The 72,089-nt window shown below is 35.4% G+C and overlaps 3 protein-coding genes and 1 non-coding gene across 6 annotated transcripts; 1 reads left to right on the plus strand and 3 right to left on the minus strand.

The window, feature by feature from the left end:
• Positions 1-18,790: 18,790 nt before the first annotated feature.
• Positions 18,791-21,002, minus strand: LOC147794749 (uncharacterized). The gene is made up of 3 exons (XM_087122549.1): positions 20,582-21,002; positions 20,282-20,422; positions 18,791-18,990 (listed from the first exon to the last, which is right to left on the minus strand). The coding sequence occupies exons 1-3, from the start codon at positions 21,000-21,002 to the stop codon at positions 18,791-18,793; spliced, it is 762 nt and encodes a 253-aa protein (XP_086978675.1).
• On the minus strand, positions 20,699-20,837 carry LOC111783015 (small nucleolar RNA Z247). Its single transcript, XR_002813257.2, has one exon. It is a non-coding gene; the product is annotated as a small nucleolar RNA Z247 (small nucleolar RNA).
• A 3,604-nt stretch (positions 21,003-24,606) lies between the features above and the next one.
• On the plus strand, positions 24,607-26,475 carry LOC111777234 (uncharacterized). 2 transcript variants are annotated; one of them, XM_023656749.2, is made up of 7 exons: positions 24,607-24,912; positions 25,042-25,184; positions 25,292-25,368; positions 25,475-25,511; positions 25,599-25,749; positions 25,856-25,985; positions 26,085-26,475. In XM_023656749.2, exons 1-7 carry the CDS (start codon positions 24,761-24,763, stop codon positions 26,343-26,345), a joined length of 951 nt encoding a protein of 316 aa, XP_023512517.2. In that variant the 5' UTR covers positions 24,607-24,760; the 3' UTR covers positions 26,346-26,475. The 2 variants fall into 2 exon arrangements, with proteins under 2 accessions (XP_023512517.2, XP_023512510.2); XM_023656742.2 differs by having other exon boundaries at positions 24,608-24,912; positions 26,076-26,462.
• A 20,627-nt stretch (positions 26,476-47,102) lies between these two features.
• Positions 47,103-48,684, minus strand: LOC111780594 (uncharacterized). 2 transcript variants are annotated; one of them, XM_087118108.1, is made up of 5 exons: positions 48,373-48,684; positions 48,221-48,300; positions 48,052-48,094; positions 47,760-47,944; positions 47,103-47,389 (listed from the first exon to the last, which is right to left on the minus strand). In XM_087118108.1, the coding sequence occupies exons 1-5, from the start codon at positions 48,482-48,484 to the stop codon at positions 47,114-47,116; spliced, it is 696 nt and encodes a 231-aa protein (XP_086974234.1). In that variant the 5' UTR covers positions 48,485-48,684; the 3' UTR covers positions 47,103-47,113. The 2 variants fall into 2 exon arrangements, with proteins under 2 accessions (XP_086974234.1, XP_023516803.2); XM_023661035.2 differs by having other exon boundaries at positions 48,221-48,297; positions 48,373-48,673.
• Between the last annotated feature and the right edge of the window lie 23,405 nt (positions 48,685-72,089).

A 72,089-nucleotide genomic window follows, 5' to 3' on the forward strand; every position in this document is an offset into this window, starting at 1 on the left:
CATTGTTACTGTGAGGAGAGTAATGTAGGCAATATATGGGACATAAGGACGAGGTTATTTAACATATTTTGTCCTGCCCATCTCTATGTTTGTACGTATTATTTAAGTATTTTCTGAACTGTTTTCTGCCATTTTCCATGCTTTTATTTTTTTTATTTTTTTTTTAAATATGAATTTAAAATTAATAATTACAATTAAAAGTCAATAACAGGTAGCTAAGAAAGATAATTGGAAAAAGCTTAACCCGCTTCAAGTAAACGACATGGATCTTTATGAAAGACAAGCTTTTTTCCTTTTTCTTTTCTTTTTTTTTTTTTTATTAATAAATACGATTTGACCCAAATGTGAAAGTGTTGATGTTTAAAAGAATAGTTTAATTAATAAATATGAATAAGAAGCAATTAGCCCTAAAGTTGGAGTGTCGCTTTCATTTGATTGTTTCAACAAAGTAAAAGGGTAAGCTTAAATCAAGGTGAGATGTAGAGGAGAGAAAAGGGGTATTGTTTTGGCCAACTTTTTGACAAACATATGGCAATGGAAGCAGCACCATTTTCAAACTTCCATTTACATTGTTCATAAATGTGAACAAATGCAATGTATTAACGCCTTTTCATTTGGTCTCACCTCTCTTTTCTACAAATGGATGATCCTCAATTCTTATATACTCCATTTTTATTCGTTTATAAATTGTATAGAAGATACTACTTGTTGTGCCAAACAAAGTCTCTCTTACCAAATAATTTTTGTGAATTGTAACTCATATGGCATTAAAGAAATTGATAAAAGGGTATATTTGAGTGGAGGGTAAAAACTGAAAATGGATTTAAAAGTAGGGGGTGGGGAGAGAGAGAGATCTGGTTGGTGTGGCGAGCATTAATGATATTGATGGAGGTGTTGGGAGGAGGGTGAGGTTGTGCGCTGACCTGTGGAAGTGGCATTTAATTTGTGTTAGAAAAGAAGAGAAAGAAACAAAAAGAACATAATTAATAATAGTGAAAAAGGGAGAGCAGAGGGAGGGCAGAGAGAGGACAGTGAAATGAAATGATAACAGTTTAGGGTTTTGGGAACTTTCCCATCATTCCCCCTTCCCTTCCCATCATTCTCTGCCCTTCCCTCTTTCCTCCACTTTCCATCATAATTACGCTTTTACTCTCTAATTTTGCTTGCCTTACTTCTCTCCTCTGCCTCCTATCTGTTTACACTCCTCTTTTTAACCATCTACACCACATCATCTCACTTCTGTACACCAAAATACTATCCATTTTAAACATATCTTCTTTTTTATATATATTTCAACTTTTTCCTTCCACTTATTTCATCTTTTACTATTATTTTGTGCCACCCAACTTATACATTATATACTATAATCATACAAAATTAATTAATTAAATTTCATTACTTTAACTTTAACCCACTTCACCATGGAATTCGACGGTTCAACATAAAATTATTACATACAAGTCAATCCTTGTAATAATTCACTTTTTGAGAGTCTTGACCCATATATATCACTTTTTAACCAACAATATTTGAAAATACATATAAGTTTAAAACTTTTAAATATGCATATATTTAAAGAAATTTTGAAAGAGTAGTCAAAATCACAATAAACAAACAACTATGATACAACTTAAGATGATACATGACGAACAAACAACCGAGTCAAAGTCCACACCATTAAGTTCCTAAAAAGCGTAAAAATTGAGATGCTTCTATAAGCCTCGTATGAAAAAATTTAAATTAGCATTGATAAATATAAAAACACTTTGCTAATAGCTAGTTTATAGTTCTTAATTCATTCTTAATGTTAGGTTGTGGAGTATGATTCTACTTATAAATTACTCAATGACTATACATAGCAAATGACCATATATGGTAAATGGTCATATATAATAAATAACTACGTCCATAAACGGTTATGTAACGTAAAGGTCTATGCATGAAAAATGATTATATCTAGTAAAATTATTAATAATAAACTGAACCCTATATATATTTCCTAAGTAATGCTTTAAAGAGGTACTTTATGTATATGTATGCTCTCTATTCTCTATTACTATGCATACTTGAAGTCATCAATATAAATTTTTAAATGAGGTGGAGTTTACCATCTCAGTATTACAACGTATGTTTCTCCTTATATTTTATCTCTTTTGTTATTCATGTTCTTCATCTAGATTCATAAGTGAGTTGTTGTGCAATCCTAACAACTGACATAAGAGTTGGAGATATTTACCACGATTGTGAAGATGGAAAACTTAAAGTTTGGAATTGAAAAACTTGATGGATCTTATATTGGTTTCTGGAAGATAAAGATTGAAGATTATTTGTTCTAGTTCACAAACTCTTGCTTGGGGTGAAGCCAAATTCCATGTCCACAAAGTAGTGGAAGCTCAAAGATCGATAGACTCTAGGATTGTCTCGGTTGACACTATCCAGAAACGTGGTGTTCAACATTGTCAATGAGAAGACAGAGTTAGATTTATTGAAAGCGCTTTCAAATATGTACGAAAAATCAAAGAAGAAGCAAAATCACAAATATGAAGATGATAATGATTGAATCTTGAATTTTTGATTCAAGTGCATCTTTTCGTTCGTCTCCAAACAAGGAACTATTTTGAAACGGATTACCTTGATGATTAAGATCAAGAGTAAAAAAAACTCATTTCTAAACTCGTGATTCGAATCACTATCACTTGAATGACTCTGACATGCAAGTTCTAAACACAAGAATTTGCAAAGAAGATCTTAGCTCTCAACAAAGCTAAAAAAATAGAAATTCTATTCCTTTTTAATTCCAAGATGTGATATCTCTCATTAAAGAAAAGAAGTCTTTGTATAGCCTTTACAACCTGATACATAACTCCCCAATTAAATTGACTAGTAAATGAGAAATACCCATAACCTCCCCGAATATAGTAACCTATCTAGATTACAATATAACCTTAACTCCTCTCTTAAAAATTAGCTTAAATATGGCAAACAAATATTTAAATTATAATTAAATAATGTAATGAATGAAATGTGCTTATTAGTCATCGTTGAACTAGTTCCATAAATTCAGCTGAGTTCATTAAATGCAACTTAAAGTGCATTTAAAACATCTCTTTCTTGAAGCTCAACTTTGCACAACATATCAGGGAGGTCTTCAACGCCTTCTAGAATTTCCTTTGATGAGCTCATCATAGCTTGAACATAAGTATACAAGGTTTGTTGTAGCTTCTTGGCTCTCGTCCTTGTAATTGGACCTTGAGGTATGAAAATTCCTTGGTCATGGTTCAGATCATTCTCCCCCTCTTGAGAAGGATTCGTCCTCGAATCCCAGCTATCACCTACATCAAAAGGACTCAAATCAATAACATTAAAAGTTGCACTAACACCATACTTACCTGGTAAATCAATTTTATAAGCATTGTCGTTGATACGCTCAAGAACTAGAAATGGTCCATCTCCTCGTGGTAAAAGCTTAGATTTTCTTTAAGTAGGAAATCTTTGTTTTCAGGAATGCACCCAAACCCAATCTCCTGGCTTGAAGATGATAATCTTGCATCCTTTATTAATTAGGGTGGCAACCTTGGAATTTTGCTTCTCGATTTGTTCTTTTACTTGATTGTGCAGTTTATGAACAAACTCAACCTTGGCATTTGCATCAAAATTCACAAACTCTTTTGACAGCATAGGTAACAAGTCAATGGGGTTAAATGATTAAAGCTATAAACAATTTCAAAAGGTATTTAGTAGTGCTGTGAACAACTCTATTATATGCAAATTCTATAAATGGCAAACAATCCTCCCAAGTCTTACTATTCTTATCAAAAATAGCCCTAAGCATAAGTTTGAGGATGACAAGTAGTTGAATATACTAGCTTAGTTCCTAACTTACCCTATAAAACACGCCAAAAGTGGCCTAAAAATTTTACATCACGATCACTACGATGATTTGAGGAATGTCATGCAATCGTATAACTTTCCTAAAGAACAAGTCAGCAATATGTTTTGCATCATCAGTTTTGTGACAAGAAATAAAATGAGACATTTTACTAAATCGATCCACCACAACAAAGATGCTATCAGAACCTTTCCTAGTCCTAAGTAAACCTAAAACAAAATCCATTGATATATCAATCCAAGGACCATTAGGAACAGGTAATGGGGAGTATAAACCATGTGGTTGAAGCCTAGACTTAGCTTGTTTACATATTATGCAACGAGCACAAACTTTATTAACATCATGTCTCATTTTGTGACAAGGAATAAAATGAGCCATTTTACTAAATCGATCAACCACAACAAAGATGCTATCATAACCTTTCCTAGTCTAGGTAAACCTAAAACAAAATCCATTGATATATAAATCCAAGGACCATTAGGAACAAGTAATGGAGAGTATAAACCATGTGGTTGAAGCCTAGACTTAGCTTGTTTACATGTTATGCAACGAGCACAAACTTTATTAACATCAAGTCTCATTTTAGGCCAAAAAAGAAAATGTTCAGAGAGCATATCATAAGTTTTAGAAACTCCATGGTGTGCCATTAAACCACCTCCATGAGCTTCCCTCACAAGTAGCTCAGGTATAGAACAAGATGGTATGCAAATTTTGCCTTTTCGGAACAAAAATTCATCTAACAACAAGTAATTATCCACAATGAGTCCTTTTTCACAAGATTCAACAAAAGGAGCAAAGAACATGTCATGTTGATACAAATCTTTTATGTGTTCAAAACCCAACACCTTAGCATTCAAAGTATTGAGGAGGACATACCTTCGTGATAAAGCATCTGCAACAATGTTCTCCTTACCTTGTTTATATTTTATGACATAAGGGAATGTTTCAATAAATTCTAACCACTTAGCGTGTCATCTGTTGAGTTTATTTTGTGCTCTCAAATGCTTTAAACTTTCATGATCCGTATGAATAACGAACTCTTTAGGCCAAAGATAATGTTGTCAGGTTTGCAATGCACGAACCAAAGCAAAAAGCTCTTTGTCATAAGTTGGATACCTCAAAGATGTACTAGTCAACTTCTCACTAAAAAAACATTAAAGGTCTTTGATTTTGCATTAATATAGCACCTATCCCTACTCCACTAGCATCACATTCAATTTCAAAAGTTACTCAAAATTAGGTAATGCAAGCAAGGGAGCAGAACTCAATTTTTCTTTCAAAGTACTAAAAAAGCAAGTTCTTGATCTTTTTCCCATATAGAGGATACATTTTTCTTAACAAGTTCATTCAAGGGTAAAGCAATTGTAATAAAATTCTTAATGAACCCACCGTAGAAACTTACAAGACCATGAAAACTTCTTACCTCACTTACACTTTTAGGTGTAGGCCAATTTTTTATAGCCTTCACTTTCTCTTCATTAACCTAAACACCATTAGATGAAACTACAAACCTAAGAAAGTTAACTTTTTCCGTGCAAAAGCTACATTTCTTCAAATTTACATACAAACATTCATTTTTTAAAGTAGTCAAAACATTGCGTACATGGGTAATATGATCATCAAGACTTAGAGTAAATAAGGATGTCATCAAAATAAACAACCACAAACTTACCTAAGTATTCTCATAAGACATGGTTTATTAGTCTCATGAATGTACTATGTGCATTAGTTAATCCAAGAGGCATAACCAACCATTCATAAAGACCATACTTAGTTTTAAAAGCTATTTTTCACTCATCCCCAATATGCATGCGAATTTGATGATAACCCGATTTTAAATCAATCTCAGTAAAAAGACTACATCCATGCAATTCATCAAGCATATCATCTAATCTAGGAATTGGATGCCTATACTTTATAGTTATCTTGTTTATAGCCCTACAATCAACACACATGTGCCAAGAACCATCTTTCTTAGGTTCAAGAATAACTGGAACAGAATGAGGACTCAAACTTTCACGTACATACCCTTTAGCAAGGAGTTCACTTACTTGCTTTTGTATCTCTTCAGCCTCCTTTGGATTAGTTCTATATGACTACTAGATATCTCCTCATAAAATAAATTTTTAAACTCTTGCAAAAACACAACAAAATCACTAGGCAAAGAAGGGTTAAGCATGTTAGTAAAGTAACAAGACCCCTTGCACATAAGTACAAGAATAGTCCGGTTAGAGAGCAAAACATTCCAAGCCTCACTTGATCTAACATACAAGCTTACTAATTTGGCTTTTCTCTCTTTTTTTTCTCTAGGCTGAGTGCTACTCTCTTGCTTTTCACTCCAGCTCTTTTTTTCACTTGATTCTTTTTCAATCTCTGCTTTTGCATCAACCTCTTGTCTTTTCTTTTCAAGTTTGCAATCATCAATAAATACATCTTTTGGAGACAGTGGAACAAGAGTAGTTTTTCTACCATTGTAAGTAAAAGAGAATCGATTTGCATACCCATCATACATTACTCGACGATCAAATTGCCAAGGCCTCCCCAGTAGTAAATCTCCAACATGCATGGATACAATATCACATAAAACATCATCAATATATTTTCCAATGGTAAAAGAAACAAGAGCTTGTTGAGTTACCTGTACTTCCCCACGATCATTCAACCATTGAAGCTTGTAGGGTCTTGGATGTGGTTGTGTCTTTAAATTAAGTCTTTTGTCCAGAATGGAACTCACAACTTTGGTGCAACTATCGCTATCATGACAACAATACAAGGTACATATTGAACAAGACACCGAGTTTAAATTAAGTCTTTTGTCCAGAATGGAACTCACAACTTTGGTGCAACTATCGCTATCATGACAACAATACAAGGTACATATTGAACAAGACACCGAGTTTGAAATAAGGTCTCTAGTTGGTTTACGCCGTCCTCCTTAATGTGGGTGTTTAGAGCTCGTCGAGTAACCAAAGATATATGTGTAGGGTCCTCTTCACTAAACTCTTCACTCTCATCAGTTTCCTCATTTATGTCGTCATGTGCCTCTTCATCCGTAACAATTTCTCCCTCGATGGTCATAATTCTTGCATTTGGGCAATCTCTACTATAGTATCCTACCCCTTGACATCTCCAACACTTTAAATCCCAATTTCGAACATTAGACTTTTCTACTTTTTATTTCCCTATTCTAGAACTCTCACCTTTCTCAAATTTAGCTTGAAGCTTCTCATTAATCTCTTGATTTCTATGCTTCAATGTTCTTACTATCCTTTTTCCATGTAGAAGTAGAATTGGAAAAAGTTTTAGAAGAATATCGTTGAGACCTTCGTTGGATTTGCCTCTCGATCTTATTGCAATGTGCAACAACTCCTCGATATCAGAATAAGACTGTAAATCAGTCTTGTCTGCAATCTCTGTGTTTAACCCATTAAGAAACCGTGCCATGAGAGCCTCCATCTTCTCATCGAGATCAAGTCGACCCATCAATGTATCCATCTCCTTGTAATAATCCTCCACAGATTTGCGTCCTTGTTTCAATGCTTGAAGCTTTTGCGCCATGTCCCGTTGAAAATATTGTGGAACAAAACACTCCCTCATGGACTCTTTGAACTCGTACCATGAATCAATTGGTGCTTCAAGGTTTCTTCTCCTACTTGACATCAATTTATCCCACCAAATTTGAGCATATTGTTTGAATTGAGCAATGCATAACAGTACCTTATTTTCATCACTAAAATTATGACAGTTGAACACCGACTCAACCGTTTTCTCCCATTGAAGGTACTCCTCTGGATCAGTTTTGCCATAAAACTTGGGAAGTTTTAATTTGATGCTCCCCACGTTATGATCAATTATATCATGATAAGGAACACGTTGTTGTAAATTATGATACCTTCTTCCATGGTCTCTCCCTCGCATCAAGCCACGACCAACCGCATGTGGATTATCCTCGTGTTGATCAGAATTGTCGCCCTCATATTGACCGGTTAAGGGCGTAGGTAGTGGAATCCTCTGTCGAGCTTGATTTTGAATCTCTAATCTTCCTATTCGATCTGTCAACTCTTCTATTCCTCGAATTAGTCTTTCCATGGTTTGTCGTTGTGCTTCTCTCAATCGTGCATTAGTAATGTTAGGATTGTTGTCTGGATTTTCCATGCTACAAAAGAAAGTTAAAAGAAAAGAAAAAAAGACCTCACAAGCGCTCCCTCACGTGTGTTCACTCGTAAATGTAGTTCACTCGTGTTTAGCACTCAACACTCGAATCAATGTATCACTCCCTTACAAACTCACCCTCACAATTGGGCACACACAAATCACACTCCAAAAACAATTGGGATGTGAGACAAGCTATAGTATAGAGCTAAGTGCAATTCAAAGTGAATAGACAGCACACTCAACACATAAACAAGGGTATTAAAGGAGCAATCCGAATAACGATAAAGAAACGAATTAAAGAAAGAAAATGATTAAGGAGTAATTTAGACGTAGTAACATATGAGAGTTACATATAATAATCAAGAGGTAAAAAAAAAGACATTTAACATCAATAAGCTTTCTCTCTTTTTTTCTTCTTCTTCTGTAACTTAAACCCTATAATATAAGCACAATAATAGAGATTTGTAGTCTTGATGGATATAACCATTTGACAATGAAAAGTAGTGATTTTGTCTTTGGGGACAAGCTCAGCGATTGATTATTACTATATAAACTAGATATATATAATAGTTACTTACGTTAGCAATATCGGACAAATATCCGACTTTGATTGGAATCCTCCAAAGATCTCGGCTGTGCAATTGGCTGTAGCGGTTATAGCATGTCCTTTTTTCGCCCCCATGTCGGCAAAATCTAATCAATTTATCAACAAGAAAATTGATTTAGAAGATCTTAAAGAAGAACAAAGTGTTGATAAGATCCATATCTAACACTTTATAAAATATGTCAACATGAATTAAAGCACAAAAATAACGTGTTTTTTTTTTTTTTTATGCTATATAATTTTTAGACAGAATGTGAACACGCTACACAAACTGAAAATATATATATCTATATATATATATATATATATAGATGAGAATCAAAAGAGGTAAATGCAAGGAAACGTATATCCGATCATGAGCCTAAAGCTCTGATACCAATGATATGAAATCAACCCAAAGGAAAGTATGAAATGGATTACCTTGATGATCAAGATCAAGAGTAAAGAAAACTCGTGATTCAAATCACGCCACAAGAGGTTTGATCACTACCACTTGAATGACTCTAGCATGCAAATTCTAAACACAAAAATTTGCAAAGAAGATATTAGCTCTCAACAAAGCTAAAAAAAAATAGAAATTTTGTTCCTTTTTAATTCCAAAATGTGATGTCTCTATTCCAAAATAGAAATTCGATTCGTTCCTATTTCTTTTATGTCTCTAATCAAAGAAAAGGAAGTTTTATATAGCATTTACAACCTTAATTAGGTGACACATACCTCGCAAATTAAATTAAATTGGCTAGTAAATGAGAAATATCCATAACCTTAACTCCTAGTTAAAAACTAGCTTAAATATGACAAAGAAATATTTAAATTATAATTAAATAGTGTAAGGAATGAAATATACTTATTAGTCATACATGGACTAGTTCCATAAATTCAGCTGAGTTCATTAAATGTAACTTAAAGTGCATTTAATGCATCTATTTCTTGAAGCTCAACTTTGCACAACATATAAGGGAGGTCTCCAACGTCTTTTAGAATTTCTTTTGATAAGCTCACCATAGCTTGAACATAAGTGTACAAGGTTTGTTGTAGCTTCTTGGCTCTCGTCCTTGTAATTGGACCTTGAGGTATGAAAATTCCTTGGTCGTGGTTCATATCATTTATGGTCTCAATAAGAATTTGATTTTTATTGGTCAGTTAGATAGTACAGGTTATGCGCTAAAGTCTGTAAAGAGTTTGTGGAATATTGTGAAGGGTGCTACTGTGGTAGTACGTGACATAGAATCTGAAACTTTAAACACAACTGCAGTGTCTATAAACATGGCTACTATTGCTGACAGTGCTTCTAGTCGAAATCTATGGCACAATGGACTTAGACATATGAGCGTTAAAGAATGAAGATGTTGGTTGTGGAGGAGCTTTAAAAAATCTAAAATTTGTTGATGTAGGTCTTTGTTAGAGTTGCGTTATTGGCAAAAATAAATGATTTAGCTTCGGAAAGACTACTAGAGAATCGAATAAAGTACGGTTGGAAATGGTCTATACAGATGTTTGGGAACCATCTCCAAATCCATTACTTGGTGGATCCAATTCTACGTTACCTCTAAGAGTTTTTGGGAAGGCTTTGAAGTTTCAAGCGGTTCTCTAACATGTCATAGACCCCTATCGGAGTTTGGAAGATATTCATCGAGTTTTAGCGTCATAGATTGTTACGACTCGATTTTCGAGACTTCAAAACTCGAATCGTGACTAAAAGACAAAAGAAAAAAAAAATAAAAATTTGATAAAATTTAAAATAGAAAAAAATCAACACCTCAACAAATTAAACCAAGTTATAAGGCTATGTTTCAAAAATTACAAGTGGGGAATTATAAAACAAAATACAAAAGACTCCCAAATGTAAGAATAGACTATATAGCTCTAGGATGACCCCCTCTATGACTGCACAACTCTCAAACGCTCCTCCACCTCGACCGATAGCCTGCGAACACCTAAAAAGGAAAGAGGAAAGGGGTAAGTATATAAATATACTCAGTAAACAACCTACTTGTAGACTCTCATCGCATCCTTAACCTAGTAAGTATCCACGAGCATTACTCTAGGCTCTAGGAAGTTCGGGCCTAGGTTCCAATGCTATATGAGCAACTGGGTATCCTGACACTCCAAGCGAGTCTTTGAACTAAAACGTACCCCTAGGGGTCTGTACCAGTTTTCCAATCTTTCTTTTCTACAACTTAGGTGGCTTGCCTTACTTATGCAATGAATGACCAATGTTCTACGTTGAGGCAACAATATGGCTGGAACTGAATCTGAACAATAACTTGAACATCATCCATGGGGGTTAGCTGACGAACCCTCCCATGTAACCATAAAAGTCACCAAAGTTTGGGAGAAACGATCCCCCATGTCTCGGTCAGCTACTAGGTCAACCTATGTGGTCTCATGCTCCCCCACTCAAAGACAGGTTTATAGCACAAGGGTCCAGTTCATGAGATCCCTGGTCATTTCCACTAGGTTTGGGCACATGCCGTGCTACCCTAACCGACGATGCCTAGCTCCACAGTACGAGAATTGGAGTAGAGTCTCGATGGTAAGGTACCAGAGAAGAAGAGTAGTAGACAGACTCGTGACACTATTCACACTGCTATAGTCTCCTGGGTTCTTAGGGGCGTCTAGGCAGTTTAAGTCTCATCTCTCATTTTTAGGATGTTCAGGGTTAGCTCCTCGGGTCAAACCAATCTCTAATTGCACACAAGTCTAAACCTTTGATCGCTCACGATTCTAAGGTACAAGGACTACTAGAAATATACTAACATGAGTCAACATGTAAACCACTCTAGATATAACGCCCTAATCTCAACTAAGTTCTCTCGTGCATGCTTTGCTAGGGAAATATTCTTATTGATTGTCTAAGCATGTAATCCAGGGTTTAAACTTCACCTTAGTCATATCTGGGTCTGAGGGGGTCTATTGGATTAGGTGGCTTAATGCGGACTTCCAACTCTAGGCTACTCTGTTATGACTTTTCGAGTCTTTTTTAGTTTGGGAAGCTCACATCCTAAAGTGTTCATTCTTCTAGAAGTGTCCTGACCTAAGTCATTGTCTAGCCAACCTAACTCTAACGTCTTAGCTTTGTGCAAATAAACACGCTCTATAGAGAGAACATATAGTCAAACATCTGGAGCTAACACATACGGTATTATGCACACTAAAAATTGGAATTTGATTCCATGAAAAATTGGAATTAAGAATCCAAAAATCATATCTTCCTTTTTTTTTTTTTTTTCGTCTCACTTCTTGACAAAATTGAGTGATTCAAGAGTCCATGATGGTTCCTCCCAACATTTCTCGTCAAGAAACTCCACCTAAATTTTGACTAGAGTGTAGACGATTTTGACTTTCTCTCCCTAACTCTCTCTCATGAACTCCAACCCCATCTACTTTTCCTCTCTCTTCTTCCTTTCTCTCCCGTCATTATTGGCCATCTAATTAGCACCCATACAGACACCTAATTAGGAATGGAGGATAAAATGACAAGTTTACCCTTCGGGGTTGACTTTGACCTATTTTTCATTATTTATTTTTATATTTTTCTTGAATTCCTAGAATTTTTTTAAGTATTTGTCTCTTCAACCTTATCTTGAAATTTGGTTCTTAAAACTCAATAAAATTTTGGAAGTTCGACTGTAAAGAAAAATTCAAATTTTAAATTTCTCGTTAGGGTTCAGGTGTTACATAGATCTACTAGAAGACGAATCTCATCTCGGAGTGAACCAACTTTCTGTTTTCATCTTAGTAAGCTTATATAGCCACAACAATGAACATCTGGTATCCTAAGTTGAGGCGTGATCTCATCAGATCTCATAGGACAATATGACATTATAACTATTAACTATTCAACAAGAAAAAACATGTAGTCAAATATGGAGGACAATCATGTGTGCCCTTTGGCTACTCAGTTTACCCTTGTAGTCCCTTGTACCACTCAAAGCGAGTTTTATAGTGCAATGAGCTTGTTCAAAAGACACTTAACTGTTTCATACACTATAGTAGCACCTGTCAATGTAGATTGTTGTAAAACCTACTTTAGGAACAAACTTTTGTAACATAAATATGACTAACATATTAAGATGTTAATTACCTATAATGTTCAAAGTTAAGGAACAATATGAGTATCTGTTATGTTTAAGTAAATTCCTTTTAAGTCTATTTAAAGAGTTTTATTTTAAGCTAAAGCATAGTGTATATGATTTAGGGTAATATTATAACAATCACATAATATATTTCGAGCATGTCTTTAAAAAATCATATCACAAGCATAATATATTTCGAGCTCGTTTCTCCTATTTTCCATGCAGGCAGGCTCTGGGGTGTGTGGTAGAGGTTTGGGGATTTTTTTGGGGCCGTGTGGACATTGGGTTCTTTAACGACCCACTTTTCAAGGGACTCAAGCCACAAACGTTTACTTATTGAGGTGGAAATAAGTAAAAATGCATAAAATTTAAAATATTTAAGCACGTGCATGTCCTATGAAATTTAATTAAAATAGTTATGAAAATTTTGCTTTTATAAAGAGACAAGAAGAGACCACAAAAATATACCGTTAAAAATTAATCTATTTAAAAATACATGAAATACAAGTTTAAAGGTAGGTACAAAGGAACTCCATACTCAAATGTGAAGGACTCTCTATAGCCAACAACCCACGTCTAATTAAGTCTTATTGATCTTGTTCATACTCCACCTAAAAAGAAAGTTGAAGTAACAGGAATGAGTACATAAAATATACTTAGTAAGCAGCTTGCTGGTAATTCATATTTTGTTATTAAGTCTTATTGATCTTATTCATACCTTCGGTATCTTATTCTCTTTTGGGGATTCGTTCCCCCATATAGGCTCTGCCTAGGCTACACACTAGGTTTTCTCATTCTACTTTCTCTCAGTTCAATGTTCCTTATCCTATCTAAACCTCCAACCCTCGAAATATTCTTAAGTTTTCTAGGTCTCCTGGTTAGTCGCTTCTACTAGTCTCTCATCATCATCATCATCATATCTCAAAATTCTCGAGGCGCGACCTTGGTATAAATTTCACAGGGTTCATGCAGGTCAAGGCTCGACCAACTCTAAGGTGCAACTATGGACCCCTACTGCTCATGGCAGGTTCACCAAAAGAAAACTAACGGACAATCTTCCTAATAGTCCCGGCACAAATCATATATCATAAAATCATATGCGAGTTCTTTGGTTATCCGGGCCCCTAACAATCGAGTCATGTTTACAATAAAGGGCTAGTTGGCAAACCCCTATCGTCCCCGTATAACCTCATAACTCACATGCATGAACAATAATCAGGACGGGCTCTAAAGGTACAGCTGTGGAGCTCTGCCGTTAGTGACAAGCTCACTACAAGAGGCTAACTGGAAAGCTCACACTAGTCCACACAGGATACAATCATAAATCATAAAATATCATAAATAAGTTCTTCTCCGGACCCTTGAGAACCAAATCAGATTCACGATTAGAGGTTAGCTGGCGAACCCCTAATCGTCCCCGTATAACCGTTATGCACAATGAGGATAACATGGTGGACCTTTATCCACCGTAACAAACCAGGAAATCAGGAGATTCTCCTACTATGCATAAATATGAACTATTCTACATTTAACACCCCCCCCCCTCCTCAATCTCGATGATGTACTACTAACTTCAGATTGCACCGAAAACTGCTAAAAGAAGGAGATGGCAGTGGTTTTGTCATGATATCGGCGAGCTGATCCTTGGAAGATATGAGTCGCACATCAAGCTGATGAGTCAATACTCGTTCACAAACGAAGTGATAATCAACCTTAACATGCTTCGTCCGTCGATGAAAGATTGGATTGGCGGAAAAATAGGTGGCACCAATGTTGTCACATCACAAGCTAGGCGCTCGCACTTGCAAAATCTCGAGCTCACGTAAGAGGACTTGGATCCAGATTAATTCGATAGTGGCATCAGTAACCGCCTTGTATTCAACCTCCGCAGTAGAACAAGAAACTGTCGATTGTTTTCTAGAACTCTAGGAGATAAGATTGCCACCAAAGAAGATCGCATAGCCTCCAGTGCTTCGAAGGTCATCAGGATTCCCACACCAATCAGCGTCCAAGAAGGCATTAAGCAAATAAGTGTTGGACTTTGTAAAACACAAGCCCATATCAATAGTGTCATATAGATAACGGAGAATTCGTTTGACCGCCGCCCAATGTACAAAAGTGGGGAGGACATGAACTGGCACACTCTGTTTACATAGAAGGAGATATCAGGACGTATTAGAGACAATTATTGGAGAGCACTAATGACACTCCGGTAGCGAGTAGTATCCTCAGGTGAGAGCTTTCAACCACCATCCAATAACAACTTCTCACTAGGAAGCATAGGTGTGAGCACACCTTTGGAGGTGAGCATATTGGTTATGGACAATAAATCTTGAATGTATTTGTGTTGTGTCAGAACAAGTCCATTGGAAGTATGGCGGACCTCAATCTCAAGAAAATAACTCAAAGTGCCAAGATCCTTGACGGAAAAATCATCCCGAAGCTATGTAACAAGTTTCTTAGTAGCCATAGAAGATGAGCTTATGATAATAATGTCATCAACATAGATGAGGATATACATCCAAATGTTTGTCTTGTTAAAAATAAAAAGGGAGACATCAGCCTTTGAAGGTGTAAAATCCAGTTGTAATAGTTTGGAGCTAAGACGAGAAAACCAGGCATCCAGAGCTTGCTTGAGGTCATAAAGCGACTTATCCAACTTGCAGAGATAACCAGGATGTTGAGAATCCACAAATCTAGGGGGTTGTTTCATATAAACATCTTCATTAAGAAGGCTATGATGAAAAGCATTCTGAATATCAATCTGCCGAATAGCCCAACTGAGAGAAATAGCAAGAGATAATAAGAGACGAATGGTAGTGGATAACTGTTGAAATTAAAATCGCTCTGATACCAATTTGTTGAAATAAGAATTTGCTATGATACCAACTTATAGAAAATGAACGCTCGCTCTGAAACTAACTTGTTTAAATAACTCTCACGAACCTGTGAAGGAAGTGTCAAGAGGGGAGAGATAAGGAGACAAAAGAATTCTCAAAACCCTTTTCTATTGCTCTATACTTCCTTTTAACTCTATAACTCTTGCTCTACTTGCTCTACTTGCTCTGCTATTACAATGACAAACAAAACGTATTTATAAGTTTTATAAAGCTAAAAATGGCCATCAAAATCCCACGTTTTCTAACCCATAAAACCACTGCTTCCCAAAATAAAGATGGGCTTTTTTACGAAATTTTAAAACCTAAAATATAGAAACTACCTTCTTTCCTTTTTTTTTTTTTTTCTTCATTTAAGTTTATTCCCAACAAAACTCCCCCATAAACTTAAATGTTCTATTCAATGGTTCCATCTGCGCTGTTTTCGTTTTCTCGAGCTCAGTCGTGGTTTCTTCAATTTTCTCTTCTTGTCCTCGAACGGCAAACTAAGGTTGTCCTTCTCTGATGAGACTTCATTTGGATCTTCTCGAGAACAGCCCATCTGAGACACCAGCTCTTCATTTCTCCCGCTCTCAGCCACGCTTGACTCAGACATCATGGCTTCATTCAGTTTACTCAATTCTCTTCACAAGTCCACAGCAACATTTACAGCTAGCATTTTTGCTTCCTCCAGTTCGGCTTTATCACGAGTGAGTGTCTCAATCGTATGTCGTAAATTTCACTACCTCCTGTTGGACTTGATTCAGGTTCACATCGAGTGAGTTTCTCTGTTGAGTCAGCATCTCTATATCTTTCTCCTCCCTCACTAGCTCGTCCACTAGAGCCTCAATCTCCATGAACAAGTCATTCTCTTTCTCCACACCTTTTTCAACTTTCTTCGTAAGATCAGAGATTACCTTCCCATTCTTTTCTTTCTCCTGCTTGAGATAGAAGGAACTCTTACTCAACTCAGCCATTTCTTTCTCTAACCTTTCAACTTTTGTTTCTAACTCTTTCTTTTATTCTTCTATTTTCATCCTCTTTCTTCTATATTCCTCGAATTGCTTTTCTGGCCATTGGAGCTCTCTCTCTTTGAGCTTGGGCTCTCTGTTATTCGGTTGTTCATCTTTCGCTCCCCCGTCTCCTTTTGTGTTTGGCTCTTCATTTTGAGCCATCAAGAGAATGCCTCCATTTGTTGCGTCATCTAAGGCTAGGTTGATGGTTTCTTCCACCTTTTCTTCGACTCGACAATCTCTCGCATAATGACCCATTCTGCCACAATTGTAACTTCTGTCGGAGTTACAATTACTTGCATAGTGGCCATATTTCTGACATCTGTAACACTAGATGTTGGAACTGTATCATTGACTGCATCCTTGATTACGTCCCCTTCCACACCAATTTTCTTGGCTCGACATTCTCTTCTCCTTATAATTTTCTTCGTAACTGTTACCTTGACCACCTCGACCATTCCCGCGGCTTCCACGATCTCTACCTCAAAAATTTTGTGAATAGAGTACTTTTCCATCCTTTATTGATGCCTTCGTCTGAAGCGCTTGGCTCGACAGTCTCTTCTCCTTATAATTTTCTTCGTAACTGTTACCTTGACCACCTCGACCATTCCCACGGCTTCCATGATCTCTACCTCAAAAATTTTGTGAATAGAGTACTTTTCCATCATTTATTGATGCCTTCGTCTGAAGCGCTTGATCGAGTGGCTCCTCATTCTTTTTCTTACGTTGCTCGTGTGCCTCGAGAGAACCGGCGAGCTCATCGACTGTGAACTTTGCTAGATCCTTCGACTCTTCTATGGCACATACGACATTCTCGAAGTTGTCGGTTAACGACCTCAAGATTTTCTCCACAACCCGTGTCTCGGGTAACATTTCTCCGTTTCGATTTAGCTGATTCGCCACAGTCTGTACACGTGTAATGTAGTCAGATACATTTCTGACTCCTTCATCTTCATGCTCTCCAACTTGCCATGCAGAGTCTGGAGACGCACCTGCTTGACTCGGTCGGTTCCTTTGAACACCTTTTCTAGAGTGTCCCACGCTTCTTTTGATGCCCTTGCAATCTTCTCAAAGCCCGACTCCTCAACAGCCCAGAACAACATGTATAATGTTGCCTTATCCTTTGATCGTAATTCTTTTAGCGCCTTGTTTTGCATTGTCGTATAACCCGTGGTATCCTTCGGTTCTTCGAAACCTTCTTCGACCACCTCCCATGCGTCTTGCGAATCGAGAAGAGCTTTCATTTGGATGCTCCAATTCTCGTAGTTCGTCTTCGTCAATCGTGGTAGCGACATTTGTCCCATCATGTTCGCCATCAGCTCTGATACCAATTTGTTGAAATAACAATTTGCTCTGATACCAACTTGTAGAAAATGAACGCTCGCTCTGAAACTAATTTGTTTAAATAACTCTCACGAACCTGTGAAGGAAGTATCGAGAGGGGAGAGACAAGGAGACAAAAGAATTCTCAAAACCCTTTTCTATTGCTCTGTACTTCCTTTTAACTCTATAACTCTTGCTCTACTTGGTCTGCTTGCTCTGCTATTACAATGACAAACAAAACGTATTTATAAGTTTTATAAAGCTAAAAATGGCCATCAAAATCCCACGTTTTCTAACCCATAAAACCACTGCTTCCCAAAATAAAGATGGGCTTTTTTACTAAATTTTAAAACCTAAAATATAGAAACTACCTTCTTTCCTTTTTTTTTTTTTTTTCTTTTCTTCATTTAAGTTTATTCCCAACATTAACCATTGGACTGAAAGTATCATCATAATCAACGTCATACTGTTGTTTAAACACTTTAGCAACCAGGCGTGCTTTGTAGCGATCAATAGAGCCATCTGACTTTTACTTGAGTTTAAAACTCATTTGCAATCAATAACGTTAAGACCAACATGAAGAGGAACTAAGTGTCATGTCTTATTTTTTAGAAGTGCCTGAAATTCATCATTCATTGCCTGATGCCAAAGGGGATGCTCCATAACAGTAATATATGAAGTAGGTTAAGAGGCAGAAGATTGAACCACAGAATATATTACTGTTCTATCTGTATGCACCTTGGGTTTCTTGATATTGTGCTTCAATCGAGTACCATACGGATGAGTGGTAGGTGCAGGATCCACAACTGAGGGGACAGTCGTACCGTCTGTTGCGAGGGGAGCAATCAGTGCTACGATAGTCGGTCGACTAGCAGCCGAGGACCCGACGGGCGTTGCGCACTCCGAGGTGAGCCAGGAGATTGGTCCCAACGATTAGAGCCTAGAGAATTCGGATGGGGCCCAGGCGATGCAGGAATATCATCTGCTGGCGGAGGATCTGAAGCCCCAATCATTGACAGAACAGCCGAAGTTGATGTGGGCACCGAATTTTCTGAATCCAAAGAATTAGTTAGGCATAAATATATGCATAGGATCATTCTCCAAATTAGTACTGCTGTTACCCAAATACAAGGTGCACAAAGCAGGGGCATTGTGCGTCGGATGCAAGGTTGGGGAAAAATTGTGTGGGGCTCTCTTGAACGGAAAAACGTTCTCATCAAATATGACATCTCTAGAAATATAAACACGACCAGAATCGGTGTCAAGGCACTTATACCCTTTTTTGTAAAGAACTATTGCCTAGAAAGAAACATTCCTTAGATCGAAAAGAGAGCTTTTGTTTGTTATAAGGGCGAAGATGTGGCCAACAAGCACACCCAAAAACTTTTAATAAGGAGTAATTTGGTGGGGTATGAAAAAGACGCTCTAAGGCGCATTTGTTATCAATGACACGAGTAGGAAGATGATTGATGAGATATGTGCCTATGAGAAACACGTCATCCCAAAATTTAATAGGTACATCAACATGAGCTATAAGGGTTAGGCTGGTTCCAACAATATGACGGTGCTTGCTTTCAGCAGACCCATTTTGTTGATGCGTATGAGGGCACGAAACAAGATGAGCAATTCCAAGGGAACGAAAGAATGTGCTATGAATTTTCTGATATTCCCCACCCCAATCAGACTGGACACACTTGATTTTAGTATCCAGGAGGCGCTCAACATGAGCTTGGAATTGCAAAAGTATTCGAGGAGTTTCTGTACGATCATACATCAAATAGATCCACAAAAATTTACTAAAATCATCAATGAAGTTCATATAATATTTAAAGCCCCCAACAGATGGAGGCTTAGGACCCCAAACATCCGAAAAAATTAGTTCTAAAGGTAACGAAGACCGATGAAAAGAACTAGTGTATGGTAATTGATGACTTTTTGCTAATTGACACGCATTACAAACTGGCGAAGGTGACTCACTAGCACACAGAATATTATTGAGACGCAAAATTGACTTTACTACTTGAGACGAAGGATGTCCAAGACGTGCAATGCCATCGAGAGTGAGTAGTAGATCTGCTCACTAAGGCGTGCTTGAGACCATCAGCATCAGATGGCTTGAGACCAGACTTACACCTCCCGTCTAGAAAACTTTTCCTCAACCGTCGGTCCTTAATAGAAAAATGCCTAAGAATGGTATTTAAAGAATACATTATTATCACAAGAAAAATTATGAATGGAAAGAAGATGTTTGAAAATTTTAGGCACATGCAAAATATTACGCAATGCAAGAGAACGAGCAGCAGTATTAATTGAAGAATGACCAGTATGCAAAATCCGCAAACCTGCTCCATTGCCGACTTGAACTTGTTCACCTCCATGATAGCATTCATGCACAGTGAGACGATCCAGGTTACTGGTGATCTGATCAGTGGCACCTGTGTCGCTGTACCAATTTGGATCAATCTTGTAGGAGGAAGTAGCCGCTAGTGTCGCAGGAGGAGGTTCATCTTGATAGAACTTGTCCTTCCTATACCAGCAGCGAGCGATGGTATGCCCCACTTTGTCGCAACTCTAGCAGGAAGGGCGAGCAGAAGGGTCACGAGGATCACCAGCAGGACGAGAGGGCGTGCCACCTCAAGAACGTCCATGACCACGATCCCTATGCCCACAGTTCTTCTGCTGACCACCACGACTAGCATCATTGATCGAAGATCCAGGATTTAACTGAAGTTCAGCCTGGTGGTGTTGTATTTGGTAAGTTTCAAATGCCATTAGATGTGCAAATACATCATCAAGCGTGAGGACTTCACTCTTGGTAGTCATTAAGGTGACGAAGGGATCATAGTCAGGGCCAAGACCAGCAACGAGATACGCAATCATGTCATCATCCCACAAGGCAGAGCCGGCGGTGGCCAGCTCAGTGGCCATTCCTTTGATCTTGTGAAAATAATGTGCAACAGACAGATCGTGTTTCTTGGACATGGCGAGCTCAACATGGATCTGAATAGTGCGAGCATGAGTTGACGACGAAAACATCCGCTGCAGGGTATCCCACGCCTCCATGGACGTAGAAGTGGCAACCACATCGCGAAGAATCTCCTCTCATACCACTGATCATAGGCCAGAGTTAGAGACCAATCAGCAGCAGCAGCGGTTAAGGAAGGGACCAGCTTGGTAGGTGTGGCAATGATGTCATCGACATAGACCATAAGCTTCGTCCTCTGTAGGTAGGGGAGGAACTAGATGCGTCGTATGATGAAGTTGTTCTTGGTGAGATGGATTGTGACAGCGTGGTGGAGAGGGATTGGGGCACAGGTTGACGCCATGGTAGATGAGATCGCGTTGGAGATGGTAGATGAGAAGGAGGAAGAAGATATGGTACACATTGTTAATGAATAAACATTGGCTCTGATACCATGTTAAGTTGAAGTCACGGCCTCATATATATGTATATATATATGTGTGTGAGAGTGTACAATGAGGATTACATATTGGGCCTTATCCACAGTAACAAAACAGGAAATGAAGAGATTCTACTACTATGTATAGATATGATCTACTGTTTAAAACCCTCTCGTCTCTCTCTTTTTTGTGTATTTTTATTTTTTCTTTTATTATTATTATTTTTCTTTTCTTTTAAGAATAACCTTTTTGTTCTTCTCCCTCACCTTGAGTGACGGTCTCTTTCTCTTGGCTTCTCCCTCCTCCACGTTCGGCTTCTTCAAAGATCTTATAGATCTCGTCAAATGGAACCTATAGAGACAAGAATCGTGACATATGGTTGATTTCTGTGAGAGATAAGAGTTGAGGAAGTTTTTGGAAACACCCACAAAACGTTACCATGACCAAAGCTCTCGATTTCTTACTCTTCAAGCTCTCGTTCCTCTCAAAACCGCGACCCCTTCGTGCTGAAAATAGGAGCAGTTGACAATTGAATTCAATTTTGCACATTATTTTCATTTTTGTATCCGTAATAGCGTGAAAAGAAGGAAGGCCCAATTCCAAGTTGTTCAAGAATAGTGGCGTTGAGTTTCTCACCCCTTTGCCTTATGATTAGTTAGTTCTATTTCTTGATGGGGCCTATAGATAAATCCCTACCTCTCAGTGAAAGAAGTCCCTATTTTCTTGTTAAAGCCACAGAATTAGAGTTAGTTTTTTAAGTGCTAATTTCAAAACTTGAATGATGTGACTTCATCCTTTTAAAGTAAATTAGTTTATGATTAGATCATAAATTAATTGTTCAATGGTAAGGGGTAAGATATAATTATAGGAGTAAGACTAAATTTTGACCCAATTGTATTACAAACAAGCTGTGAAAGATGAATTTACTTGTAATAATTATATGAATAGACATAATTTGTTCTACAAGTTTAGTAGAGTGAGTTATCGTTACATTGAATGAAAGTGTGATATGTTAATCAAAGTGTGACATAAATGAAGAGTTTAATCAAAATATAACTCAAGTAGATAAATCATATAGGTTGAATCAAAGTGTGATAGGTTGGAATGTTTTGGTACCTATTTGGTTAATGAGTATGATTATTGATAGAATTAGTTAGAAAGGATTTAATAATTGATTGATTATGCATAGAAAGCATGGTGGGAAATTGACATAAAGTATTTGGTGAAGTGGAGTATTTATAGAAAATATTATAGTATATATTATGGTTTAAGATATGATGAGAATAAATAGAATTTGGTTTGAATTGAGGAATATTAGGAGAGCATAGATTTGATGTTGTGATGTGACCAATCCAAAAATTGCTTTTTTATTAATTAAAAAAGAAGAAGAAGAAAAAAAGAAAAAAGAAAAAAGAAAAAAAAAAACGCTGACAAAAAGAAGATATTTGGATTTGATTCCCTGCGACATCATACGCCTCCCAGTTTGTTCTTCACATTCTCCTCGTCCCCACCCCCCAAAGGCCACCCCCCCAAAGGCCACCCTACGTATCCACCTACACGCGCTCTTTGGGGATGTGGGATATACGTATTCTTGCTCTTCCTTTTGGCAGAAGCAGAGGATATTCTGGCACCTCTGCAGAACCCCCAACAGTAAATACGCTTTGTCTACCATTTTCGCAGTTCCCAGTCCACCCACCCGGCCCCCTCCGCTCTTCAATTATTCCCAACTTTAGGGGCCTCTTTTCCATTTCACTATTTTGTAGGGACCGCTACTGCAATTTTCATCCTTCCTTTCTTTTTTCTTTCCCTCTTTGGCACGTGCGGATTTTGGGATGCACTTTCCAATCATTTCGGACCCACCTCTTTTTTCTTTTTCCTTTTCTTACCTTCGGAAATGCAATATTTACCCAACTCTCTATTCCTTTCTACCCTCTCTATTTCATTTCATTGCTTACATAGCTCAATCAATTCTTCGTTTGGTTTCATTTCAATTTTTTAAATATGTAAAGAGAAAATAAAAGAGAGTAAATTTGAATTCCAAGGGTGATGTGATTTTGATGTTTGATGTTTGATGTGATTTTATTTATTTTTTTGTTTTCCATGTGATGGGATGTGAAGAAATAATAAAATTTAAAAAAAAAAAAAAAAAAAAAAAACAATAAAATTTGGAACCCAATCCAAACAGTCCTCTGAAATCTGTCACAATTTGACGTGTTGGTTTTTCCAACCGGGAATGGACGGCTGAGATTAGAGGGATGGGAGGGTTGAGGGCAGGTTGACTTTTTCTCCTTTTATTTAAAATTATTGTTATTGTGGGGTTGAAAATGAAATTCCACACGTAACGTTACAGGAATTGGCGTTTGGAATAATTGCATTGCATGTCTAAACACTGAACTCCAACAAATGGGACAAACTTCCCCCAACCCTCCTTTTTCTTTTTCTTTTTCTTTTTCTTTTTCTTTTTCTTTTTCTTCTTTTATTTCTCAAATTTTATGGATTCACCACAACTTTCGGAGCTTTGTCTTCCTTTTTATAAACCATGCAAAATTACAACTATCTTTTTTCTTTTTATTCCTATTTACGTTTCTAAAACAATTTCAAATATTAATTAATACAAACTTCCATTTTAACCCACCCTCCATTTTTATAAACATAGTCTTATATTTCACAAAATAGATAATATTTTTTAACCCACCCTCCATGAGTGAGGATAAATAGATAATATTTTATCTCTTATCTTCCCCAAATCAAGTCTATTGTCGGGTATTTAATACTCTTTGAAAATAAAATGATAATAAGTAGTAGTGTTAAATAAAATCCCATTTATTTGAATATTATTTGAATTGAAAATAAGGAGGAAGAAAGCGTAAAAAGAATTTGAGAAAAATAGGGAGGTATCCCTATGCACCTCATTTAGTATATTCCTATAATAATCTCCATATATTTATTTTACACTCTAACCTCTCTCACTTAGTTCAAAGGCAAGGGCAGAAGCGTGATTTCACAAAGTGAGGGGAAGTGTTTAATTGTGGTACTCAGGCGAGGGTTTCAAGGATATAATAATAATAATAATAATAATAATAATAATAATAATAATTGTACTTTTTTTTTTTGGAAGAAGAATAATAAATCCTCTTCACTCACAAATTGAAAAATGAATAAAATAAAAAAAACTTTTGTGATCATCACGACGTTGGCGTATGTATTGGAATGGGTTATTTATTAGCAGAGAGAGAGAAAGGGGGAAAAAAGAGGGAAAAAAAAAAAAAGAGGGAAAAAAAAAAAAAAAAGAGGGTCAAAGTGAAGCAGTTGGGAGTATATTTAGATGTAATGATTTGAAAGCAAAAGATTTAAAAGAAAAGGCAACAAAAAATTCAGAAAAAAAAAATGTGTCCCCAATTTCATTTTGATTTTGGTGAATGGTAATGATACATGTATTTGTTGTTTGTTCAACAGTGACAGTCCGCAGAGAAGGCAGTAGCAGAGGAAGCAGCAGAAGCAGCAGCACCAGCAGCAGCACCAGCAGCAGCACCACCAGCTCCTCTTTAAGGAATTTTCAGACTCCCCCTTCGTATTTTCCCTTTCTCGTGATCTTCTTCTTCTTCTTCTTCTTCTTCTTCTTCTTCTTCTTCTTCTTCCTCCCTTTGAATCTGTATATAAACCCTTTTCCTTCTTGTTTTCCCCTCCCCACCCCCCACAGGAATTTAGGCATTAGATTTAGAGAGATGAGTAGAAATGGAAGTGTGCGACAGTATATAAGATCCAAAGTCCCTAGATTGAGATGGACTCCCGAGCTTCACCACTGCTTTGTTCTTGCAATTCAAACACTTGGTGGCCATCACAGTATGCCCTTTTCCCTTTCCTTTTCATTTTACTTCCTTCTCTGCTCTGCTCTGCTCTGCTCTGCTCACCTTTTGAATGCCTTGTTCTTTCTTTGGTTGATTCATTAGAGGCAACGCCAAAGCTGGTTCTTCAGCTCATGGATGTGAAAGGACTCACCATTTCACACGTAAAGAGCCATCTTCAGGTCTTCTTTTCCACCTTTTCATTATTCCTCTTCTTCTTTTTCCTTTTTCCTTTTTCCTTTTTCCTTTTTCCTTCTTCTTTTCTCATTTTTTGTTTATTTGTAACAGATGTATAGAAGCACCAGGGCAGATATGGGAAGACAAGGTTCATTATTTTATATAATAATTCTCCTCAATTGGAACACTGCCAAATCTCTGGAATCTCATTGTGTTTTTCTTTGTTTTGTTATAGATCATAAGTGTTCAAGTGTTGGAAGAAAGGTAAGTAATTTGGAGGAGGAAGACGAGGACGGGTGTGTAGAAGAAGAAAACGTAAAGGGAGGTGGAGTCATTTACAGATCAAGAACAACAACAACAACAACTCAAACTTCAGCTTCCAGAAGGTGTGCCTGCCTATAATAATAATAATAATAATAAATATACAACAACAAACATTTGTGTCTTGTGTTGTGTTGTGTTTTGTGTTTGATTGTTTGGTGGTGTTATCAGAGGGAATAGAAGCTCAAGAAATGATGGGTTTTATGGACATAAAGAGATTAAGATGATGATGATAATGGGAGATTCTGAATCACACGCCGCTGCACTCAACCAATCTGCTGCTAACCATGCTTTCTTCAAGGTATTTTTAAATTATGATTTTCACAATCTTCTCTCTCTCTCTCTCTCTCTCTCTTTTTTTTTTTTTTTAATTAAATAAAATTATGTTTAGATTTCACAGATGATGAAGAAGGAAGAGGAGGAGAAGGAACTGTCCCTGTGCCTGTCTTTACAACACCATTGCCATGGTTCAAGCAGCGAAATCAGTGAGGCGATTTCATCTTCAAGTTCAAAGTTGGATAATAATAATCATAATAATAATCATAATAATAATCATAATAATAGCTATAGAGATTGTTCGAGTTGGTCGTACGGAAGGCAACAACAGCAGCAAATTGGTGTTAATTTAGAGTTGTCAATGGCGCTTTGTGGTAGCCGATGAGGGTTTGTGTGTACTTAATTTTACTTTCCAAATTCTCTCTCTCTTTTTTTAATATAATGTTGGAGAACAAAAACATCGTTGTTTAGAACTCGAATGCAGCTGTGTCTTTTAAATTTAATTTAAATTAATTATACTTTTGGTCACAAATTTGTGACAAGTTTTAAAATCGATTAAATAATGTGAAATTTGTTACAACAATTGATGGAAAATTTTGAAGTTTCTACCTATCTTTTCCTAAAACTTCTTGTTGGGCTATTCACGGTGGAATGAATTTATTTTTCTATTATAATATAATATGCATGTGACTTAAAGTGTGAAAAATATTAATTTCAAATATTTTATAAATAAATGTGACTTAAGCTTCTTAATAAAATCTTTAGAATAATATAATGAAAAAATAAATAATATAAGATTTTAAATAAATACATCTATCCTAGTTTTTGTCCCTTCTCCCTCACGGAGCTTTCATATTTTAAAAATAGTTAGTAAGTAATCTCACCATTCGAGTCAAGCCTACTTTCCTTTGGTAAAACATGATTTGGTAAGAAACCATCAAAAGAATCATTACATGACTTTCGTCTTTACTTCCAATTTGAGTAGAATTGGTCAGACTCACATACGTGCACATAGACTTCTCAAGCAATCTGGCCTTCAATTAGCGTACACTCATTTTGCCACTATACCACGGAGGGAAGGAGCGCACATAGTATTATGGTGTATACAATACCATATCATAACATTGTAGTGTACACATTTGTACTAATGTTAGTAGGGAAGAATCTCTATAAACGTTAACATACAATTTGCTTGAGATCTTTATAATTTAAAATGATAACATGTATATAGTGCAAGTTATATATCTTCGTCCACTTCATAACATAATCATTTTATATCATTTCATAACGTAGTGTATCGCATGGTACAACACTTTCATAAGTAGCAAAAATTTTAATGATATATTTTGTCAATATGGGGTTAAAGACATAGGATATGGCAAAATTTGTTTAATGGTTTCAATTAAATATAGGTTTGGCTAGTTTAAATTGGCGGAACTCATCATTTATATTCATTTATATTGATGTTGGGTGTTACTAGTTTATGGGTATTAATTTGAATATTAGGAAGTAAAATGTAATTTCCAAAAGCAGAAACAAGGTTTTCCCAGCCACCACAGCAGAAGCTATAAGGTGAGGGAGAAGTATAGGTATTGAAGAATCTACGTGATTGTTGGATGAACGGATAGCTTATGGCGTGAGGGAATTGTACCAAATCTTATTATTATTTTTTTGAAAATCTGACTCAAACTGAGTACATCTATTTGGGATTGAGGAATGAGGGAGAGAGGGGTGTGTGTGGAGACTGGTTTTTTTTAAATTTTTTTAAATTTTTTTAATTTTTTTTTAATTTTTAAATGAGGGTATTATACAGGCACTGTAGGCTGGCGAAGACATATAGCCCGCTGCCACCGCCATCATCACCACCTTCATCAATCTGCAAAAAGGTATCCACCCTTTCCCATCTTCTTCTACCATTACAATTTACCCATGCATATCTTAATTGTCTTAAATATATATATATATATATATATATGATGAGTTTGAGATTGGTATCTCACATGCTCGTGATCTACAACTTAAGAAGCGTGGGCATTACACAGACCGTAATATCAGGTCATATTAGGCCTGACTCCTTCATCAAACATACTTCATTGAGTCCCCTCAAACTATTGAAATCATCAATTTTGGGCATTACAAACGGTAAGCAAGAATTTAAATTTCTTTCACAAATCTTACTCGATATTGAATTTCTTCGATTACACACGTTCCTAAGGTCGTCTCCTTTTGCGGCCTCTTCAAAAATGATCCTTAAGTGTGCAGAAATCGATTGGGATAGGACTCGTCTGGCGAATATGCATGTAGCCTTTGGATTGGATTTTGATCATTCCTTTGAGTTTTCTTCAATGGCGGACAGAGTTGGGGGAATAAGATAGGGGTATTTACGAAGCTTCCTTCCTTCACCAAACCTTTGAGCAATCCGCCTTAGAACATGCTGGAACAAGTTTGAGAAGGAAAGATGGACTGTAATTTCTGAATTTGGAGTTAATATGAGAAAGCTATACCCAAAATCTAAAATGCTCCTAACTCTTGATTGAGATATCGATTGAACTCGTTTCTTGTTCCTATTAGTTGCCCCTTCTCCATAATTTATAGATGAATGGTTCACCGCCATTAAAACGTCCATAATTGCCTCAATTCCATTCTTGAGTTTTCTGGATCATTCTCTCGAATTATCTTCTATGACCAAGGGCCTCATTCACCTTGGTTTTGAATTCTAGCGGTTGGATTTGATAAACTTTAAGTGTTCTAGATCATATCCTATTTTGAAGGAGATCCGACAGGCTCACATTTGAGTTTTGAATGATTTTGTTCCAATGGTCACAATGATCTGTTTAATGACATTTTCGTAATTATTCATTCTTTAAGAGGTATTTTGGTAATTTGCCATTTTTTAATTATTTAAATATTATTTTCTTGAAAAGTCCATAATTTTCCCAAATTTTTTTTACCCCATCTGGACCATTTTCCTCTTCTTGAGTACCTTGAAAATCTTACTCATAAAATGTTAAAAATTAGGGAATTTTGATAAAAACTGGAAATGTGAATTGTTAATGAAACGAGATGAAAATGATTGGAAAATCGCGAGGCTTTCGGGTAAGGAAGACGACCCTATGACCATTATTTATATTTTTTTACTCTTGTGGAGACCTTAATTAAGGCATTTAAGGTTATAACAATGTGAATTGTTAATGAAACTTGATAGTCGTTCTAATAGGAAACAACTCTCGATGATACTTGGAGCAACTTTAAGGGACAAAATTTAAATGTACTCGAATTTAGGGAGAACGCCGGCTAAAGGCAACCAAGTAAATGCCCTTACTATCAACTCGATCGAAAGACTTGTCTTATGTATGATGATACGTGCCCAGTGGCTCTTGCATGTGTCATCTATGTTTTATATTATATGATGATATGACTATGTTGTATGATGGTGAGACTATGTTATATGACAATGTTATATGATGACGTTATATGATGATGATGATGCATGACAACATGACGATGTAAGATGCATGATGATGAGATGACTTAATATGATGTTATTCCATATTAATATGATGTGCATGTATTAAATGTTATGATACATTATGACGACGAGTTTTCTAAGACACAATCCTAAATGATGTTAATGACGAGGAATGTATGAAAGCCAACGGATGCACATTACGTGTGATGTATGAATAATGTATAGGATTGTGTCCTAAAGATGATTTAAAGATGAAAAATTATAGGGACCTCATGCATTTGTATGTTCATATACATCGGGTTACCTTCCCATTTATGATGATGAGTACGGAAAAGTACACTATGATGATGATGATCATGCCTCGCATAACATTCGAGGGTTTGCTGCCTCTAGACATCCGGCTACGAACAGCTAGCCCGACTATGATGGGTCTAGCGGGGTGCGAATTGCCTGTAGATTCACGCTTGCACGTGTGGATCGTGTATAGAGAAGTACTACACATCCAATTTTGTTCGGACTGGAGACCACCCCTATGGTGATTTTAACGATAAGTCTCAATCATGAGTTGCAGGTGCTTGCATTCTGTAACCCCAATAGTGGAGTCACTTGTGGAGTATTTCTTAAAATACTCAAGCTGTGTGCTACTTTTATTTCAGGTAAAGACAAGGTGTCCCTGTACGGCTGACGGCGACATCGCAAGTAAAGACCATGACATGTGCATAGGATAGAGTTATTTCATTTCTTAGATTCGGGATAGTTTAGGGTGTTTTTACTTTAAATGTTTTACTTGTTTTATTTAGTATTTCAATTATGTTGTTTTAAAAATATTTTCGAACATGTAAGTCCATGACAGTGTTTATGATGAAGTTTTAAACGCTTATTTTCGCATAAGCGAGTATATTTTGATGACGGTAGCAACTTTAGGTTAGTAAAAATCTAGGATCATTATAAAACACGCGTCAGACGAAGGTTGTGGTCACATGGTGGCCAAAGAAAAATTAGAAAATTAAACCAAAAGCAACATTTACTTAGGCTCGATTCGGAGAATGCACGCATGGCACATCAGGAGTGCGAGTTTCCCTCCTGATGTGTGTGACGTACTCACACATGAAGGTGCACATATTCTCCTCTCTAACCTACACACAAGGTGTGTAAAATGCATGAAGGTGGGTATTTTTTTGTCCATCTCGACTCCCGTTCATCTGCTCTATTTCGATATTGGCCTTGATTTGACTTGAACGAGGACCTACCAGAGAAATTTCAAAAAAATTTGGAGCTCATAGTGAGAGGAAAATCAAGCTCAAGAAGGTATTCATCACTAAGTAAGTAGCCATTTGGACTTTCGTTAAGTATTACCGGTAGACACTAGGATGTACTAGCATGCAAGCATATCTTAACTTAAATGCTGGAGTATGCATGATTAAGACTTTAGAAGCACAATTTTGAATGAGAATCCAATGCATGTTATGAAAAAAATATGAAAATTCCCCTAGGATGATATTTCTATGATGCATGTTATTTTAACGCTTTCTATTGTACTAGAAAAAACGATGAGATATTGTGATTTGTAATCTAGGTGATTGATGCAAGTTATCTCCTCTATTGAGCTTGCACTAATGTTAGATAATGTATTTCGTGCTTTGAATGATTGATAGTATTATCTCCGTAACAAACATGTATAAATGTACTAAGTTAAGATTAAGACACTAGAGCTAGGTCGGTTCCACGTGACTAGCATTTCCAATAGACCAAACACACTAAGATCTTGAGTGTGATAAGTGGTTGAGACTATAGTGCTCCTAGAAATTAGATTAGTCCTCAAGAGCTAGTCCCAAAAGTACTTGGAATGTGAGTTTGAGATTTAAACTATCTAGATATCCCAAAAACCTAGTAAGCCTCCACCACACCCAAGAAAATTACAGAAAACTTACGCGGTCACTAGTAGCTTGAATGATATCATCAATATCCTACCACCTACTATTTTATTTAGTACCTCTCCAATGACCTAAGTCAAACCTAGTAGTTATCCGGTCAAGATGTAGGAATCTAGGAACTTGAATGGTTGAGCTAGACAAGGTCAAATAGGATGATAGGTTGGGACTGCTTGATGATTTACTATTGTGTACATAAATGGGTCAATAGCGATTCCGTAAACTTGTCTTTGAGGGGATGCAAAACTTCATAAGCAGTTTAACTCATTTTTGGTGCCACAATTAGGTGGGGAAATGCTCAAGAGCTCCTTGAATAGACCCGTTCTAATGTAAACTTGCACCGAGAGGAGGAGAGAGATTACATGGATAGATTGGATATCTCCCAAGCACACAGATTTGCACCTCAAATATTTTTATATGGTAATTATGGTAGAAGGGTCACCAATTAACCTTACATATATGTGTTCAAATAGAGGCACCAAAGTATTTTATGAGATATGATGAACTTCAACCCAATCAACTCAAGATACGAGTAGTCCATTAATTTGGCAATGCAACCTTACTAAATATGAGAATAAAAATTTTTGCTCACTTTGAGATGAGATCACCGTCCAGATGATCGTAGCGTTAGAACTCGGTTAACAACTTCTAGGTCTCGACAGGATTTGTGACAAGAAATAGAGCCACTCGAAACTTTGAGGCCTTCCTAAAGGCTCAAATAACTCTAGATTTAGAGCTCAACTTCCTAGAGCACAGAAAAAAAACATATGGTAACCTATTAGGAATTGTATGCGATGAAAACTTACAAGTAAGCTGCTTATTGAGTATACTTACTCCATTCTATTTTCTTTTTTTCTAGTGTTTGTTGATTGTCCGTTGAGAAAGATGTGTTCCCAAGGTGTCAATCTTGACTATATATTTTAGGTGTTTTATGTTCTATTTGAAATTGTAACTCGAATCTGTTCTCTATTAGTAGTAAACTTAAACAATACATCCTTATATTAGATTTCATTTCGTTTATAATTACACAAATTTGATCGTTTTTTTAGTTTTATTTTATTTGTTTTGGTCTTTACTTTGAAAATGGGATGGTGAGAATTATACTAGAATTGAATTGGTAAGTGAAAATAAGATGAAGCATTGAGAGTTTAAAGTAAATAATAATAATAATAATAATAAAAAAAAAAAAAAAAAGGTAAAAACGGTAAAAGAGAGAAGAATTAATTTGCAGAGAGGAGAGAGAGAGAGGTGGAATCATGGAATTTGGTGCAGAAGAGCAAACCTGAACTGTTATCTATTCACTGTTCAACACTCAAAAAAAAACTTTTCTGCATGCTCTTCTTAATCACTTCCTTTCCACAATCATTATTTCTCTCTTTGCTTCACAGACATTATGAGCCCACACACACACACACCAGAGAGAGAGAGAGAGAGAGAGAGAGAGAGAGAGAGAGAGAGAGAGAGAGAGAGAGAGAGAGATTCAATTTCTTCTGCTCTTCTGTTCTTCTACCACATAAGACATAATGCCACACAATTTCAGAAACCAACATGCCATAAAACACTTGGGTGGATCACGAGAGGAGTAAAAGCTTAAATCCTAAATTGGTAAATTCACTTGAACCATTATTATATTTTGTTTTCAAAACATGGGATGAAGATTTAAATGTTTGTTCCATTAACCTATGTTTTCAAAAACATCCAAACTCGATCCAATACAATCTACGAACGCCTCTAGTTTTGATCAAATAATTAGATATTTTTTAATTTGTATGTATGGTTGAAGTTGAAATAATAAAAATATAAAATTTGTATAGAAAGGGATATTTAGAGTTAAAGAGTACATTGGTGTCGATGTTCCGTTGTGTTCCATAATGGGCGGGTAGAGTTAAGAGTGGTCCGTTTAGTTAATGTTGGGCAGATGGAATAGTTGTCGTACAACTTATACTATGTGCATTCATGATTATGTTGCTCCCAACCAACCAAAATAAAGAGCTTTAATTGTTTACTTTTTTTCCGGATAGAATTTGAAGAATACTTCAAATTTGAAACTACTTAGTTAATGCCTCAAACATTTCTTCAAACTTAATTTACTTTAAGAAATATGTGAAAACACTTTATTATGATAAGGCATAATGATCGTTTTCCTGCCTTGTAACGTACGTGTCCATACCATCGTAAAAAGAGGATATTCCCTGATGCATGAAGACATAATGATGCATGATATTTCAAAATTTTCTTTCATTACCATGTAAAACAACCCCTTTCGTTTTTTCTTTATATCATATTATTTTACAACATAGCTTTTAAAGCATGTATCGGAGTTGAATTTCGTATCATTCATATCATACATGATCTTATGTCATTCATGCACATAACATATATGTAACACCCGAGTCCAAACAAGGTATTCAATACCTGATATTTAATATTGAGCCCAAACTTTTAGGATTTTATTGAGAGCCTTAAGGATGAAATTATCTATTTCAAGATAATGTGGAAGAGAAAAATACTTGTAAAAGTATCTATTTCTGGCCTTCGTTCGTGTCGGGAGTTAATGTTTGGCTAACTTTGGCTAACTTTGGACTTTGTTACAATACTAAGCATCATGGATATAAACTCTACCAAGTTTTGGGAAGAAATCATGTTAATCCAAGTTATGTAGAAAGAAATACGAAAATGCAAAAAAAATAGAAAATAATCGATTTTCTGAAATTGAAGCGCTCAGAGGAAGAAAACCAACGACAGGGAGATACTTGTTGGGCGGAGAGGGTCGCATGTCACTGGAAAGGAAGGACGCGTGTCACGCATGCATTGGGCGAGAAAAATCAAGAAAATCTTGCGTCGGGCAGGAATCAAAGGTCGTATCCTCGTTAACCCGGGCTACCTGAAAAGAATATCCGACCCGGCTTATCGTGTGTCCCGCGTCAATGTGTGACAAATCGACTCCCCGCTTGCACCTCCAATTTTGAATTCACACCCTCAGTCTCAGTGGACCATTTAGCCCGCACCACTGATGGTGTTAATATAACACATGAGGGAGCAATTTGGATCTTATGCACTCTACATCAATTTTAGTAAATTAGCTAGCATGTTCACCAACATTAAAAACTCAAGGATTTTGAGTATTAACCTTTTGTAGTTCAAATTCCTTTCTTGTTTTAATTCCGTTTCAAACCACCATTAGTGTCTTCCCTACTATTCTCCGGCCTTAGAACGAGCTTGTGAAATTCGGTGAGTGACAAAAACTTGGAAGAGATTTAGCATATGTGAAGAGAGAGTTTGTAAGGGATTTTCTCAAAGTTCTTTTCTAGAACATTTCGATACACCTTGATTACTCAATTTATAGAGTCATATTTGCATACTCATGCAAATTTGAGATTACCAAATTTTCACACTCAAAATTCCACTCAAATTTGTAGGCTTATGTGACAAACATGCAAGTCTGGTTAAACCATATATTCACACTCAATATTCCACAAACTCAAACATAGATTTTTTCGTTAGGTTTTAACTTCTCTATTTTAATTCAACACTTAATTTCAAATTAAAATAATATTAAATAATTAATTAAACAATTTAATTGAATCAAATGTAAATCTCAATCAATTCCGACACATATTGACTATGAATCCCTATTCATAATTAAAATATTTATATCTTATTTAAATATCTCAAATTCTCTCTTTTTGTTTAATTGGTAATTAAAACAAAATGTGGTTAAATATATCGTATATATTTAGTGCATATTCCATAATTTGAATTCGAACACTTTGAACTCACTCGTTACACTGTTTTAAGGTTTAGTCCGATATGAGCTAGTAGGATGCCCTAATGGACCTACAGATCATAGGCTCCTACGATCCAAGATCAACCGGCTAAACTCATTAACCTTGTTAACCAACATTTGTTATCTACCAGGACTCTCCACTATAGCCTAGTAGTTGCACCCCCTCACTATAGATATATTTATGTCCATTTGATATAACCATAATTAGTAAGTCAATCATTCACACATTGTTCATAACTAGAGCTGGGTTAATTTACCGTTTTACCTCTGAAGTTACTTCTTATTCTTTAAGTCCCACTGATCCTCTACTGAACAATTGGTTTGTGGTCCAACCACTAAACCAAATTCCTCTTGGGCCAATGAGAGGGCCGGACTCCTTATTCAAGACCTGGAGTCAGTACTTAAGGGAACAATCTCTCTATTATCCCTAAAAGCGGGTAGGAGTAAATTCCATCTTGCACCTTATGTCCCCAACTATTCGCCCAGTCTTATCCCTGAAATGGGAGGCATATTGAGTCGGCGAACTCAGGTCACTCTCACCCATGCAAATCTAAGAATAATTTTGAATAAACAGGAATTCATAGTTAGCTCAGGATTAAAATCGAGTTACCTAGGTCATCGAGTGAAAAAATCAGTCTCAACAGTAAATGACATTATAAAATGAGAGTGATTTTTTTCATGGTTCGATTTTATGCAATACTCATTGCATAGGATGCCCCCCCTCACATGTCTCCACATGTATAATTTAGTGATCACATTGTTTATATCATATACAAAAGTGGGTCGCATCCATAGTGTCCCGAGGATAAAGTACTCAGCCTTATCCCTGTACTATAGATCATTTTGACTATATACTTGAACTTGATTCACTCTTATGTCTTCACATATAGTTCGAGTAATCATACTAGAGTGTTCTTAGTTTATTGGATTTGGATTAATGAGCTTAAAATTCACTTTATTCAATAACGATAATTACTGAATAAACATCAATAATAACTTTATTGCAAATATGTTTTTGTCTCCAAACGATGAGTTTTAGGACATAAAACCCAACAAACTCCCACTTGGACTAAAAATCTAGTGGGGTTTTATAATGTTGAGTAGAGAGAAATACATAAATACAATAAACTACGGCATCACATAAAACCCAACAAACTCCCACTTTGATCTTTAATTGTGGAAAAGATTGAGTTTGCTCTTGAAATCGTAAAAAGAACGTTGCGGTAATTTTCCTCTGATCCGTGGAAAGAATCGAGAAGGTGTCTATTTAAATTCCTAGGAGGCACTTGGAGAGCGGAGTAAGTCGAGTTTGATTAAACCACTCTAAAATTGGTGTTACTTTCTTTATCTATATCATTTTTCATTTTGAAATTATTATTGTGATTTCTAAGTTTTTCGTAATTTTTTTTTTTGAATTGATTTACTTTGTTATATACTTAGTATTAGTGGTCATTTTGAATTATTTTTAAAAAGTTTGATAATTAGAAAAAATAAACAAACTTAAATATATCTTTTTTGTTTTTTTTTTTAATCCTATTCACCCCTCTAAGGTTGTTATACCAATCCAACAGAGTTAACCACTATAGAATGAAAATCGAGCTTTAGGGACAAAATGGGAATTACAAAAAATCTAGAAAACATATGTTGCTCGAGGTTGAATGTCCATGGACACGTGTGGCTGAAAGTGGAAAGCATGTGGCAAGCACGTGAGGGCACGTGAGTGCGTGTGGCTTGCTCCGGTTTAATATGAGGGAATTGTGAACTAGTTGACGAATTAGGAACATTTTCATGAGAAAAGGATTTAGCAATACAAGTAGTGTATCGAACCTTCTATACAATTTTTAATTTGTTATATGGGTCAAGTATGTCAATCATGTGGTCAGGGACTTAGTTAAATGCTAGGTATTTGTGACTGTGATGCATGTTGTGTGTCTCTAGTTTATCCTTATGATCTTATCACGTGTTTTAATATTTTTGAAAAATATTATAGTTATGGTAGTACAATGTAACCATTAGGAATTTGATAAATGAACGACTAAGCCTCACGTACACTTTTAGTTGAAAGAATGATATGTTGGAAGGGCATGTCGCCCATTAGTCTACTAAATGTTAACACAGTGAATGCTAAATTAGGGATATGAGCACTTCTGACCGTCTAACTCTGAGCTATATCAGACTGCTAGAGCGTCTAGTAGACATATTTATTTGATTGAGAGTACGTCTTACATATGAGCCTGAAATTTATAATAAGCATAAATAGAGAAAATAGGTAAATGTTGGTCAAAACACAATACTCACCTGTGTGGAATGATGTCTATCACTGGTAGCAATTTGAGAAATAAATCAAGCAGAAAACTCGAGCTAAAATCGGGATACACAATCCAATTTTATGAAACGAGTGAATAATTTGACCAAGAACTTGATTTTGGCCAAAACCCTTAGATAGACCACTAATTAGGAAACTTAAATATAGTGAAAAGGTAATCCATGTAACTTTTTAATAGCAGTTTAGCATAATGAATAAATTAATTACTTACTAATGTTATTTTTAATTTTTTTTAAGATAGATGAGAGGATAATATTTGTTAGCGGTGGACTTGGACTGTTACAGTTGGTATCAGAGCCAGGTTATAGATTCTGTAGACTAGCCTACGAGGTAGACTTGACATGTTTCATAGCCTCACCGTTGATGCCTCATCACCATCAGGTATGTAATGTGTAAGATATCAAAAGAAAATGTCCTTGATTGCATATGTTGTTACTGCATTGGGGTTATCAAATATAACTCATAATTGATAATGTAACTCATAATTGAATTTTAAACATTATTGACTGTATTATAGTTTACTTGGGGTTATCAAATAAGTTATATTTGATAATGTAACTCATAATTGAATTTTAAATATTATTGACTGTATTATAGTTTACTTAGTTCTATGTTAATTACAATATTAAATATGATATGATTTACTTTGCATAGAATATGAATGTTAATTGATGTATTGATGGTGTTTAAATTTAGCAAGGTTTGTATTGTGAATGAAGAGTTATAGTTTAGTAAACTATTAAACAAGTATATGCACGAAAATGATTTCGATAAGGAAGGTTAGATGTTTCAGTTAGACGTCTAGGACATAGTTAAAATACGCAATATTATGACCATAGAGATGGAAAGGAATGTACCAATATATACTAACGAGTAAGTAGTTTCAAATCAAAATGACCAAGGAAGCTTAACAAACGACAATATCTTATAGTCTACTATAGATAGTAAAAGTGGTAGTTGTTGGGATATGGAGCTTGCTTGGTTGAAATATACCTGGTAAATATTTATATTATAGCAGGTGGTTATATTTGTTAAAGCTCTATATATTAAACTCAAACCATATATGAAACCATATAGGAATTGATTTCAAAATGTATTTTTCTTTCTATATTCTCTCTTGGTATACATATCGATCTCATCAATACAAATTCTTTAGCCAATATTCCTCCTTGCATTTTCTCTTTCCTATTTTTTTGTGTTCATCTTGATCGAGTGTGTGCGTTGTTGTGCAATTCTAACAATTGGTATCGGAGCTAGGCAAAATTCACCACGATCTGTGAAAATGGAAAGTTCAAAGATTGAAACTGAGAAGTTTGATGGATTCGACTTCGGTTTCTGGAAGATGCAAATTGAGGATTATCCATACCAGAAAGATCTTCACGAATCCTTATTGGAGGTAAAGTCAGATACCATGACCACGGAGCAGTGGAAGCTCAAGGATCATCAGGCCTTATGATTGATCCGGTTGACGTTGTCCAAAAATGTGGTGTTCAACATCATCAAGGAGAAGACGACGTCGGACCTATGAACTCTAAGGAAAATGATGAAACTACCCCTAAAGACTCTTTATAAGAAATCAAGGTTTATTATGAATACAAGTAACAAGATATGTACAAAAAAAAAAAAAAAAAACAAGTATCTATTATACTTATGCAATATCAGTCTTAGAGGAGAGTTTTGTTAAGTCCCTCCTTAATGTTACAAAGAAATTGGAGGAAATAACCCTTTTATTGAAGATGTTTATACACTACGATTATAGGAGAAAATATTGAGAGAAAGCTTTGAGGCTGTATAGGCAAAGTGACTAATGGTTGGATACTTTATCAAGGTTTGGGAGGTGTGACTTGAACAATAAAGTATTAAAGTAATACATAAAGACTAATCAAGTTATGGTCGAGTTACAGGAATAAAACAAGTCAGCTTGAAAAAAAAGTAGGATGATTTGAATTAAAGTTGAATATTATATCTAAGTTATTCCAACATTAATATCAACACCAGATGTTGATTTAATAAAAAAAAAGTTTGAACCTTGAATCTGCTTGCAATTTTTAAGAGTATGGAGAAGAAAGTTTAACAAATTTGAAGTAGACGAGTCATAGGCACATGAACTACTAAGCCAAGACTTCACACTCCTCACCATTTGTTCAGAGAGTGCAGTAGCTCTAGTCATTAAGAGGAATGAATTGGCCCACGTGGCAATGTATTGAATATCAAGAGTTTTCAGAAGTTAAGGAAATTGCTAGCCTCAGCCATAGCATAAAGATGTGTTGGATGATATATGAAGGTTAGTAAAGTTTAATGATGTTTTGAAGAGATAACTAGTTAGAGTACTAAGGCAACTCAAAAAAGTAAGCATCCTACCTCATATTTATGAAAGGAACATGAGATTATTTTCCTTGCCCTTAGGTTTGATGATTTGACTCATGTTGTAGATTACGAGTCCTTACATGAAGACAATGACCCAAGTTACAAGAAAAGACCAATAAGAATGTTAACCTGGGAAGTGAAGGTCTTCTGTACTAGGGAAATGGTCTTTATAAAACCATCCCGCAGAAGAAACTATGTAAAAAAAAAAAAAGATGAAGATATGAGGGAGAAATAGCCCGAGTAATTCCAAGATTAAGACACTCTTAAGGACAAAAGTTATTTTTAGACGTATATGATCTAATAACCAAAAAAAATTAAAAATTAAAAGAAAAAAAAAAAAGTTGTCCCACCTAATTTAAAACTGAGAAGTGGGGGATTGACATCCTCTTAGATGAATTTGATTATTCTATTTATAAATAACATACTGAGAAGTGGGGGATTGACATCCTGTTAGATGAATTTGATTATTCTATTTCTCTTGTTATTTGTAAGATTATAAAAGCGAAGTTCAGTACTCAATAATATCATCCCTTGAAACTCCAATCGTTTATGTTCCTGACTTAGTCATTCTTCTATCAAAACCTTACCATTGGTATTAGAGCCACTACTAGGCTTTGTAGAGTAGAAATTTTCTAGTGATCAAATATAAAAAGTATGAGTGAAGACAAAACTTTAACAAAGATCCCTCACTTTAATGGTTACTATGATCACTGAAGTGAGTTGATGGAAAATTTGCTTAGAGCAAAAAGTCTATGGAGTGTGGTAGAGATTAGTTTCTCAGAACCAGTGGAAGGAACAATGCTGACCGAGGCACAAAGGGGTCATCTTGATGATGCTAGACTCAAAGATCACCAAGCAACTGTTGAATGTTATAGGTGTCATGAGTTAGATCATTTTCAATATGAATGTCCATAGATGAATAAGGAATTGAATTATGCAGAGCTGGAAGAAGAGGATGAAATGTTGTTAATGGCTCATATGGAAAGACATGCAGCAAAAAGGAGTGATGCTTGGTTCTTGGATTCTAGTTGCTCAAACCATGTGTTCAAATAAAGGTATGTTTTCAAGATTAGACCAGACCTTTTCCCACACTGTCAAGCTTGAAAATAGTACAAATATGAAAGCTACTAGAAAGGCCGCAGTGAAATTAACTTTGCATGAGGTTCGTTACACTATTAGTAATGTGTATTGGGTACCTGAACTCAAAAATAATCTCTTGAGCATTGGACAACTACAAGAAAAAGGAGTAGTAGTGTTGTTCAAAGATGGTGTATGTTGCATTTATCATCCATAGAAAGAAAAAAATGACAGAGTCAATCATGAGTGCAAATCGGTTGTTCATTTTGCTTGCTGAACCATCTGCCACAACAAATGAAAGAAGATGTCTCCAAGTTTCAAATACAGATCAGTCAACACTTTGGCACCATCGTTATGGTCATCTAGGCTATAAAAGTTTGTGCACCTTGAAACAGACAATGGTGAAAAAACTGCCACAAATTGTAGCTCCAAACACCACCTGTGAGGCATGCATGAAAGGAAAGCAACATCAGACTCCATTTCCAAAAATGGGTAAATGGAGAGAAACTGAAAAATTGGGTCTTGTTCATGCAGATCTATGTGGCCCAATTTCACCGGCTTCAAGTAGCCAGAAAAAGTATTTGTTGTACTTAGATGATTTTTTGAAGGAAAGAAGTTATTTTCTGGTAGAAAAATCATAAACATTTATCATTTCAAATGTTTCAAGATAACGATGGAAAAGGAAATTGGAAGGCCTATAAAATGTTTCAGGACAGATAGAGGAGGACAATTCAACACTGTAGAATTCGACGCATGGAGTGAAGAGACAATTGACCACAACCTATGCCCCACAGCAAAGTGGAGTGGCCAAACGCAAAGATCGCACCGTGATGCACTTGGTAAGAGCTATGCTGACAGAGAAGAAAGTACCTAAAAATTTATAGTCTGAAGCAGTTAGGTGGACGATTCACATTTTGTATCGATCACCCATTCTCGCAGTAAAAGACATGACACCATAAGAGGCTTGGAGCAGAGAGAAACCATCAGTAGATTATTTCAGAGTTTTTGGATGTGTGGGACATGTTCATATTCCTTGATGCAAGAGAAGCAAACTTGAAAATAAAATTGTAACATGTTGGAGTCAGTAGCAAATCCAAAGGTTATAAAATGTTTGATCCAACTACAAATAAAATTATAACAAGTCATAATGTAGCTTTCAAGGAAGATCGTGAATGGGGTTGGAAATTTTTTTAAGGTGAAACAAAATTGGACTGGGGAAAATATTAAAATTGATGAGAACACAACTGAAGAAGGAGAAATCACGGAGGAAACTATTGAACCGGTTGCTGAAACAATTGAACCAGTTGCTGAAAACGAAGACGGAGAAATCATGGAGGAAACAAACCAGTTGCTAAAAAAATTGAACCAGTTGCTGAAAACAATTTTCTAGTAACTGTTGCACCAAATTTAACAATAAGGGAGAGGAGAAATCGACATCCACTTGTATGGTTAGCATATTATAATTTCGGTGAAGGCTTATCTCAAGAGGATAAAGAACATATGGCATTCTTGATGATTTCAAATCCTATGAATTTTGAGGAAGCTATCAAAAGCCCACAATGGACATTGGCTATGGATGAAGAAATAAAATCCGTTGAAAAAAAATTAAACATGGCACTTGGTGGTTCTACGCGCGGGAGCAAAGAAAATAGGAGTGAGATGAATTTATAGGACCAAGCTAAATGAGTATGGAGAAGTTGATAAATAAAAAGCAAGATTGGAAAAAGGTTACATACAATAAGCATGTAATTGATTATACGGAAGTGTACACACTTATGGCCAGAATGGATATTGTGAGAATGGCCATTGCTTTTGTAGCTACACTTCCGGCCAAAATGGATATTGTGAGAATGGCCATTGCTTTTGTAGCCCAAAAATGTTGAAACTCTGTCAGTTAGATATCAAATCAGCTTTTATATATGACGAGTTCAAAGAAGATATTTTTGTTGAACAACCAAAAGGTTATGAGAAAAATGGAAGTGAGGAGATGGTGTACAAACTCCAAAAGGCTCTCTACGGATTAAAACAAGCACCTATAACTTGGTTTAGTAGAATAAAATCCTACTTCATCAAGGAAAGATTCAATAGCAGCTCCAATGAGCAAACACTCTTCATCAAGAGGAAGGAAGGTAAAATTCTTATTGTAAACATTTATGTGATGATCTTTTACCGGAGATGACGAAAAATTATTGGAGGAGTTTAAACTTTTCACGAAGAAAGAGTTTGATATGACCGACTTAGGTCAAATGAGTTTTTCCTTGGAATAGAGGTAATACAAAGATTAGATGGTATTTTTATATGTCAAAGAAAGTATGCGTTTGAAGTTTTAAATCGATTTGGCTTAGAGAATTACAATTCTATTTGTAATCTCATTGTTCCAGAACAGGAAATTGGAAAAGATGGAAATGGTACAAAAGTAGATGTAACTTTGTATAAACAAATAGTGAGAAGTCTGATGTATCTCACAGTTACTCGTCCTAATCTCATGTTTGTTGTAAGTTTGATTAATCGTCTTATGACATGTCCAACACAACAACATTTTGCAGCAGCTAAAATGGTTTTAATGTACCGTAGACTATGGTGTATTTTATAGAAAAGGAGGAATTAGTTATTTAATTGGATTTAGTAATAGTGATTATGTTAGAGACATGGAAGATAGTAAAGTACTTCATGCTATGTGTTTATATTGAGTGAGGAGCAGTAGCTTGGTCTTCTCGTAAGCAGCCTATAGTCACCTTATCAACCACAGAAACTGAGTTTGTTGTTGCTAGTGTTTGTACATGTCAATCTGTTTGGATGGGGAGGATACTCAGAGAGATTGGTCACTCTCACATAGAAGTAAGGTGTGATAATACTTCAACTACATGGACATTCTAAACACATAAGAGTAAGATTCACTTTCTTAGAGATCTTACAAAAAGAAGGAACCATTAATTTACTATTTTGTGGTACTCGAAATCTAACTTGCTGATTTATTGACAAAGTCTCTCAAATTAGAAGCATTTCAGAAGTTGCGTGAATAACTTGGTGTGAAAAGTTTTTCTAACTTAACTAATTCTTGATAAAGAAGAATAAGTTCAAGGGTGGGATTGTCAGAAGAATTTGATTATGTCAAATACCAATAAAGATTGTTTCTTCTAGGATAGTTAGAATATTTTTAGCTATTTAGTTTAACTTATTTCTATTTCTCTGTTTGCAAGGCTATAAAAGTCAAGTTCAATACTCAATAACATCATCACTTGAAACTCCAATCATTTATGTTTCTGGCTTAGTCATTTACTGACAAAACCTTACACCTTCCCTATGAAAAGAAGGTCCCTCATTTCATTTTAGCATCCCACTTGAACAGTTCTCTATCAATATGAGAATACACTTCTGAGGGCTCAAGGCCAACATTTTAGCTGATATGGCTTGGGTCTGATACGTTTAGACTCTTTCCTCCTAGTTTCAATTCTTCATTTAATTAATACAATTACCTTTTGGCTAGTTAAATTTTTGGAATCGAGTTTAAATTATTTATGGAATCGAGTTTAAATTATTTATGGAATCGAGTTTAAATTATTTATGCATAATTAGAATTCTCATAGTAGTTCTAATTTATGATTGTTTAACTCCTTAGACAAAATTAAATTTCAGAGAGCAGCGTTAAGTAACACTAGCATTATTGAGTCGTAGTAGCTTTGGCCTAGGCCAACCAAGTAATTGACCCTACCGTTATGTGGTTATAATTGTGTGCTGTGTGATGCCACATGCCCGTGGTTTCACACGTGTCATAGATCGTATATGCAAACTGTTATGAAACGTTACATAAATGTTATGCGATGTGATTGATATGTTGTATTTGATGAATTGATATGCTTTATGATATGATATGGTATGTATGATATGCTGAAGACATGCTCGGAATATGTTATGTGACTGTTATAATATATGATATGATATGTGCACAATATGGATTGTTATATCGGAAAGCATCAAAACATTATGATATGAATGATATGTCATGATTGACATGCAAAACAATGAACTAGCATGAAATACAACTCCGGCATTCACATGAGAATTATGATAAATGATATGAGAAATGATATGATATGAACAAGACGCTAGCAAGTTTGTATTAAATGATAGTGAAAATGAAAAAATGTTGGGACATCATGCATTATTGAGTGCTCATGCATCGAGGGATACCCCTTATCCTTCACGATAGTATGGACACTTGCGCTACAAGGCAGCGAAACGATCATTATGTTTATCATAATGTTTTCATGACGGTCGCTATTCCTAACAGGTGTGTGACATCAACAGCTACCAGAGAATACTCACCCGACTAGAAAGGGACTCAAGAGGTGTGGAAACCAACTGGTGAGTCTATACTTAGCACGTATGGACCATGGGTAGGAAAATTAAGTACACATCCAAGTTTGCCTGTTAAATAGCTTTCGTAGGAAAATAAACTAATAGGTCCCATTTGTGAAATTGTGTGTTTGCATTTAACCTAATAGGGGGTCACTTACTAATTATTTCTTAAAACACCCAAACCACATGCTATTCTTATTTTCAGGTAAAGGCAAGACATCCTTATACAATTGACGATGTCATCGCAAGTCGATCATGGTGCATGCATAGGGTAGTGCATTTATTTTCTTAAACTTAGGTTAGAATATGATATTTTTAATTTAAATGTTCATTTATTTCAGTTAATATTTCGTTGTGTCGTTTTAAAGATGTTTTTGAACACGTAAGCCTATGGTAGTGTTTTAAGTGAATACTTCATAATAAAGTTTAAACATTTATTTTCGCACAAAATGATTATGTTATGATGACTATAGTGTCTCTAAGTAAGTAAATTTAAGATCGTTACACTCATAGTAATCAAGACGACAATATGGACAAGCTAGAAATTTGAGATCCGAGTTTGTTTTGTATTTTCTACTTGATGTCCTATTTTGTGATACTAGTTGACTTAACTTAATTGTAAATATATATAAATTTTGGTTGCTTTCTTTTAACTAACATTAAAATACAAACGTTTTCTCAAAAAAAAAAAAAATATATATATATATATATATGTTAACAGTAGCAACTGTACATCGGCCTTCCCGGTAAGCGAGCATTATAATTTGAGCTCTAAAACCTCCTAACTAATAGAAGGAAGTCACATGTTTACATACAAGATTTTAGAAGGTGAGTTTTAGAGGTAGCCCGCCACAATTCACAAACCTTTTCTTAAGATGAAGATGGAGTCGTATATGATCATTTTATGAAATACTAATTTTCTTAACTAATTTTCAATTAAAAAACCTAAAGATAGATTAAATAGTTCATGTTTTAGTTGAATACAAATTCATTTTATAAGGTACCTTCACTCATATCACATGTTTCCACATGAATGGTTCAGATCAAATCATTTATAATAACAATAAAGTGAATCATATCCAACATCAATAGAGTTACGAAGATAAGATACCCTATATAATCTATATATTAGAGACCCTTTTAAGTTATTTCTTGTACATGTTTCTTGTTTACAGGTTAAGCATAAATGTTCTGAAATTTTACCAAATAACTCAATTAAGTGTACAATTATTTATGCAAATTAATCTTCTTTTCATATTAAACCACAATTAACTATTTTATGTATACTAATTAGAATTTTTTATGAGTGCAAAATTAACTATAAAAAGACTTATAACTCATTCTACTTTTAAACAGTTATTCGTTCCCTTAAGTCAACTTAGAATTTTTTCATATAATGAAAATGTTATATTAAAAAAAAAATAGTGTTAATTACGAAAAAAAGTCATCAAGCTTTATGTCATAAATATCATGATCAAGTATTTGAGTGTGAACTAGAATTGAAAGTGATGACTCCTTTTCTGTACACAGCAAGAAGGAACATTAAGGTATACAGTATGAAAGAGTGTTAGAAGGTAGGAAGTGAAGTAGAAGCATGCGATCACCAGGCGTAGCATCTTGCCCAGTTAAATCAAATTAAGTGCAAGCACTCAAAGAAGCAAACAATTATACTACACTTTGTTATTAATAACTCCCTACATTTAAACAGCCTGACACCAACAAAAACAAAGAACCAAGCCTCAAACAAAAGAAGCAATCCATGGGACTACAAAAAAAAAAAAAAAAAAAAAAAAAAAAAAAACTAAAACTTATAGAACTTGTATATATACAAAAAAATCTATCCTCGGTAGTTAGGGCAAAGTGATATGGATAAGTCCAAATTGATTTCTTCGCATTTCTGAATTGATAAACTTTTGTCAATAGAGCTTGAAGAAGAAGAGGAAAGCGAAGGGATGGGAGGGTTAGTTGGTTGTAGAGAAAGAGACAATGAGAGTTGATCATAATCCTTAGGTTGGCCTTCTTCTTGGTCCTGTTTCTTTACCACTCTTCCTCCATCCCTAGTGTGTTTAGGACGTCCCATGGGCTTAGGCTTTTGTTCCTCTTCATTTGTCAGCTGTGATCAAACAATAGACCTAGGGTTTCAATATTTGTAATTTAAATCTAATTTTGTATAAGTTTGTTTTACATAAAAAAAAAAAAAAAAAAAAAAAAGAAAAAAGAAAAGTAGAAATACACATCACAAACATTTCTTTTCAAGTGCTACTTTAATAAATTGAATTGTTGAATATTGGTCTACAAAAGTAGAATTTATGAGATGGGACATTTGGCAACAATACAAAATACCTTTTTACTCCCCACTTTCTACATTCAATTGAATCTATTTTTTCATTTAAATTGAAAGCAATTTGTTTCCTTTAATTTTGGAAAAAGCCTTGTAGTTAAGCGGGTATGTTAAAAAAAGAGGTGTAGAGAGAGAGAGAGACCTGTGAAAGTGGGAGAGAGAAAGGCGAGGAGGAGGCATGATGCATGTTTGTAGTAAGAATGTGGTTGGGCATGGGGTGGTGCACGTTATAATGATATGCATACGGGATTTGATATTGTCCCGTATATTCCTTGGCTGCGGTGCTCCTTTTCCTCATCATTCCTTCTCCACCTCCACCTTTTGGCTCTGAGACCAATGCAAATTTCCCCAATCTCTCACCTACTTATATTATATATTATATACATATACCAAAACCTACAGCAATAAATGCAATTAAAATTATCAAAATATACCGCCATGTCTTCTCACGTCCTCGCCTCTCATGCTTCTATACATCTACAGATACAATACAATACAAATACAATACAATACAATACAATACAATACAATACACGTGTTAAATAAAATTAATAATAATAATAGTAATAAGAATAAATGAAAGTTGACAGAAATGAAGAGGACCTGGAGATGGCTCTTAACATGGGATATGGAGACACCTTTCACATCCATCAGCTGAAGTAGAAGCTTGGGAGTTGCCTCTGCTAACAAAAATATATCAAAAATGAAAATAAATATGTTAAAAAAAAAAGAAAAAAGAAGAAATGAAGAATTACTTTGATGGCCACCGAGGGATTGTATGGCAAGAAGGAAGGAGTTGTGGAGTTGAGGAGTCCATCTTAAACGCGGCGTTTTGGATCTTACGTACTGTCTAACAACGCCTCTCATTTTGGTTTGCTTTGGTTTGGTTCTTTGAAAGTGAAGGGAAATAGAGAGAGAGAGAGAGAGATAGAGAGAGAAGTAGAGATCACGAGAAAGGGAAAGGAGTGGAAATTGGTAAAAGCTTCTGATACTTTCTGCTTTTTACTCACTCACTGTCGTTGCTAACAACTAACAAACAACAAAACAACACAACACAACACAACAACACAACACAACAGCACAACACAACAGCACAACAACACAACAACACAACACACATGTATTCTTATTATTACCCTCGCATACTACAACACTCCAAACTTAAAGCAATAATAATAATAACAAAAAATATAAATAAAAATAAAAACCCTTTTCACGGGGCTTCCTCACCTTATTCTTCTACGCCCAAATGATTAGGCTATGCCAAGTTTGGGAGTTGCTCCTCTTTTCACCCTCTCCGACCAACATAAACGCCAATCCTTCTCATCATTACAATCATTCCTTTTCTCTTTTTCGTTCCTTTTTTTTTTTCTATTTAATTATTTTTACAAAAAAGAAACAGATTCGGAGTTTAGTTTTGTCTTTAGAGCTCACCAATATCTATGTTCTTTTTTATTCATTCCTTCATTTATTGCTACAACTTAAAGTTAATAAAGTTAATAAAGTTAATAAAGTTAATGCCGTGTGTTAATTATTATTGTAGGGTTTACATGCACTTACTCAATCATGCTATGTTAAGGTTTTTGGTATAATAGATTCATGTTTCTTTCACGTCCCAAATTCCAAAGAATTTAGTTACCATTTCAAGATAATATGTCCAAATCATGTTTTAAAGGATAGAAAACTTGTAAGACCAAACTATTTCCTATTATCGTCTATCTTATGGTTAAAAATTATTAAATGAAGACAACATAGAGAATTCTTTGATCCTCTCACCTTACTTCCAATCTGTATGCTCATTATATACGTTGTCATGTTAGGCTATTAATAAGTTTATATTAGACAAACACAAGGGTGGTATAAGCTATAGATGCTACCTCTCATCCCTCTCTTTGTCTTATTTGTTGCAGAAACATCAAATCAAGGATAAAAAGTATGGATTTTGACTATTTTTTTTTTTTTTTTTTTTTTTTTTTTTTTTTTTTTTATATATTCCTTATTCCAATTCATCATTCACTCCACTTTAGTATCTCTCTATTATTAATATCCTTGTTTCAAAAAAAATGTGCACCTTTAGTAACGTTACTATACCGCTTCTTTTATTCTTTTTATTTATTTTTTCCTTTACTATAAAAAAGTTTCAAAACAACTTCAAGATATAATAATTAAATGGAAAATCCTTTTTAAAACACTTCAAATCTTAATTTGGCATCTCAAGGAAAATAATAAAAATCATCGGTCACAAGTTTTAAGTTTAAAATAACCTCTTCCAAACCAAACTCAAATATTAAATAACAAAAGGATGAGCTGCAATAAAAATAACAAAAATAAAAAAACTTGTAAATTGACCCAAACATTAGAAAAGAAAGAAAAAAAAAGAAAAAAAAAAAGAAAATTGTCACATGGTGAGGCTGAGAAATGGGAGTTGACCTCTAATCCTTCACTTCATCTTGTCATCTCACTTGAACGGTTGAGGCCAATTAGAGAATACATTAGAGAATACATTTTCTGATGACTCAAAGCGAGTATTTTGGTTGATTCGGCTTGGGTTTAATACGCTCGGATCCTTTCCTACTAGTTTTAACTCGTTAGAAGTTAGTATAAATATCTTTTAGCTAGTTTTGAATTTTTGGAGTTAGTTTAAACTATTTTATGCAAAATTAGGTCTGGTTAGTTTAAATAATTTGATGGAAAATTAGGTTTAGTTAGTTTAAATTATTTTATATAAAAAAAAATAGTGAATTTAAATTATTAGGAGTTTAAAGTATTTTATACAAAATTAGGTGAGCCAATTCCGACGGTAAAATGCTTTTATAATTGTGGAACTCCTTAGATATAATTAAATTTTAGAGAGAAACGTTAAACTAGCATGAATAGGTCATAGTAGCTTTGGATAAGGTCGCCTTACTATCAGTAAGGTTAGAAATGGATGTTTTGTATGACACTATTAGGATCACACAACAACACACGATCTAAATGAACACAAAGAATCGGAGAGAGAAAATGCAAGGAGGAGATTTGGTTAAAGTTTTATATTGATAACTTCATATATATATATATATACGATAAAATAGAATACATAGAATGCAGAAAGTACGTTTTCAAAGCACTGAGGAGTATATATATTTACCCGATATAACCATCTAATATATAAAACTATCTACGGTATTATATCTCTAACATCCTTTTTACTATAAATAATCGTTAACTATATATGACCATTTTTCATATATAACTTTACTATATACTTATAACATTTGAACAAATTATAAACCGACAACAGGCTCCAAAACCTAACAATTCTCCCACTAGTATACTAATCGAGTCAACCAATAATTTCATTATATGAAACGACCATCAACATTTGCACTACACATACTAATGGAGGCTTTGCACAACCTCAATTTTCTAACATCAACCCATTTTGTTGATATGTTTGTTGGATTCTTTGCACCCTCTATCTTCTCCAAACACATCATCATCTTCCACTAACTTGCGTGTAAAATGGTATCGTCTTCTGATGTGTTTTGTCTTTGATAGACCGGGTTCTTCGCCAACTATATGACACTCTAACTATCTACATGAAGAATCTTCTCATGCTGCTTCTTGCTTAATTCTTCTAGATAGTCTGTCATCAATATCATCTCATTTCCAGCTTCCGTTAATACCACGTATTCAACCTTAGTAAATGAAGGAGCAACACAATTCTAAAGGCTAGATATTCAACTCATCTCATCATGCATGACTTGCTCTCACTTAGTTGTATCCTCCAACTATAGCTCATCATCAAAGGGTTCTGGTTCCCTTTTATTAGTCAGCAACAAATAGTGTAATGAAGTACTTTGATAGTTTTGGATGATCCTCTCAACACCTACTCAAGTGTCACTTGCTCCACCTCTGGTTCCTCAGTAATGTCTTAGAACTTTTTCAAGTATATGGTACAACATCACTATGTGAATTGTTCACAACTCAGTCTCAACTTCCACTTGCTTCGTTGTCCCGAAACCTTTCTTCTTTTTGTCCTTGTACATATTTTTATCAAAAGTCACGTCACAGTGTCTTAGGATTCTTTTGTTCTTGACATCCCAAAACCTGTACCCGAACATGTCAGAATCATAGCCTATAAACTAGCACTTCACAGCCTCAGCTTCAAGCTAGTCACTCTTCTCTAGATCAATACAAACATGCGCAGTGTAGCCAAAAGTTTTCAAGTGAGAGTACCTGAGTTCTTTTCCTGTCCATACAACTTCTAGCAACTTGAACCCCAAGGGTACTGACGGCCCTCTATTGATCAAGTAGACTGTTGTATTTACAGCATCAATCGAGAATGTCTCTAACAATCTAGAATGAATCCTCATGCTCTTTGCCCGCTCATTCAATGTTCTATTCATTCTTTTAGAAACACCATTTTATCTTGCTTTATTGGGAACTGTTCTCATTAATTGAATTCCCTCATCTACACAAAATGCTTTGAATTCTAACTTATCGTACTCTCCTCCATTGTCAGACTTCAGACATTTGATCTTCAAGCGAATCAAATTTTTAACTTTAGCTTTCCACTTCTTGAAGGTGGCAAACACATCTAACTAGCTTTCCACTTCTTGAAGGTGACAAACACATCTAACTTGTGTTTCAGGAAATAAATCCATATCTTCATGCTGAAATCATCGATGAACGTTTCTTCGTGGTCGTCACAATCACTTCAAGCACTGGAAATAACAAAAGATGTGCTCCAAGTCCTTGGGCTGTTGAATAGAATTCAACCACACTGGAATGGATGATACAAAGTCCTCCTGCTTTTCATACTTTTGGAGAACTTCCAGCTATCAAGGAGACAAAAAGCTATGTGAAGTAAAAGAAGAAAAAGTCGACGACTGCTACTAAGAACCTAACAGAATATGAAGGTGGCGTAGAACTTTGATCTACCAAGTGATGGAACTAGAGATGGTCTCCAAACGTCTGTATGGACCATTTCCTGGCGTATAACTTTGATATACCAAGTGATGGAACTAGAGATGGTCTCCAAACGTCTGTATGGACCATTTCCAACCGCACTTTCTTCAATTCTCTGGCAGCCTTTGTGAAACTAACTCGTTTCTGTTTGTCCATAACCCATGTAATGGCCCAAGCCCACTGCTAGCAGATATTGTTCTCTTTGGGCTTTCCCTTTCGGGCTTCCCCTCAAGGCAATCATCGATGAAGGTGGCGTAACCCATGTAATGGCCCAAGCCCACTGCTAGCAGATATTGTTCTCTTTGGGGTTTCCCTTTCGGGCTTCCCCTCAAGGCAATCATCGATGAAGGTGGCGTAGAACTTTGATCTACCAAGTGATGGAACTAGAGATGGTCTCCAAACGTTTGTATGGACCATTTCCAACCGCACTTTCTTCAATTCTCTGGCATCCTTTGTGAAACTAACTCGTTTCTGTTTGTCCATAACCCATGCAATGGCCCAAGCCCACTGCTAGCAAATATTGTCCTCTATGGGCTTTCCCTTTCGGGCTTCCCCTCAAGGATTTAAAACGCGTCTACTAGAGAAAGGTTTCCACACCCTTATAAATGATGTTTCGTTCTCCTCCCCAACCAATGTGGGATATCACAATCCACCCCCCCTTCGGGGCTCGGTGTCCTCGCTAGCACTCGTTTCTTTCTCCAATCGATGTGGGATCCCCACCAAATCCATCCCCTTTCGGGGAAGAGCCTCCTCGCTGGCACATCGCCAGTGGTCCATCCTCTTTGGGCTTTCCCTTTCGGGCTTCCCCTCAAGGATTTAAAACGCGTCTACTAGAAAAAGATTTCCACACCCTTATAAATGATGTTTCGTTCTCCTCCCCAACCAATGTGGGATATCACAATCCACCCCCCTTCGGGGCCCAGTGTCCTCGCTAGCACTCGTTTCTTTCTCCAATCGATGTGGGATCCCCACCAAATCCATCCCCCTTCGGGGAAGAGCCTCCTCGCTGGCACATCGCCAGTGGTCCACCGCTAACCGATATTGTCCTCTTTGGGCTTTCCCTCACGGATTTAAAACGCATCTACTAGGGAAAGGTTTTCAGACTCTTATAAATGGTGTTTCAGTCTCCTCCCCAACCAATGTGAGATATCACAATCCACCCTCCCCCCCCCCCCCCCTCCCCCCCTTCAGGCACAATCCACCAAATCCACCCCCCTTCGGGGCCGATCATCCTTACTAGCACAACTTCTCGTGTCTACCCCCCTTGCACTCCTCGCTTGCACATCGCTTGGTGTCTTTCTCTGATACCATCCGTAACAGCCCAAGCCCACCGCTAGCAGATATTGTCCTCTTTTGGGCTTTCTCTTTCGGGCTTCCCCTCAAGGCTTTTAAAACGCATCTACTAGGGAAAGGTTTTCACACCCTTATAAATGGTGTTTCATTCTCCTCCCCAACCAATGTGGGATATCACAACCCAACTCTCACAATGACTCATATCAACAGATTTCAGACCTTTCAAAACTTCTTTTACAGCCAACATCTTCATTCCTTTGACGCTCATATGTCCAAGTCTATTGTGCCATAGACTTGAACTTAAAGCACTCTCAGCAACAACAGTCCTTTTTACACACCCAGCTGTGGTGTATAAGGTTTCAGATTTTGTGTCGTGCTACCACCACTGCACCCTTCACAATCTTCCATGAACTCTTCCCAAACTCTGCTGCTTAACCTGTGCTATCCAACTGACCAATAGAGATATGAACTCTTCCCAAACTCTGCTGCTTAACCTGTGCTATCCAACTGACCAATAGAGATCACGTTCTTCTTGAGACCAAGAATATATCTGACATCATGTCCACTAATCCCCTGCTGAAATTTTTATGCGTAAATCCCTCTTTCCTCCAATCTTCAAAGCTTTGTTGTCGGCAAGACACACTTTCTCGAAAATTTCAGGCTTGAAACTCCGAAACAGTTCCTTATTTGGAGACGAATGAAAACATGCACCTGAGTTTAAAATTCAGGATTCAATCGGACTGTCCACGTTGAGGATTAGAGCTGTTGGCTTTTTGGCCCTTAATCTCAAATTAATTAATTAATTAATGGACGTTTTGATGATAACACACCTACCTTCAATTATTAACAATTATCAGTATTTTGTCCACAGTGTAAGGTTGGGAATAACGATTTCAACGTCTTTGTTGGTTCACTCAAATTAGAGATAAAACGAAGAAGTTTCAGTCAAAACAAGATACTTGATGTGATGATGTGGTGGCAAAATTGACATCATGGACCAATCAAATTCAAAACAAGATACCTAACGTGATGATGTGGTGACAAAATTGATGATGTGGTGACAAAATTGACATCATGGACTAGCGGCAAAATTGACATCATAGACCAATCGAAGTATGACATTTATAACTTTGGTAGAGTAACAAATAGTGGAGTTTTCAATTACATTTATAAAAGTTTCCATTACTTTTAAATTAAAAGAGGAGTATTTGAATTATAAAATCATTTCGATTACATTTATAAAAGTTTTTAGTTATTTTCAATTACATTTATAAAAGTTTCCATTACTTTTAAATTAAAAGAGGAGTATTTGACCGAACCACGGTAAAACTAAAGTGCTATATTTTCTAACCCTTTTCCTATTTAAATTCTAAATTATTGTTATGTTTGATTGCATGGTATAAGTTTTATTGTTATTAAAAAAAATAATAATAATTACATGATTGAAGCCTTATTCACCCCCTCTACGGTTGTCATATCGATCCAACAATTGGTATCAGAGCCAAGTTGCTTTTATTGATTTTTTTTTATATAAACTTTATTTTTAGAGCTTATGGCAAATCTACTTGTTAAAAACGGTTTTTGTGAAGGACAATCAAATTCTAGACCTCCTTATTTTTATGGAACAAATTATACGAATTGGAAAGCTAGAATGAAAATTTATTTGCAATCGATTGATTATGAATTATTGTTGAATGTTAGTAAAGGTCCTTTCATTCCAATAAAAATTGTTAATAACATTGAGGAGCTTAAATTAGAGAATGAATTGATGAACATGATATAAAAATATGTTCTTTTAATACTAGTACTATAAATTATCTTTATTGTGCCCTAAGTGATGATGAATTTAATAGAGTATCTATGTGTTATTCAGCATATGAAATTTGGAAAACTCTTAAAGTAACTCACGAGGGAACAAATCAAGTTAAAGAAACAAAAATTAGCATGTTAGCTCATAATAAAATGTATGCAAATGAATCTCTAAGTGATGAAAAAGTAGCAAATTTTTGCTTCATGGCTCATGGTGACAAAGAGGGATGAAGTCATGGCTCGGGGTAACAAAGAGGATGAAGAAAACGAGGTAATTCTTGAATCTCCTTCTTACGATGAATTATTTAATGTTTTTGAGGAGATGCAACTCGATTTAGAAAAACTTGGTTCAAAATATGTTATGCTTCAAAAGAAATATAAGGCTTCAATATAACAAATGAGTATTTATTAAATGAAATTTCTTGCTTGAAAGAGAATAATCATAATGTTGTAAAATTTGATATACCCCGTGAAAAGCATGTAAATGATTGTGATGAGAAAACTGCTTACTTGATAAAATTAAGTTTCTTGAGTATGAAAAAGATAAGTTAATTAAATTACTCAAAGAAAATGAATCAAATATTATACAAGAACTTGGTAAAGCTGAAGAGTCTATTCAAAAGTTGACTATAGGTCCTCTAAAATTATATAAAATAATTGAATCAGGTAAGCCTTGTGGCGATAAAAGAGAATTAGGCTATATTGATGAATGTTCTACTCCTTCAAGTTCTAAAACAATATTTGTTAAACCATCCCTCGTTATGTCTTAGTCTAACACATGCAAATTTGTATATGAGTATGATAAATCTAGATTTGTGCCTATATGTCATTATTGTGGTGTTGAAGGTCATATTAGACCTAATTGCTTTAAATTGAAAAATTCTCAAAACATTACTCCCGGAAGAAAATTTTCTCAAAATATAAAATTTAATAATGTTTTAAGAAATAATTTTTTTATTAAAAATAGAGTATATAAACTTAGTCCAAGAAATAAATTCCTGCATGATGTTGTTTGTTCCTCGTGTGTTAAGTTTTTTTTAATATGAATGCAAGCATGATTCCTAAATTTGTGAAAATTAACTTGTTAGAACCCAAATAAGTATGAGTACCAAAAGGTCAATTTTGAATATCTTTATTTATAGGTTTATTTGAAAGCTAAAAATAAGTGGTATTTGGACAGTGGTTGTTCAAGACACAGGATGGGAAACCAATCCAAGTTTGTGAGTTTTTACAAGAAGGATGGTGGCTTAGTAACGGTTGGCGACAACAAGAAGGGTAAAATAATTGGTAGGGGTACTCTAGGTAATGACTCTAATACTCTCTTTGAAAATGTACTTTTAGTTGATGATTTTAATTACTTGGGTTTTGATGATAAAACATAAAAATCATGTGTTGAAAAGATTTGCTGGTTTTGTAAAACTAGTTCAAAATGAAAAAAGTTTTCTTTTGCTAAAATTATGAGTGGCCATGGAGGAGAATTGGATACTGTAGCATTTGAAATTTTTGTAAAAGATAATGGTTTTTATCATGACTTCTCTTCAATGACTCCTCAACAAAACTCGTGGTTGAAAGAAAAAAAATTTGCAAGAATTTGCTAGATCAATCTTAAATGAATATGATTTACCTAAATATTTTTGGGTGAAAGCTCTTAATTCCGCCGGTTACGTTTCAAATAAAGTTTTAATTAGACCCTGTTTAGATAAAACTCCTAGTGAACTTTGGCATAATAAAATTCAAAATATTGGGTATTCCAAAGTTTTTGGTTGCAAATGTTTTATTTTAAACCACAAAGAAAAGTTGGGAAAATTTGGGAAAATTTGATTCTAAGACGGATATTGGAATTTTTCTTTGTTATTCATCTACTAGTAAAACTTATAGAGTTTTCAATAAGAGAACTTTAGTTATAGAATAATCTATGCATGTGGTATTTGATGAATCTTGTAATGATATTTCTAATAAGTCTATGTAATGATGATTGAGAAAGAAATTTTGGAGATTTACGTGTCAGTGGTAAAGGAAAGGAGACTCTTTTTCAAGTAAAGAAGAAGTGAGCTTAAATGAAAAGAAGGAAGAAAGTTCTTCATTAGTGCCAAAAGTATGGAGGTATGCCTCATCTCATCCTAAGTACTTGATTATTGGTGATCCCGAAGTGAGCTTAAATGAATTTGAGTGAATTTCAAATTTATGATGATATATTAGAATGTCTATCATGATGCATCAATATTATTATTTGGACATGTGCATTATTTTAAGTTTTATGGTTTTATAGATTTCATACCATTTTTCTTGAAATGGTTTGTCATCATCAAAAAACGGGGAGATTGTTGGCTTGTTGGCCTTAATCTCAAATTAATTAATTAAGAGATGTTTTGATGATAACAAACCTACCTTCAATTATTAACCATTATCAGTATTTTGTCCACAGTGTAAGGTTGGAAATAACGATTTCAACGTCTTTATTGGTTCACTCAAATTAGAGATAAAACGAAGAAGTTTCAGTCAAAACAAGATACCCGACGTGATGATGTAGCGGCAAAATTGACATCATAGATCAATCAAATTCAAAACAAGATACCTGACGTGATAATGTGGTGACAAAACTAATGTTATGGTGACAAAATTGACATCATGGACAAGCAGAAAAACTGACATCATGGACAAGCAGCAAAATTGACATCATAGACTAATCAAAGTATGACATTTATAATTTTGACATCATAGACGAATCAAAGTATGACATTTATAATTTTGGTAGAGTAGAGTTTTCAATTACATTTATAAAAGTTTCCATTACTTTAAATTAAAAGAGAAGTATTTGAATTATAAAATCATTTCGATTACATTTATAAAATTTTTTGGAAAGTAATTATAATGATTTCATTTAGTTTTTTTTTGAAAGAATATAATTTAATTATAAAATTATTTCAAATACATTTATAATGATTTCAATTACATTTATGAAATTTTTCATTTACTTTTAAATGGAGTATTATAGTATTTATAATGATTTAAGTTAGATTTATAAAGGTGGTCTATAATTTTTTACCATAAATTTAAAAATAAATAAATATTATTTTTCGTGGTCCACGTTTCAGTTTACGAGTGGTCCGTATCAATTCCTATTTTTAGGACTTGATCATTATTTATACTCATCTCCTCTTCATATTTTTCATAACACAACACACGTAACATTTCATAATACACAAGCTCTATAGTTTCCTCGATCTAAATTTTTTTTAAAAGCCTCCATTGTTGCTCTCTCCAAGTTTCCAATTTTATTTCTTGTTTATCTCATTCTGAGAGAGATGTCTATTCTAGTGTGAGAAAATTGTAAATCTACTACTTCAGAGAGTTGTGGTGTGTTGAGTTGTGGTGTCTGGTGTGTTTCTATAAAATTTCAGACAGTTGTACCGGTTTGATCCTGAGCCGTGGAAAGGATTAAGTTTGCTCTTGAACTTGTAAAAAGAGCGGTGTACCGGTTTGATCTTGAGCCGTTGAAAGGATTGAGTTTGCTCTTGAACTCGTAAAAAGAGCGGTGTACCGGTTTGATCTTGAGCCATGGAAATGATTGAGTTTGCTCTTGAACTCGTAAAAAGAGCGGTGTACCGGTTTGATCCTGAGCCGTGGAAAGGATTGAGGTTGCTCTTGAACTCGTAAAAAGTGCGGTGTACCGGTTTGATCCTAAACCATAGAAAGAATTGAGTTGCTCTTGAACTCATAAAAGGAGCGGTGTAGCGGTTGGGCATATCTGATATGAGGAAAGAGTCGGAAAGTTTTATTCAAATTCCCAAGAGGTGCTTAGGAAGTGGAGTAGGTCGAGTTTGACCGAACTACTATAAAACTAAGGTGTTATATTTTCTAACCCTTTTCCTATTTAAATTCTAAATTATTGTTATGTTCTATTCCATGGTATAAGTTTTATTGTTATTAAAAAAAATTAATAATTACCCGATTGAAACCCTATTCATGTAAACTAATTGTTGGATCGATATGACAACCTTAGAAGGGTGAATAGAGTTTTAATCATGTAATTATTATTATTATTATTATTATTAACAATAAAACTTATACCATGCAATAAAACATAACAATAATTTAGAATTTAAATAAGAAAAGGGTTAGAAAATATAACACCTTAGTTTTATAGTGGTTCGGTCAAACTCGACCTACTCCACTCCCCAAGCACCTCTTGGGAATTTGAATAAAACTTTCTAACTCTTTCCCCTTATCAGAGCCCAACCGCTACACCACTCCTTTTACGAGTTCAAGAGCAAACTCAATCCTTTCCACAGCTCAGGATCAAACCGTACACCGCTTTTTTTACGAGTTCAAGAGCAAACTCAATCCTTTCCACGACTCAGGATCATACCGGTACAATTGTCTGAAATTTTATAGAAACACGCCACACACCACAACTCTTTGAAATTGGAAACTTGGAGAGAGTAACAATGGAGACTTTTTAAAAAAAGTTTAGATCAAGGAAACTATGGAGAGGTGATGACTTTAAATAGTCTGAAATTCCGTGTGTGTTGTGTTCTGAAAAATACGAAGAGGTGATGACTTTAAATAGTAATCAAGTTGTAAAAATAGGAATTGATACGGACTACTAAAACGTGAGCTAAAACGGGACCACGAAAAATAATATTTATTTATTTTTAATTTTATGGTAAAAAATTATAGACCACATGTTTCATTTATATATATATATATATATATATATATATATATATATATATATATTATTTTAAATAAATATTATAAATACTCAATTTAAAAGTAAATGAAAAGTTTTATAAATCTAATTTATTGAAATTATTATAAATGTATTTGAAATAATTTTATAATTCAAATAATTTTCTTTCCCAAACCTAGTTTGGGAGATGTAAATCAAATCATTATAATTTCTTTCATTTAAAAGTAATTAAAAACCCACCATTTGTTATTCTACCAAAGTTATAAATGTCATACTTCGATTGGTCTATGATGTCAATTTTGTCGCTGGTTCATGATGTCAATTTTGTCACCACATCATCAATTTTATCACCACATCGTCACGTCAGATATCTTGTTTTGAATTTGATTGGTCCATGATGTCAATTTTGCCGCCATATCATCATGTCGGGTATCTTATTTTGACTTAAACTTCTTCGTTTTATCTCTAATTTGAGTGAACCAACAAAGACGTTGAAATCGTTATTACCAACCTTAGACCGTGGACAAAATACTGATAATTGTTAATAATTGAAAGTAGGTTTGTTATCATCAAAACATCCCTTGATTAATTTGAGATTAAGGGCCAAAAAGCCAACAAAAGCATCCCCAATGTCTTTTGCTCAATTTATAGAATCATTATCATCCTTAGATTTTTTTTATTTTGTTTCCTCTTTGGTCTTGTACAATATTCTCGAAAGTGACCATTTTCTCTACAATTTCAACATGTTACGTTTAGTTTGCTTGAAAATTTTCACAATTCTTTGATTTTGATCGACTTTTGTCTGGGTCATTCGATTTACTTTTTCCCCTTTGGTCAAAATTGTGAGCACTACTAGATGAATCCCCCAATTTTCGTTTGTGAATACTTTTGCTGAGAACTACATCTTGTATTTCATTGAACTTCAATTTCTTAGATCCTCGGAAACTACTGATCGCGGCAACAATAGTATCCCATGATTCGGGTAAAAATGACATCAAAATCAATGTGATATGAACCAAGCCATCAATCATGTAATATAAACTTCAAGGAAGATGTGAAGAAAATGTTGTCAAAATTGTCAAAACACATTAAAGAAGAATTAAGTTTTATTGTTATAAATTTTGGGTGGATCATATTTTTGAGTTATGGTGTTTATTTAATGTATTTTAAGGCTTATTTACATAGTGCCTTATGATGGTTAAATTTTTTATTTAAGGCTATATAAAGTCATGCATGTTATCTTTATAAGATAGATTTGGAAAATGTAGTAAAATGAGCATTTGTGCTTCTCATTAGCCAATGACTAAGTTTCTTTCCAATTCTATGTAGTTTAGTTTGCATGTAGAATCATTCAAGCTTGATATGATCAATTTTGCTTGTGGAGTGATTCGAATCTCAAATAAGTGTTCTTGCCTTGAGATATTTGATTAAGAAGGTAATCTGAATTTTACTTTCCCTTGAAATGATTCCATTAGGGCTAAGTTTAGATTGCATGCTTAGATCATTCAAGCTAGACATGATCGATCTTGCTTGCGGAGTGATTCGAATCTCAAACAAGTGTTCTTTCCTTGAGATATTCAATCAACAAGGTAATTTGAATCTTGCTTGTAGTATTTCCTTATCACTTGGTATCAGAACTTTTCCTTAGGTTGATTCCATATTATTTGGTATCATAGCTTTTCCTTGGGTTGATTCCTTATCATGTGGTATCAGTGCCAGGTTTACAATGCATGAACCAAAGCATAAAGCTCTTTGTCATAAGTTGGATACCTCAAAGATGCACCCGTCAACATCTCACTAAAGAACAATAAAGGTCTTTAATTTTGCATTAATATAGCACCTATCCCTACTCCATTTGCATGGCATTCAATTTCAAAATTTGACTTAAAATTAGGTAATGTTGACTCAAAATTAGGTAATGAAGTAAGGAGCATAACTCAATTTTTCTTTCAAAGTTTTAAAAGCAAGTTCTTGATCTTTTTTCCATACAAAAGATACATTTTTCTTAACAAGTTCATTCAAGGATAAAGCAATTGTACTAAAATATTTAATAAACCTATGGTAGAAACTTGCAAGACCATGAAAACTTCTTACCTCACTTACACTTGTGTATGCTAATCTTTTATAGCCTTCACTTTCTCCTCATCTACCTCAATTAGATGAAACTATAGATCCAAGAAGTTAACTTTTTTCATTCAAAAGCTACATTTCTTTAAATTTACATACAAACATGAGTTCTCAAAGTAGTCAAAACATGGCTCACATGCATACTATGATCATCTAAGGAGTTATAGTAAATAAGAATGTCATCAAAATAAACAATCACAAACTTACCTAAGTATTCTCGTAAGATATGGTTCATTAGGCTCAATACTAGGTGCATTAGTTAATCCAAAATGCATAATCAACCATTCATAAAGACCCTACTTAGTTTTAAAATTTGTTTTCCACTCATCCCCAATATGCATGTGAATTTGATGATAACCCGATTTTAAATCAATCTTAGTAAAAAAACTACATCCATGCAACTCATCAAGTATATCATCTAATCTAGGAATTGGATGCCTATACTTTAAAGTTATCTTGTTTATAGCCCTACAATCAACACACATATATCAAGTATCATCTTTCTTAGGCACAAGAATAACTGGAACAAAATAAGGACTCAAACTTTCACGTACATACCCTTTAGCAAGGAGTTCACTTACTTGCCTTTGTATCTCTTTAGCCTCCTTTGAATTAGTCGTATATGTTAGTCGGTTTTTAATAGGCGTGCCAAGAATGAAGTCAATCTTGTGCTCAATCCCTCTAAGTGGTGGCAAACCACTAGACATCTCTTTGGAAAATAAATCTTCAAACTCATTGTAAAAGCACAACAAAATCACTAGGTTAGTGTGTTAGTAAAGTAGCAAGACCCTTTGCACATAAGTAAAAGAATAGTTCGGTTAGAGAGCAAAATATTTCTAGCCTCACTTGATTTAACATACAAGCTTATTGATTTGGCTTTTTTTTTTTTTTTTCTTTTTCCTCTAGGTTGAGTGCTATTCTCTTGCTTTTCACTCAAGCTCTTTTTTTCCCTTGATTCTTTTTCAATTTCTGCTTTTGAATCAGTCTCTTGCCTTTTCTTTTCAAGTTTACAATGATCAATAAATACATCTTTTGGGACAATGGAATAAGGTAGTTTTTTTTACCATTGTGGTGAAAGAGTATCGATTTGCATACCCATCATACATTACCTGATGATCAAATTGTCAAGGCCTCCCCAGTAGTAAATCTTCAACATGCATGGATACAACATCACATAAAACTTCATCAACATAGTTTCCAATAGTAAAAGAAACAAGAGCTTGTTGAGTTACCCTTACTTCCCCACGATCACTCAACCATTGAAGTTTGTAGGGTCTTGGATGTGGTTTTATCTTTAAATTAAGTTGTTTGACAAGAATAGAACTCACAACATTAGTGCAACTACCGCTATCAATGACTACACTACAAGGTACAGATCGAATAAGACACTGAGTTTGAAATAAGTTCTCTTTGGTCTAGGCCTTCCTCCTTAATGTGGGTGTTTAGAGCTTGTCGAGTAACTAAAGATATATGTATAGGGTCCTCTTCCCTAAACTCCTCACTCTCATCATTTTCCTCATTTATGTCTTCATGTGCCTCTTATCTTCTGGAACAATTTCTCCCTCCTTGATGGCCATAATTCTTACATTTGGGCAATCTCTACTATAGTCTCCTACCCCTTGATATCTCCAACATTAAATCCTTATTTCAAACATTTGACTTTTCTACTTTTTCTTTCCCTGTTCTAGAACTCTCACCTCTCTCAAATTTAGCTTGAGGCTTCTCATACATCTCTTGATTTCTATGCTTATAATCGATGTTCTTACTATCCTTTTTCCATATAGAAGTAGAGCTGGAAAAAATTTTAGAAGAATACCATTGAGACCTTCATTAGATTTTCCTCTCAATCTTAATTGCAATATGCAACAACTCCTCTGTGGGGTATTATGTCCTCAAAACTCATAGTTTGTAAACAAAAACATATTTTATTTTCAATAAAGTTATTATTGATGTTTATTCAGTAAAGATTGTTATTGAATAAAGTAAATTTTACGATTATTAATCTAAATCCAATAAACTACGAACACTCTGACTATAGTATGATTACTTGAACTATATGTAGAGACATTAGAGTGGATCAAGTTCAAGTATATAGTCAAAATGATCTATAGTACAGGGATAAGGCTGAGCACCTTATCCCGGGGACACTATGAATGCGGCCTACTTTTGTATATGACATAAACAATATGATCACTAAATTGTACATGTGGAGACATGTGAGTGGGGGCGTCTTATGCAATGAGTATTGCATAAGATCGGACCATGAAGAAAATCTGTCACGACCCGATTTTCGAGGCTTCGAAAAACCGAATCGTGAGTAAAAAGATGAAATCGAAAACGAACAAAAGAAAAGAAGAGTGAAATAAAAAGATGAAAATCAAATAAAATTAAAATATTTCAAAAAAGGATTTAAGTTTACAAAAAGGGAATAAAATAGAGATATAAAAGGAATTCGCAAAAGACTCCAAAAGACTGAAAAGGGACTGACGCTCCGGAACGACCCCCTCGTTGACCGCACAGCTCTCCAACACTCCTCCACCTCGACCGGCACCTGACAAAAAGGAAGGTAGAAAGGAATGAGTATAAAAATTATACTTAGTAAGCCACCTACTTGTAGGCTCTCTTCGCATCCGAATTTAACAGGTTCCCACGGTTTCCTAATTCGGTTCTAGGATATCTGGTTCTAATCTTAGTCCCTTAGGCTTGCCCCTTGGGTTTCACCGGTTCCTTACGCCAAGCTAATGTGGTCGGTATCTCTCTATAAGGTGCTACCTCTAGATGGCTATCTGAGACTACATGGTATCTAGCCTAGGGGTGTGCTGAATACCCCTACGCCCATATGAGCCCTTATGGGGGGCGCGACCCAACCCGTTCCCATGCAGCTAATGGGCTGTACGACGTGGGGACACATTTCCCATACGAAATGGCTAAGAGCAGTAAGGACTGGTCTGGGACCCTTGGTCCTCCCACGAAGCTATAGATACCGTTCTCACGCTAGCAATCTATGAACACTCTGAGGTACCTTCTTGCCATGGTAAACCGCTAAGTTTCTAGGGGAAAATTAAATCTGGCTGGAGCGACATATCGCTCCTAACAATAATTCCCTACGCTTATCATAGAAATGGGCCCTAGCAATTAACAGAGTGTGCATGCAATCGTCTTCTAACATCATACTATATAATTCACGCAAACTAGGCATACCGGCTCAATAGGGCGATGACCTCCATCAAGCACCCAGAGCACGAAGTTCGCGCTCAATGGGGCGAATTCGTCCATCAAGCACCTGGAACACGGAATATACAATTCCAACATAGATTAAATGCATGCATACATACAGCGGAAGCATAAAGCATACAGCAACACTCATGTAATTCATCCAATACAGTCATGATAGTTAATCTGACCAATAATTTACATGGAGAGCTAATCTGAAGCAAAACTCATGCAATCCAAGCGAATCCTACAAGTATTTCTTCCTAAATACCGGGTGGTGACTTACCTGGTTGACGCGTGCCCTTTTTCTAGCATTTCTTTGCCCGTGAGGTGTCCAAAAATACTGATTTCTTTAAATTAGGTCCCTATTCAAGTAAAAACAGTATTAGAACTGGAACCGGGACAAAAATCGCGCAAATAGAATGCAACCGGGCCAAATTGGCCGTTCCACGCACGCTGGGAGTGCGTGGTCATGCATGCGGGAAGGCGCCAGTCGCAGGCTGCACGCGCGCCCGCTACCGCGTAGTCGTGGGTCGGCTGGTCCTGTCCGGTCGGATCGGCTCACGTTGCAGTTCGGCCTGGCTTGCAGGCGACACGTGTCGACGCCTCGCTGGAGCTGCGTTGCTCAGCCGATGGTCAACGCGTGTCCAACGCCTATCGCCGCCCTCTGCCGCTCGCCGGCCACCCTTTGTTTTTTTTCTTCTTTCTTCTTTGTCCTCTGAAAACTGAAACACAGTTCCCTTTTCCGATTTTCATAACTTTCGATCCATAGATCGGATCGATATGATTCCTTCGGCAAAGTTCTAGATCGTGTTATGGACTACGTCCTAGTATTTGTTTTGTAATTTTTTGCTTGACTACTGGATGAGTTAATAGCATCGAAAGTTCGCTCACCGTTCTCAGATGATTCTCGGACCTCGCCTTCAGGTTGAGATCTCGGCCAAACTTCTTCACAGATCATGCGTAGAGTTGTTCCTAGATGAATATATCAAGATTTCAGATCTTGATTCACAAAGGAAAACCGTAGATATGAGAAAACGTTCAAGATCCTTACCTTGCGGGTTTTCCGATTTCTTGATGAAAAATGGGACTCTGGCCACCCACATTCTCTTTTCCCTTCCAAGAAAGTCTCTCTGCATCATGATCTTCACCTCCTTGCATCATGATCTTCACCGGAATAGACTCCAACGGTAGTTTTCGGTGAGTCTTCCCGCGGTTCATCCCTTCTCCTCTCTCTAGGTTCTCTCTACCCCTTCCGGCGGTTAATCCTGAGCTAACCATGAACTCTTGTTTATTCGGAATTATCCTTAGATTTGCATGGGTGAGAGTGGCTCGAGTTCGCCGACTCAATAGACCTCCCATTTCAGGGGTAAGACTTGGTGAATGGCTGGGGACGTGGGGTGAAGGATGGAATTCACTCCTACCCACTTTTAGGGATAGAAGAGAGGTAGTTCCCTTAAGTACTAACTCCAGGTCTTGAACAAGGGGCCCTACCCTCTCATTGGCCTAAGAGGGATTCGGTTTACTGGTTGGACAACAAACCAATTGTTCATTAAAGGATCAGTGGGACATAAGGAACAAGAAGTAACTTCAGGGGTAAGACGGTAAATTGATCCAGCTCTAGTTACGAACAACCTGTGAAGGATCGACTTACTAATCATGGTTATATCAAATGGACAGAAATAAATCTATAGTGAGGGGAGTACAACAACTAGGCTATAGTGGAGTGTCCTAGTAGTTAACGAATGTTGGTTAACAAGGTTAATGAGTTTAACCGGTTAATCTTGGATCGTTGGAGCCCATGATCTATAGGTTCATTAGGTCCCGCTGCTAGCTCATATTGGACTAAACCATAGAACAGTGTGACGAGTAAGTTCGAAGTGTTCGAAGTGTTCGAATTAGGGAATATGCGCTACATATATACGATATATTTAACCGCATTTTTGTTTTATTTGCAAATTAAACAAAAAGATAGAATCTGAGATATTTAAATAATTTTTAAATATTTTAATAAAATATGTGTCACAATTGATTGGGATTGACATTTGAATTAATATTAAATATTAATTAAATAGTTTAATTAATCATTTAATATTACTTTATTTGAAATTAATTATTCAAATTAATTATTAAATTAAAATTAAGAAAGTCAAAATGTTGACTTCATTTGATGGAAAAATTTATGTTTGAGTCGGTGGAATTTTGAGATGTCAAAATTTGGTTTAACCAGACTTGCATGCTTGCCAAATAAACTCCACAAATGTGAGTGTCAAAATTTGGTTAACTCAAACTTGCATGCTTGCCACATAATCCAAAACATTTGAGTGGATCTTTTAGTGTCAAAATTTGGTGATCTCAAATTTGCATGAACATGCAAACATGACTCTATAATTAGAGTGATCAACATACATGGAACTTCTCCCTTGGAAAAACCTTGAAAAAAACTCTCACAAACTCTCTATTCATATATACTAAATCACTCCCAAGTTTAGTCACTCACCAGATTTCACAATCCCGTTCTAAGGCTGGAAAATAGTGTAGAAGACACTAGTGGTGGTTTGAAACCGGTTCATGAGGAAAAAGAAATTTGAACTACAAAAGGTTAGTACTCAAAGACCTTGAGTTTTAATACTTATGAACATGTTAGTTATTTACTATAATTGATGTTCTAAGAGTGCCTAAGTTCCAAATTGCTTCCGCATGTGTTATATTAACTCCATCAATTGGTATAAGAGCAAGTTTTAGGCACTTTATTTACATTAATTTGAGAATGGTGGGTACCATTTCATGAATGAAATTTTGTGGTTGCTAAAGTGGATGTTTTTGGTTTTGACATTTTTTTATGCTTCCATTTGATACAATTATTGTAACAAGCCTAATGTGTATGGGCTTTAATGAGTGAAGAAAGGTATGTAATTTTTATGGAGTCATTAGAGTCCAATTTAGGTTGTAATTGATTGAAAATGTTAGCGATAGCAAGCTGAACCGAAGAAGAAGATGGAAGAGGTGGTTCGGGTGTTTTTTCTGCCATTGGGGTACAGTTCAACGTTTTTAAGGGTTGGTTCGCCCAGTTCATGATCCTCGGGAGCGGTTCAAGTTATTTTTAATTATTAATGTAATAATTTAGTTAATTGCTTGCTTTAAAATGCCAAAACCAATCCACTTTATTGTGTATAATTGATTATGCATTATGAATGTATGTTTTAATTAAATAGAAAATGTATATGCATAAAGTATGTCATATAGATTTAAAATTCCACCATAGGCTAAGCATATTTCATGCATTCCAAGTATGTTATAAGTATTATAATGTATAGTATGCATGTTTAGGGTTTCATGAGTGATAGATATAAATTGTTATATTATTGCATAGAATGGATGATTATATAATTGTTATATAAAGCATGTTAGATGCATGTTATAGGTTATTTTCAACGCCAAAAAATGAGATAGACGTTAAAATTTATAATAAAGATAAGTGCATGCTCACTTAGGGTTAAAAGAACCAAGCACGATCAATTTTAATAGTTAAAATAGGTCGATGTCTTATAAAATTGCGGTTGCAAGAAAGCTCACCTGGCACGATCTTGTCTAAGGCTAGAGGTACTTAAGTTGACGGTTTACGAAACACCTACTACCTGGAGATCGGACCAGTACTTGAGCTTAGTTAGCTCAGTTTTATGAGCATGCTTGAGTGATATAAGTTTTAGAAAAATCACCTAGACTTAAGTTATATTTAATTAGCTGGAATATACCTAAGTAATGAGTATACCCAACCGTCTAAAATACTTAGTGGGAGGAAAAAGGTATATGAGATACATCGTTTTTCTTTTACGCTCTCTCAAAAATTCACACCATGAGATTCATGCTCGGCCTCGTGTTGCCCTGGGAGCGTCCTCCATTCAGAAGGTATTTGCGTGAGTCAATAACAAGGTGAATAGAGAAAGTATTTAAGTAAGTGGGAGAAGGAAGTATATCAACACGTCCTATGGTCTCCACCACTAGGTCCCACCGTGAGATTCCCATGTTCCGCCTGCATGTTGCCCTAGAGCAACTACCCATTCGGAGGGTCGTAACATGGGAGTCGAAACAACGCAAACTCCAGAAATGGATAGGATTTCTTAGGTCCATTTCCAACTTTGACTTTTTCATTCGATAGCGTTGTTGGGACCGATCTCTGAGGTCTGAAATTTGTGGGTCACACTTACGAAGTATTACTAAGAGTTAGTATATTCTTGACCAAAATAGCGATAACTAAAACACTATAGGAACAAGAGTCATTCTGAGATTAGTGTTTAAGTCAAGAGTGTCTTGGTTTAGTGAAGGAGTGATTGACTGGCCCTCGGTAGCAGTTGCTCTAACTCACTAAAGTATCGTTGCAAATTAATAATTTTTGGGTACATTATTACATTTGCTAAACCTAATTGGATTAAATAGGATTAAATCAAATCACTAATAGAATTTTCTTTGTATCACAGCATGACAAACTCAATAGTACAATTACTTGCTTCTAAGAAATTAAACGGCGACAATTACGCAACTTAAAATCAAACCTAAACACAATACTTGTAATTGATGATTTAAGGTTTGTTTTAACTCTGAAATGTCCTCCAAACCCTAAGTCAAATGCAAACCAAACAGTTCGGGATGCATATGACAGATGAACAAAGGCAAATGACAAAACCCGAGTGTACATTTTAGCTAGCATATCTGATGTTTTGGTTAAGAAACACGATGTCATAGGTACTGCTAAAGAGATCATAGAATCTCTGAAAGGGATGTTTGGACAACCGTTCTTCTCCATTAGACATGACGCCATAAAATACATTTACAACTGTTGTATGAAAGAAGGGACCTCAGTTAGAAAACATGTCCTGGACATGATGGTCCATTTCAATGTGGCAGAAGAAAATGGAGTTGTCATTGATGAGAAGAGTCAAGTCAGTTTTATCATAGAGTCTCTTAAGAAGAGCTTCTTCCAGTTCCGCACAAATGTGATGATGAACAAAATAGAATATAACTTGACTGCTCTTCTCAATGAGCTACAGACTTATCAGTCTCTCTTAACGAACAAGGGACAAATAGGAGAAGCAAATGTTGATGTCTCTAAGAAATTACTACGAGGATCGTCCTCCCAAAATAAGTCTGGACCTTTAACTTCTAAAAGTGTTTTGATAAAGAAGAAGGGTAAGGGAGAAAAATAAGATTCCTACTGACCGCAAACACAAAGTTCAAAAGGCAGATAAAGGAAAATGTTTCCATTGCAACGAAAACGGGCACTCGAAGAGAAATTACCCAAAATATCTTGCAGAGAAGAAAGCCGAAAAGACACAACAAGGTAAATATGATTTACTCGTTGTAGAAATATGTTTAGTAGAGTATGATAACTCAACTTGGATGCTAGATTCAGGGGCCACTAATCATATTTGTTCTTTTTTCCAAGAAACTAGCTCCTGGAGAATGCTTGCAGACAGCGAGATAACACTCAGGATTGGAACAGGAGAGGTTGTCTCAACAAGATCAGTAGGAAATTTAAAATTTTTTTTTGGAGATAGATTCATTATATTAGATAATGTACTTCTTGTTCCTGGAATGAAAAGAAATATAATATCTATCTCTTGTTTATTTAGAACAATTATATAAAGTATCTTTTGAAACCAATGAAGTGTTCATTTGCAAAAGAGATATTCATATTTGGTCTGCAAAACTAGAAAACAACTTATATATGTTAAAACCGAGCGAAATAAAAGCTATTTTAAATACTGAGATGTATAAGACAGCTGAAACTCAAAATAAACAACAAAAGATTTCTTCTAATACCTATATTTGGCAATTAAGACTAAGCCACATTAATCTCAATAGGATTGAGAGATTGGTTAAAAGAGGACTTCTAAATGAGTTAGAAGACAACTCTTTACCTTCATGTGAGTCTTGTCTTGAGGGTAAAATGACTAAATGACCGATTTTTGAAAAAGGTTATAGAGCCAAAGAAACCTTAGAACTCGTGCATATAGATCTCTGTGGTCCAATGAATGTCAAAGCACGAGGAGGGTAATGAATATTTCATCAGTTTTATTGATGATTATTCAAGGTATGACTATCCTTACTTAATGCATCACAAGTCCGAAGCTCTTGAAAAATTCAGAGAGTATAAGACTGAGGTTGAGAATCTATTAGGTAAAACTATTAAAACACTTCGATCAGATCGAAGTGGAGAGTATATGGACTTAAGATTTCAGGACTATATGATAGAACATGTTATAACGTCTCAACTCTCAGCCCCTGGTATGCCTCAACAAAATGGTGTATCAAAAAAGAAGAAATAGAACTCTGTTAGACATGGTTCGGTCTATGATGAGTTTCACTCAATTACCTGATCCGTTT

Source organism: Cucurbita pepo, chromosome 1 (assembly GCF_057944985.1).
Source record: "Cucurbita pepo subsp. pepo isolate OVF chromosome 1, ASM5794498v1, whole genome shotgun sequence".
Classification (NCBI taxonomy): domain Eukaryota; kingdom Viridiplantae; phylum Streptophyta; class Magnoliopsida; order Cucurbitales; family Cucurbitaceae; genus Cucurbita; species Cucurbita pepo.

Excerpts from the sequence above, each read along its gene's own strand:
- LOC147794749 (XM_087122549.1), bottom strand. The coding sequence starts at position 21,002 with ATGGAGGCGTGGGATACCCTGCAGCGGATGTTTTCGTCGTCAACTCAT. Across the intron at positions 20,423-20,581 it reads TAGGGATCGTGGTCATGGAC|CGGCTACTTCCTCCTACAAG; the intron begins GTTCTTGAGGTG and ends CTGCGACACTAG. Across the intron at positions 18,991-20,281 it reads TCAAGTCGGCAATGGAGCAG|AAAATTCGGTGCCCACATCA; the intron begins GTTTGCGGATTT and ends CTTTGGATTCAG.
- LOC111777234 (XM_023656742.2), top strand. The coding sequence starts at position 24,761 with ATGGTAATGATACATGTATTTGTTGTTTGTTCAACAGTGACAGTCCGC. Across the intron at positions 25,185-25,291 it reads AACACTTGGTGGCCATCACA|AGGCAACGCCAAAGCTGGTT; the intron begins GTATGCCCTTTT and ends TTGATTCATTAG. Across the intron at positions 25,369-25,474 it reads ACGTAAAGAGCCATCTTCAG|ATGTATAGAAGCACCAGGGC; the intron begins GTCTTCTTTTCC and ends TATTTGTAACAG.
- LOC111780594 (XM_087118108.1), bottom strand. The coding sequence starts at position 48,484 with ATGAGAGGCGTTGTTAGACAGTACGTAAGATCCAAAACGCCGCGTTTA. Across the intron at positions 48,301-48,372 it reads ATCCCTCGGTGGCCATCAAA|CAGAGGCAACTCCCAAGCTT; the intron begins GTAATTCTTCAT and ends TATTTTTGTTAG. Across the intron at positions 48,095-48,220 it reads ATGTTAAGAGCCATCTCCAG|ATGTATAGAAGCATGAGAGG; the intron begins GTCCTCTTCATT and ends TTGTATCTGTAG.